Genomic DNA, 70,539 nt, shown 5'->3' on the forward strand with positions numbered 1-70,539 from the left:
TGGATTAATTGTTGTTGGACTAGATACGGTGAAATAATGACTGCGCGAATTTAATTAATTCCTGTCCGTGAGGAATATTTATTGGACTCAATTCCGGGTTGGATCCGATAAATTAAATAAATATTATAAAAGTCCAGTCCGTGATAAATAAATTATGTACTGCACAATTCAAAATAAAATACAATGGGCTGCGAATTAAACTAAACTAATTAAAATAAAATATCTTTAGTTCAAATCTTAATTAAAGAATTTACGCAGATTTTCCTGCTCCGTGATGGAATTTTTCCTCCTCCGTAATCTGCAAATAAAATACCAAACAAATCCAAATTAAACCAAAATCACGGAAGATAAAAAAAAGGGGAGGAATTCGAATCCCACTCCTATCCTCACGTTGAAACCACCTCTCCCCACTCCCATAAATCTCTCCCCAAACCTAAACTACCTTCAGCCACCTTCTCTCTATTATATTTTATTTACAAATCAAATTCTCTCATGTCGTTCTCTGCAATCAAGAAAAACCAGTTTCATTCTCTCAAGGTAATCTCAATAAATTCATTCTAGTTTTCATGATTCAAACCAACTCATTCAATATTTTTCCGGCAGAAATCGAGAACCAAATTCGAAAGAGAGAGCTATCGATAATCCTCTCATGATCCGTTCAAGGTATACCCCATTTCCAATCTCTCTTTTATCAAACCATACATCAAGCATAGCACTTTGTTGCATCAAATCAACCTAATCCGAAACTAAATCTAAAAAAAAACATGCTTGTTACACCCTATTCTGCCAAACATTATGTGAAATAATACTTGTGAAACGTCTACAAGACTACAATCATTCTTTCTTGACATTGTTAGAGAGTGGAGGAGTGAGTCCGGCAGCAAAAGAAAATAACGCAATTATCAAGCAAAACCTCACACACACATAACTCTATCAACATCCAAACTCCAACAAAAATTTGTTTAAGAACGAAAAGAAACATAATTTGAGTAAGAACTTATCTGCAAGTTTGAAATCGAGAGTTTCGGGGCTGAACGGGTTAGTTTCGGGGCAAATCGGGGCTATTCGGAGGCTGACCGGAGGCAGCGCCTCCCGGCAGCGATGGCGGCAGCAGCTCCCGGCAGGGATGACGGCGGGCAGCGATAGCAGCGCTCCTTCCGCCGACGGACAGCAGCGGCTCCTCCCGGCGGCGGGCAGCAGCGGCTCCTCCCGGCGGCAGCATCCCCTGGCTGGATCGAACGACGACGGAGCAGCAGCGACGACGGAGAAGCAGCAGCAACGACAGAGCAGCAGCGACGCGATTCCGGTGAGCAGCGGCCGGCAACGGTGGAAGGCGACGGTGAATCGGAGCAGGCGACGAACGGATGGAGGATTTCTTCCGATTTGGTCGAGAGTGAGAGAAGAAGAGAGATAGAGAGGGGGGAAGAAAGAGATGAGTGAGGCGTGGAGAAGGAGAAGATGAAGTATTTGGGCTTTTGTTTCTTTTAAATGACTTGGGCCTTCATTGAATAAAATTGGGCCTCATTAATTAGAAGTGGGTGGATTAATTAAATTGATGGGCTCTTTTTTAATTGTTGGGTTTATTTTGGTAATTGGAGATACAAGGTGATGAAATAATTAAGTTTTGGGCCGATAATTAATTGGGGCGAACTTTTAAATAAATCCTTGAATTGATAATTAAATTAAATGTGGGGACTTATTTAATTAATTTTGGAATATTTCAACGAGTGAATAATTATATCCTAAGTCCGAAATAAATATAGTTCGAGGGAAAGTTGTTGCGATAATTAATTACACCTTTTATAATTTTGGGGATTTTATTTCGATATCATTAAGAAAATACGAGGAGCCAACGGTGGAAATTGGGAGCGTAAGCGGCCGTCGAACAATCGAAAACCGAGATAAATCGAGATAAAAGACTTGCTTAGGATGCATGCATTTTTAGTTATTTGTTTAAAACAATGTGTTGATTTATCTATTATATAAATTGTTAAAGGTGAATCCTCGCAAGGGAATCGTGATCGCAAAGGAAAGAACGTAATTTCAAATTAAGCACTCGAGGTGGGCTTTCTTTTACTAAACTCTTTTACGTTTTCAAAAGTATGATTATGGTGGGATAAGGGTGGTTTAAATTGTTATGTCATGCCATGTTTGTTTTGATGATGAGATTGTTGCCTGATGCCTAGTTTGTGAGTTCGCTCCATTAGGCTATAGGGCTATGTTGAGATTGTTGCCTGATGCCTAGTTTGTGAGTTCGCTCCATTAGGCTATAGGGCTATGTTAAACGAATTCGGGTCTGAGTAGGGCCGCAAACCCTATCAGGCTAGTGTACACAGGTGAGATCGTGAGCCGTCCTTGCTAGTCGGCCGGTCTCGTGGGCGAATAGTATGGCCACACTTTTGTCGCACCATGAAAAGAGGATGTGATTAAATGATGGAAAGAGGATGTGATTGAATGATTGATGAGAAAGTGGGGAGATTGTTTTGACTGGCCAGTCTATGAAATTGTTTGTGATACTCGATGATATTTCTTTTCTAAATGTAAAACTCGAGTTCACTATGGTATGGATGACATAACTTTCATCAAATGTTTTCGGCATAAGCCCACTGAGTATATTAAGTACTCAGCCCTGCATGTGTTTTCCCTATGTGCAGGTTGAGCGGCGACGAGCAGTTGGTGGTGTTGAGCAATTTAAAATTGAAGCATGGTTGGTTAGTTGTGAACTACGAGTGTCGTTGTGTCTCCACACATGACGTCACTCTTTCTCTTGAACGCTTCCGCTGAGACATTGTTTTTACTCATCATTCATTTAGCTTTGAACCTAATTATTTGGATAACGTCAACCTCTTGGCCTTTGTTATTAAATATTAATTATTGGTCAAACTCTTTATTGAAACCCTAGTTCTCTTCGTCCGTTTATTAAATCCTTTTAATCACGATCGCCCGTATTTATTAACCCTAAAGGGCGGTCGTGACAGTTTGGTATCAGAGCCTCAGTTTCTTTCCGCTCTGGACCCAAGAGTCTTTTTGAGTTGTAGTCTACCCTTGTATCGATAGACTAAAGTGTTAAACGTCGAAGGCTCAACACCACAACTCGTCACGCCCAACCACGAAAGAAGCGGTAAGAACATTTTGGCGATTTTTTTTAAAATGAATTACCGAAAATTTTGAAATTCGGTGGAAAAATGGTTCCTTGCAAAAATGGCAATTCTGGGCCTATTGGAATTTTAAAGTAAATGCTATGGCTTTGGAAAATATTGTGGTCATATGAGACGCGAGAAACTATGGGACGTAAGACACTATGGGAGTATGTTATTGAAGGTGTTGAATGTGATGGATATTGAAGCGTGAAAAACGAATCGCATGCATGAGATGAGGACTTGTTATTACATGTTTGAACTGCGAATTTAGTTTGAAGAACATATATGTTGAATACTTGAACGGCAAAAATTCTAATGCATATTTTGTTGAAATCATATGATTTTGGAACTATGAAACGCAAAGTATGACGCGTGTGTAGTTGCAATTACGTGATTGTGATATATAGATGGACATGAATTGCATGATTTATGAAATGTGATTCCATGGGCAACGGATTGATTGAGTTACTATTTTAAATATTAATATATGCTGGATGAAATGCTATGGAATGCCAAATGGTTTATATGGATAAACATGTTTGACTGCGCAAGGTATAAATGACGCTTTATGTGATAGTTCATGATTGATGAAATACTATAGAATCAATATGAAAGTGAAATGTTGAATTTTGAACCTTGTTGCAAACGTAGAATCCATATGAAGCTTGAGTTAAGCAACGATCGAATATATGTTGAAGTATGAGACTATGAACTATGTCTAGAAAACATAGAGTGCCTAAGAAGTATGCTAGGCTGAACGTGCTCGAACATAGTTGTAAATTGATAACTACAATATCACTTTCCTGAGTGATGGGACAAACGAAAACATATACTTTGGACTAGACGGATTATTGCAATTGCCTATTGTCTTCCCTGGATGATAAGAACAAAACGAAAGGAAGTTTCTAACGAGATCAAGACAAGAAGAAATGTTAGGTGATGTATCCTTACAACGATGAGAAATTGTGCCTGCAATCAAATAAAGTGAATGCAATCATGCATAACATGTTAATGCGACGACGCGTTACAAATATGACGACACTTATGACACGTTAAGGCCGAGAGGGTTATTACCATGTTTTAATGAGCATGACCGCGAGGGCGTGCCAAAAACAATATGAAGGTGTGATCTTCAAGGACAGTTAATGATTGTAACGACACCGAGAGTCTTGACCTAGAATCTAGGGTTTTCGAGAACGCTTCTATTATTCTCGGGAAATGACAGAGTGCCACCTTTGTAGCTAGAATGGATGAAATTAATTACAGTACTTACTTGGATTCTCATAAATTTCTTTCTATGAAGCTCCTTGACAATGATATTCTTTTCGTGCGTTTAAAACTTTTGATTTACCTGCAATTTGCAAGTGATGCATCACTGTTTCCTTTTAATGAAAGTAGTGGCTCATTCTTGTTCCTCTTGAGTCATTTTCGGAGCCATTCTAATCAAGGGCACTTTCAGTAGTGTTCCTCATGTTGAAACCCGTTTTGATCCAAGTAAGACTGTTAAATAGATTTCTAAATTCTTGATACAAGACTCTCAAGGAAGACAATGGCTCGATCTCTGCAAACACAATATGAGGAATGGGTTTCGAGAGACTGATACAAAATGGTACACCAACAACACCAAGAGTCGAATATTTTTTTTTTTTGCATCTATGCTTAGTTGTAGCAAGCAGCCAAAGAATCGAACGTTACACCATACCGGACATTAGGTCTTGAGAAAAAAAAAGCTGAGAGAAGCCGTGCACATCAAATGATCACGTTTTGCGGCTCAGAAATTTATGTAAGTGGATGATCAAGGGATATACGGATAACAACTGAGAGTCGGAGTATTAAGGTCGTCGCATAAGATCATCGTTGTACGATAGTATTGGAATGAAAATACGGGCACCCTGATAGATTAAGATATACAAACGAAGGTCGTCGACGAGAGAAAATCGTCCAGCAAGTGGCGAAATTGAATCAACTAAAATGGGAAATAATCGAAAGGAGAAACGCGTGCAAGCACCATCACCATCACCTCCTCCACCTAAGCCAGAATGGCATACTGAATGGTTTTGCTAAAGCAAAATCCTAATATCTTTGATGGGATAGGAGAGCCAGCAAAGGCCGAGACTTGGATATGCGCTTTGGAGCGTATTATCACAGTTCTAATGTGCAACGCTGAGGAACGAATGACTTGTGTGACCTATGGGTCAGTCGATATCTGGTGGGATACCAAGATGAAGACTACGCCACGAGATCAAGTGGGTAGAATGACTTGGGAGAACTTTAAGGAGGAGATATATATCAAGTACGTACCAACAGCAAAGGCGGCTGAGTTTTACTACTTAACCCAAGGGCGCATGTCGGTGACTGAATATGATCGAACACTCTGCGATATGACTCGGTATGCACCTGAACAAGTTGACACCGACGAGAAGCTAGCCGATAAGTTCCGTGAGGGTCTAAGGCATGAGACAAAGATGGCACTAGCTAGTCGTGGGAGACTTACATACGCGGAAGAGTTTGCCCTCGCACTAGATGTTGAGGTAACTATGCCCAAGGAGAGGGCGATGTGAAACACTACACTGGCACTGCCGCCACCACATTATTCTCGAGAGAAGAGAAAGTGGGATGAAAAATAGGACCCACTATGAAAACAAGAGTTACCAGCCCACCCAAAATCGACCACAGTATGGGGGTAGATAAATTTTCTCTAGCCAGAGGAGCGACTTCCGACCTAGACCACCACAATGTAATGTGTGCTCCAAGTACCATCACGGAGAGTGCAGAATGCTGAATACCACCAAGTGCTTCAACTGTGGTGGAAATAGCCACATCTCTAGAGAGTGTCCGAGCAAGAACGTGGGCATGGGTTCAAGGCGGAACAGTCAGGGATTTCGTCCGCAGTCCAGGGCACCACTGGCGGAACCGAGGATGAGCCGAGATCAACCTGCGCGACCACAACAACCTCACCGTCCAAGACTTCCCTCCCAGGCCAGAGCGTATGCGCTGAGTTATAAACAACCCAAGAATGAACAAGGGAATCCTGAGAGTGGAAATTTGGCAGGTATGGGCGAACTCCTCAATACACCTATCGTTGTGTTGTTTGATACGGGTGCATCGCATTCTTTCATATCAGAACTATGTGTGGACACATTAAGTTTGCCAGTTACTAAATCTGAACATAAGAGGATGGTGACCTCACCAGTGGGAGGGGTAATAGAAATTTCTTGAACATGCTCGAACATAGAAATTGATATGGGAGAACTTAAGCTAGTCGCGCACGACTTACAAGTTATGGCCATGAAGGATGTCGATGTAATCTTAGGAATGGATTGGTTGGTTGCGAATTTTGCTACCATCCGATGTAAGGAGAGACAAATAACAGTACAAGCCCCTGGAAAGGAACCAATCGTGTACCATGGGATCACGATGAACAGAAGCACATCTATCATCTCCGCACTTCAAGACACAAAGATGTTGAGAAAAGGGCGTTCTGCCTATCTGGTCTATCTACAAGGAGATGAGAAGGAGGAAAGGAAAGTGGAGGATGTTGCTGTGGTACGAGAATTTCCCGACGTCTTTCCTGAAGCGTTGCCTGGCCCACCGCCAGATCGACAATTGGAGTTCACAATTGACCTAGAGCCAGGGTCGGCACCAGTATCCAAGGCCCCATATCGAATGGCGCCAAAGGAGTTGGAAGAACTCAAGATACAACTACAAGAGCTCATGGACTTGGGTTTTATTAGACCCAGTGTTTCACCGTGGGGCGCGCCTGTGCTTTTTGTCAAGAAGAAGGATGGATCGATGAGAATGTGTATCGATTACAGAGAATTGAACAAGATGACTCTTAAGAACAAATATCCACTGCCGAGAATAGATGACTTATTCGATCAACTTCGGGGAGCCGGTGTGTTCTCAAAGATGGACTTAAGGTCCGGATACCATCAATTGAGGGTCCGAAGAGAGGACATACCGAAGACTGCTTTTCGTACGAGATATGGTCACTATGAGTTCGTGGTAATGCCATTTGGATTGACAAATGCACCTGCCGTATTCATGGATTTGATGAACCGAGTATTCCACCCATACCTGGATAAATTCGTTTTGGTATTCATAGATGATGTATTCGTTTACTCGAGGAATGAGAAGGAACACGAAGAGCACCTGCGAATTACCTTGGAAACATTGAGGAGTGAGAAATTGTATGCTAAATTCAGCAAGTGTGAATTTTGGCTTAAGGAAGTAAATTTCCTTGGTCACATTGTGACAGCAGAGGGAATCCGAGTGGACCCCGCCAAGGTTGAGGCTGTACAGCAATGGAAAGCACCCTCGACACCAAACGAGATTCGGAGTTTTCTAGGCCTGGCAGGATACTACCGAAGGTTTATAGAGGGCTTTTCGAAGATAGCGAGACCCATGACCCAACAACTCAAGAAGGGGGTAAAAGTCAATTGGACCCCAGAGTGTGAGGCAAGCTTCCAACTGTTGAAGAAAAAGCTAACTAGTGCACCGATTCTAGCAGTGCCAGAGCATGGAGTGAACTACGTGGTATACACTGACGCATCGAAGGTGGGACTTGGGTGCGTATTGATGCAAAACAACAAGGTGATTGCTTACGCGTCACGACAATTGAGGCCACACGAGTTGAACTATCCAACCCACGACTTGGAGCTAGCAGCGGTAGTTCACGCCTTAAAGATTTGGAGACATCATCTCTACGGAGTTCGATGTGAGATCTTTACAGACCACAAAAGCCTGAAGTATTTCTTCGAGCAGAAAGATTTGAATATGCGGCAAAGAAGATGGCTCGAGTTGGTGAAGGACTACGGCTGTGGCATCAATTATCACCCCGGCAAAGCAAATGTGGTGGCGGATGCTTTGAGCCGGAAAGATCATTCCCAGCTGGCTACTTTTATCACCAAAGAAGAGAGCTTGATTCGCGAATTCAGCAAGATGCGTTTGGAAGTGGTGAGGGCACCTGAAACAGTGAATGCACGAATCGCCACTCTAGCTGTTGAACCTGATCTAAGGTCGAGGATTATTGAAGCACAACGGATGGATGCGAAATTGGATGAAATTCGTATTGAAGTGCGAACCGGTGAATCTGGGAATTTTAGTGAAGAAGGCGACAATGCCCTTACTTTTGAAGGAAGATTATGCATGCCAGATAGCGAGGAGCTCAAAAATGAGATTATGAGTGAGGCGCATGAAACTCCTTACACTGCCCACCCAGGAAGTACGAAAATGTATCAAGATTTGAAGAAATCCTTTTGGTGGAATGGTATGAAGAGGAACATAGCATCATTTGTCGAAAGATGCCTAGTCTGCCAGCAAGTGAAGATTCTACATCAACGACCGTATGGGAAGTTGCAACCACTAGAGATTCCTGAATGGAAATGGGAGCACATCGCCATGAATTTTGTGACAGGATTGCCAAGGACTCTGAGAGGGAACACCGCCATTTGGGTAATTATAGACCGACTCACTAAGAGCGCACACTTCATTCCGATTCTTGTAAGCTATGGGTCCAACAAACTGGCTCAAATCTACATAAGGGAGATAGTTCGATTGCATGGAGTCCCAGTGACTATCACGTCCGACCGTGACCCAAAATTCACCTCAAGATTTTGGATGAGTCTACAGAAAGAGCTTGGAACCAAATTGAATTTCAGTACAGCGTTTCACCCGCAAACCGATAGACAATCCGAAAGAACGATCCAAACTCTCGAGGATATGTTGAGAGCCGTGGTACTCGACCGAGGGGGAAGTTGGGAGGCAGCACTACCACTGATCGAGTTTGCCTACAACAACAGTTTTCAGGCAACGATAAACATGGCACCGTACGAGGCATTGTATGGAAGAAAGAGTAGATCACCGCTCTACTGGGATGTAGTTGGCGAGAGAAGAGTACTCGGACCCGATGTAGTTGAAGAGATGGTGGGAATCGTTCGGCAAATTCGTGAGAGGATAAAAGAAGCTCAAGACAGACAGAAATCATACGCGGATGTCCGACGAACCGACTTACGATTTCAAGCTGGCGATAAAGTTTTCTTGAAGGTATCTCCGTCAAAAGGGATAACACGATTTGGTGTCAAGGGCAAATTGAAGCCGCGAATTATTGGGCCTTATGAAATTTTTGAAGGAATGGGCCCTGTTGCATATCGATTGGCGCTACCACCAAACCTTGGAAATGTGCACAACGTTTTCCATGTGCCGCAGTTACGAAAATACATGTTCGACCCAAAGCACGTGATCCGTTTTGAGGAAGTCGCGTTGAATCCAGACTTGAGCTATGAAGAGAGACCCCAATCCATCTGGAACCGAAAGATCCAAGTTGTGAGAAATAAAAATGTTGTTTGTGTGAAAGTACTATGGGAAAATCATGGGCATGAAGAAGCCACGTGGGAGAATGAGGATAAAATGATGGAATTGTACCCAGAACTCTTTTCTTGGGGGTAGCAAATTTCGGGACGAAATTTCTGTTAAGGGTGGTAGGATGTAACGCCCCACTTTTCGAACCCTAAAGTACTGGTTTTAATGCTATTATTTTTGCGAAGTCCGCGAATTAATTATTGGTGGATTAATTGTTGTTGGACTAGATACGGTGAAATAATGACTGCGCGAATTTAATTAATTCCTGTCCGTGAGGAATATTTATTGGACTCAATTCCGGGTTGGATCCGATAAATTAAATAAATATTATAAAAGTCCAGTCCGTGATAAATAAATTATGTACTGCACAATTCAAAATAAAATAAAATGGGCTGCGAATTAAACTAAACTAATTAAAATAAAATATCTTTAGTTCAAATCTTAATTAAAGAATTTACGCAGATTTTCCTGCTCCGTGATGGAATTTTTCCTCCTCCGTAATCTGCAAATAAAATACCAAACAAATCCAAATTAAACCAAAATCACGGAAGATAAAAAAAAAGGGGAGGAATTCGAATCCCACTCCTATCCTCACGTTGAAACCACCTCTCCCCACTCCCATAAATCTCTCCCCAAACCTAAACTACCTTCAGCCACCTTCTCTCTATTATATTTTATTTACAAATCAAATTCTCTCATGTCGTTCTCTGCAATCAAGAAAAACCAGTTTCATTCTCTCAAGGTAATCTCAATAAATTCATTCTAGTTTTCATGATTCAAACCAACTCATTCAATATTTTTCCGGCAGAAATCGAGAACCAAATTCGAAAGAGAGAGCTATCGATAATCCTCTCATGATCCGTTCAAGGTATACCCCAATTCCAATCTCTCTTTTATCAAACCATACATCAAGCATAGCACTTTGTTGCATCAAATCAACCTAATCCGAAACTAAATCTAAAAAAAAAACATGCTTGTTACACCCTATTCTGCCAAACATTATGTGAAATAATACTTGTGAAACGTCTACAAGACTACAATCATTCTTTCTTGACATTGTTAGAGAGTGGAGGAGTGAGTCCGGCAGCAAAAGAAAATAACGCAATTATCAAGCAAAACCTCACACACACATAACTCTATCAACATCCAAACTCCAACAAAAATTTGTTTAAGAACGAAAAGAAACATAATTTGAGTAAGAACTTATCTGCAAGTTTGAAATCGAGAGTTTCGGGGCTGAACGGGTTAGTTTCGGGGCAAATCGGGGCTATTCGGAGGCTGACCGGAGGCAGCGCCTCCCGGCAGCGATGGCGGCAGCAGCTCCCGGCAGGGATGACGGCGGGCAGCGATAGCAGCGCTCCTTCCGCCGACGGACAGCAGCGGCTCCTCCCGGCGGCGGGCAGCAGCGGCTCCTCCCGGCGGCAGCATCCCCTGGCTGGATCGAACGACGACGGAGCAGCAGCGACGACGGAGGAGCAGCAGCAACGACAGAGCAGCAGCGACGCGATTCCGGTGAGCAGCGGCCGACAACGGTGGAAGGCGACGGTGAATCGGAGCAGGCGACGAACGGATGGAGGATTTCTTCCGATTTGGTCGAGAGTGAGAGAAGAAGAGAGATAGAGAGGGGGGAAGAAAGAGATGAGTGAGGCGTGGAGAAGGAGAAGATGAAGTATTTGGGCTTTTGTTTCTTTTAAATGACTTGGGCCTTCATTGAATAAAATTGGGCCTCATTAATTAGAAGTGGGTGGATCTTTTAAATAAATCCTTGAATTGATAATTAAATTAAATGTGTGGACTTATTTAATTAATTTCGGAATATTTCAACGAGTGAATAATTATATCCTAAGTCCGAAATAAATATAGTTCGAGGGAAAGTTGTTGCGATAATTAATTACACCTTTTATAATTTTGGGGATTTTATTTCGATATCATTAAGAAAATACGAGGAGCCAACGGTGGAAATTGGGAGCGTAAGCGGCCGTCGAACAATCGAAAACTGAGATAAATCGAGATAAAAGACTTGCTTAGGATGCATGCATTTTTAGTTATTTGTTTAAAACAATGTGTTGATTTATCTATTATATAAATTGTTAAAGGTGAATCCTCGCAAGGGAATCGTGATCGCAAAGGAAAGAACGTAATTTCAAATTAAGCACTCGAGGTGGGCTTTCTTTTACTAAACTCTTTTACGTTTTCAAAAGTATGATTATGGTGGGATAAGGGTGGTTTAAATTGTTATGTCATGCCATGTTTGTTTTGATGATGAGATTGTTGTCTGATGCCTAGTTTGTGAGTTCGCTCCATTAGGCTATAGGGCTATGTTGAGATTGTTGCCTGATGCCTAGTTTGTGAGTTCGCTCCATTAGGCTATAGGGCTATGTTAAACGAATTCGGGTCTGAGTAGGGCCGCAAACCCTATCAGGCTAGTGTACACAGGTGAGATCGTGAGCCGTCCTTGCTAGTCGGCCGGTCTCGTGGGCGAATAGTGTGGCCACACTTTCGTCGCACCATGGAAAGAGGATGTGATTAAATGATGGAAAGAGGATGTGATTGAATGATTGATGAGAAAGTGGGGAGATTGTTTTGACTGGCCAGTCTATGAAATTGTTTGTGATACTCGATGATATTTCTTTTCTAAATGTAAAACTCGAGTTCACTATGGTATGGATGACATAACTTTCATCAAATGTTTTCGGCATAAGCCCACTGAGTATATTAAGTACTCAGCCCTGCATGTGTTTTCCCTATGTGCAGGTTGAGCGGCGACGAGCAGTTGGTGGTGTTGAGCAATTTAAAATTGAAGCATGGTTGGTTAGTTGTGAACTACGAGTGTCGTTGTGTCTCCACACATGACGTCACTCTTTCTCTTGAACGCTTCCGCTGAGACATTGTTTTTACTCATCATTCATTTAGCTTTGAACCTAATTATTTGGATAACGTCAACCTCTTGGCCTTTGTTATTAAATATTAATTATTGGTCAAACTCTTTATTGAAACCCTAGTTCTCTTCGTCCGTTTATTAAATCCTTTTAATCACGATCGCCCGTATTTATTAACCCTAAAGGGCGGTCGTGACAGTAAGTATGCACACTTTATGGCTCTCTCACATCCTTTTACAGCAAAGAAGGTGGCTGAGGTATTCCTTGATTCTGTTTTTAAATTACATGGGATGCCCATTAAAATTGTAAGTGATAGGGGAGCCATCTTTGTGGGAAATTTCTGGAAAGAATTCATGAATTTACTTGGAGTGGAGTTGCTATATTCCACTGCTTACCATCCGGAGACTGATGGACAGACTGAGATAGTCAATAGGAGTTTACAATGCTATTTGAGATGTGCTATGGGTGAGAAACCACGCACTTGGGTCCATTGGTTAGGTTTGGCTGAGTATTGGTACAACACTACATATCATTCTAGTATCCAAATGACTCCTTTTGAAGCTCTATATGGTTTTGAACCTCCTTTACATGTTCCTTATCTGACGGGTGACTCTAATGTTGAAGTAGTAGATCTGGCATTAAGGGACCGAGAGGAAATGCTGAGCATACTTAAAAGAAATGTACAAAAAGCTGCTGATAGAATGAAAAAACAAGCTGATCAGCATCGAGTTGATAGAGAGTTTGATGTGGGAGAATGGGTTTGGTTGAAATTAAGGGAGTATAGGCAGAGATCAGTGCGAGGGAAACACCATAAGTTCGAGCCTAAATATTTCGGTCCTTATCAAATTGCAGACAGAATTGGAGCAGTAGCTTATAAGCTTAATCTGCCAGCTTCAGCTACGATCCACAATGTGTTTCATGTGTCCTTATTGAAGCCAGCTTCTCCACCAACATGTCCTATTATTGATCTACCTAATGTTTCTCATATTAATGATGCTATTCCACAGGCTGTACTCGATAGGAAGATGGTTAAACGGCAGAACCAAGCGGCTACTAAGTGGCTTATTCATTGGGAAGGGAGATCACCAGCTGATGCTTCTTGGGAGTTCGCGGACGTCATTAAAGCAAGATTTCCTTGGTTCCTTGCGGACAAGGAACCTTAAGGGGGGAGTATTGTTGCATGCACAAGATTAACATCAACAACATACATGCATGCAACGTGTGCGTGTGTATTAACATACATGTGATCTCAGTGACGTGGCAGGAGTTAGTTGAGTTAGTTAAAGAGCAATTGATCGACCAATGAGAGAGCGGGAACACGTGTGATCAACCAATAGGAGCAGAGCTATGACGTGTACAACAATCCGACCTGGAAGATGATCGAGGCGAGCTAAGAACGAGCTAAGATGCGAACTATAAATAGCCATAGTTACTCTGTTTTTGAGCTATCGTGGAAGTTGCTTAGTTGAGAGTTAATCAGCTCAGATCGTGGATCTGGAGCTCCTCTTTGTGTGTTCATTACGATTGTAGAACATTTTATCAATTCGTATCAATACAATCATCCTTTCATTGATCATTCAAGTGTTGTGATTGCGTCTTATCGCGGAATCTCGGTGGATTTGAGTTAAGATAGGGAGGTTGCGAAGTAAAATCGTAACAAATTCCAATTTATATAATCATTGCATAATGATTACTTTCCTTGAAGATTCCAATCAAATCTTGATTGCTTTCAGTTCGTACATGTGTACGTGAATTTGAATTAAACCTCAACGCGCGTTTGTTGCATAGCCTATGCAATTTGTTCACGGTTGGTGGCTGATTGAGAGGAAACGCTGCAGGAGACGGAGTTTACTCCGCAGCAGCGTCGAAGTTTTCGAAACAACACAGCAGCAGCCATGAACGGAGACGGTTTCCCGGGCTCGTGAGTCGACGGAGATGGCTGCATAGTGCACAAACGTATGGCAGCAGCTGCATCTCCGAGCAGCGGCAGTTTTCGTACGAGTGGGAGCCCAAAGGTGGGGTGCGTGCAGCGGTGACGAGGACGACGCAGCAGCGACGTCGTCACGCAGGCAGCAGCGGCGAATTTCGAGTGGGAGCATGATGGCTCTAGATTAGGGTTTTCCCTATGTGCAATGAAGAATCGTCTCATCTCTTGACTTCGCTTTCCAAATTTAGATTAGGGTTTTCTGACCCTTGGAATTAATTTTGAAAATAATTCAAGATTAATTTAGAATTAAGATTTGAATATATCTCGTGAATTTTATATATTATATAAGATTTGATTTTGAATTAAATCATGGATTAATTATAGATTCTTTCCTTATTTTATGAATTTATAAGGATTTTATTCCTAGATGAATCCTACTTATATTTGGATAATGAAAATCTAATTTTTATCTATATCCTATGAATTTATTCCTAAACAAATCCTAGTTGGATTTAGATAATAATAATAATAATATTTTATTCTTATTCTATGAGTTTATATGAATTTATTCATAGATAAATTCTAGATGGATTTGGATAGTGATAATATAATATTTTATTCTTATCTTATAGATTTATATGGATTTCTTCCTAGATAAATCTTGGATAGATTTGAATAATTATAATATAATATTATCTCATTCTATGGATTTATATGGATTTACTCCAAGATAAATCCTAGATGAATTAGGATAAACATTTATATTATTTTATTCTATCATATGGATTTGAATAGATTTAATTCTATTAAGGCAAATCCTAGATGGATTAAAATAAGCATTAATCCAAGTTATCCTTATCTTTTGGATTTATATCCTAGATAGATTAGGATGTTAATGATATATAAGAAAATCCTTATTTAATTGGATTTAGATAAATTTATTTATCTAAGAAATCCTAAGTAATGTTTGAGATATTCTGGATATCTATTCTAAATAGAATTAAGATTTATATAAATCTTGGTTGATAGGATTTTATTTTTATCTTATGGATTATGATGGATTTGTTTCTATCTAGTAATATCCTAGTACGATTTAAATAATGATAATCCTATATCAATATTATCTTGAATTGTAGGATTTGATTTTATCGAAATAAAATCTAGAATAATCCTAAATGGAGATAGTTAACTCTATCTAGATAAGTCCTAAATGAATTGGATAATTATTATCCAAGATAAAACTTAATTATTTACTTGTTTCTCCCTAGACTAGATTAAATAATTTTCGATAATTATCTTGTGTGTTTAAATGCTATGCATTAAATGGATTTATCCGTTTATATGGTGTTTATCTATTATAAGTGGATTATCTGCTTTATCTGCTTATGTAATAATTATGCAAAAACCATATAAAATATCTAAGTGATAATTACAACAAGTGCGTTGTATACGGTCTCCATCGATTGGTTTGCAAATTTATGAAGCCAGTTTCCAATATTATTGCCACCCATGCTGCGGGGACAATAATCCTAAGAAATAGCAAGTTCATAAGGGCAGACATCTCAAATATAAGAGTATAAACTAGAAAGTAGTTTCTAATATTATCGCCACCCATGCTGTGGAGACAATAATCCTAAGAAATTACAAGTTTCAGAAGTTCAAATAGAATTTATGAGATAACTTGGTTTTGTTATCAGCACATGAGCATTGTTATGGGAGTGAGTTGTAGAAACAAGATTTTGTAATGCAAAATCTGATGGTCGTGCTTAGGCAACATTTGGTGGTCATGCCGTGCTGCGGTCTCTGGACTATTCATCGGTGTTGTGACCAGTAAAAATACTAAAATTTTAATGCGTATTGACCTCTACTTGAGGGTACAAAATTTTAATTTTACAGTTGCAAGATATATAATTGTTTATTTGTCAAATCTTCATGATGTCATTCAATATTTTGTCTGCGATCCTTAAAGAAAGTAAACTCGAATGCCAAAATTATGTAGACCGGAAACGAAAATGGATAAGATTCTCATCGCTAAAAACTTAGAGTTTATACTCAATGATTCATGTCCTCCATGTCCTCGACATAATTCCACGAAGAATGTTCGAGAATGCATTATGCATGTACTTGACAAGCTCTTTGAGGAATAAGGTCAAGCTATATTCCTTTAAGTAGCTCGACAAGTCTTGGTTAATGACGATGAAAGATGGAAATCAGTAGAATTTGTCGAGATGATTCGATTGGAATATCCTAAAGTGACAGAATGTTTTGAGGATATTTTGATCACTCAAAATTGTGGATCTTTTAATCACTCAAATAGTTTCTGACACAAATCATCGTCTAAAGTAATAAGAAATGACTACGAGAAGGTTTAAATGGTTTGGATCCACCCCATTCCTCGCCAATATTGCATGAATTCATGTTGCATACTTGGGTCCAAATTGAATTGGTAGATATTTTTTGGATCCATAGAAATAGAGGAATATGAAGAAAAGAAATGGATTGAATGAGATGATACAAGAAATGTGATGAGAAACATATGGATGAATTGAGATGATATGAACAATTAGAAAAAGAGTGAACTGCACCAAAGGGCCATGACTTTTCGCCTTGTAACATCAGAGGCCCCTAACTTTTAAAAATACCACCACATGGATCTGACAAAACATATAATCACAAATCGTGTTTTTTCGGACCATTAGACCCTCAGGGCCCTGTAAGGGCAAAATTGGGCTTTTGCATGGCCGTCAGTGCTGTGTCAGCTGCAGCACTGTTGACGGGACATCGAATTGCAATTGGTGTGAAAGGTTGCATTGCTTGTTGTCCCCTATTATTTTCACACGCATGAATTGCAATCGAACCTGCATTGAAATTTCACAAATTTTTGCCATTCCAAAACATTTCGCCAGGCTTCTCTATATTTTTTCCCTCCAATTCCATCTTCACTTCATCAATTTGTCATTTCGCCAAAATAATTAGCCTCTGCCTATCGCCTCTGCCTTTCACGCCATTTTAATCCTTTTCATCAATGGCTCCAAAATGGAGACGAAGTGCTGCTGGAGCGTCCTCCGCTCGTAGTTCTTCTAGGTGAAAAAAGAAGTCGGCGACGCCATCGTCTTCGTCACAATCACCTCCGGCATCACCTAGACACAGTAGAAGGGGTCGGGGACCGGAGATAATCGACGTAGACCCAGAAACGTGGAGCATTCGCGATCCTCTGCTTGATTTCTTCTATCCGGAAGAAGAATATAGTAAGTTCAAATTTAAAATTGGTTTCAAGGTTTTTGATTGTGATTTAGGGCTCCGAAAATTGGTTGATTTGTGAAACTGTTTTGATGTCCTCGTTTGGGAAATTATTTCGGATGGGTTGAACAATTTGTGTCAGTGATGATATGAATAGTATGATTTGTATGGTACAGACTATTTTGTAACAGACTAGTATTTTGGTGGAAGTAAAGTTCTCTGGAAAAATTTTGGTGGTGGTATTTTTGTGGATAACGTACGTCGCTTTGTGATTTCAATCATATTTGAGTAACTTCATTTGTGATTTCAATGATAGTTTGGTAGTATTCATTTGTGTACATGGTTTGTGATTTCAATCATATTTGAGTAACTTTATTTGTGATTTCAGTTTGGTAGTATTCATTTGTGTACATGGTTTGTGATTTCAATCATATTTGAGTAACTTCATTTGTGATTTCAGTTTGGTAGTATTCATTTGTGTACATGGTTTGTGATTTCAGTCATAGTTGTGTAACCTCATTCGTGCTTTCAGACATAAATGAATAGCAACAAAGCAAAGCGTAGTCGATCAGGATTTCAGTTTGTGATTTCAGAAATGAACCACGGAGTGAACACGACATATCATTGTTATAACAGTAGAAAAATTACAATACATAAGACAAGATTGTGATTGTTAAGCGTCGGAGAGTTGTTGCCATCTGACCAATTTTCACCGCCAATGCGTCACACTCTTCAGTTTTCATACCCAGTTGTAGCTTCAAGTCTTCAAAATCCACAGTTTTCAAGCGCAATTTCTCGTGCAGCACACCTTCGAGTAGAGATTTGCTTGGAAGTTCAGCTTCGAATTGGTCTCGCTCAAGTTTCACTCTCTGAAAATAACTGTCTTGACTTGGGGATAGACTCGCATCAAACCATCGAAAAAACTTGCAGTCATCGTCCTGCATAATAATTTCTCATTAATCTTTATGCCAACAAAATTAATGGGCAACACGATCAAAATACATGGTTTTAACCTTCCATATAGGGCAGCGATAGTAACGTCTACCCGGGTTAGCAGCCGTCCTTGATGTAACGAGCTCGGCCTCAAGATCGTGATTACACTTCACAATTTCTGGACGAGGCCAATTCCAATTGAAGCTTGAGCCGAACGATTGAGAAGAAGAAGAAGAAGAAGAAGAAGACATTGCGTAACGACCTGAATTCAGTTCGACAATACAAAAATCAAATCGACCAAGAATTGCAAAAATAATTTTCAAATGCCCGACAGTAACCATACAACCAAAAAAAATCAACCAACAATTGCAAAATAAAATTCCAACGGAAATCGCCTAAAACCCTCTTTGATACCCTAAATTCAGCAAAATCCAGATGAAATCCACTAAATTCGAGATCTCGAACGGCTGGCGAAGATATGAAATCCCCTAAATTGCCCGATGCCGAAGAAGGTAAAATCGCGTATACTGTTTTGAGAGGGAAATCAGAATTTGAGTAGAACTTGAAAGGGGTAGATGAAACGAAAATGGAGGGAAGAAATAATGAAACAGAATTGAAAAATATAAATGGAATTATGATTACACAGGTGCTTGACAAGACCGCACCTGCAAATGCAGTCATAGGGGTGCAGCCTAATGCAATCAAAAGGTCTAAACTGCCCTTCACCCCATTTGGGCATTTTCGTCCGAAAAATGACAAAATATACACGATTTGAGATTATATGTTTTGTCAGATCCCTGTGGTGGTATTTTTAAAAGTTAGAGGCCTCTGATGTTACAAGGCGAAAAGTCAGGGCCTTTTGGTACAGTTCACTCTTAGAAAAAAATTGGTTGAATTGTTGGCAAAATCAAATTTTAATTAAAAATCGATAACAATGAGTGATTAAAGATATAGTAATTGTAAAGAATGCAATTGCATACTGCACAAGTCGTACATGCATTTGCATAATTGGTCTATGGTGCGAAAGTACAACACTCGTGCATGCGCTTTGGATCACGACAAGTGTAGTCCGTGCTGAGGCAGCAAGATTTGTAATGAAAAAAATTTATCCCTTACCATAATAAGGGAAGGAAATAAGATTTGTCCCTTTCAATTTGATTTGTCCCTTTCAATTTGTTGACACTTGTATGGTTAACGTGAATATCATGCCTTATCATATTGGTATTCATGATGCTTAAATATCTGAATTAAAAACCCCTAATTAGTATGCTAGTTACTTATATAACAAGCTATTAAGATCTTTTACAATTTGATCTATTTCTCTCTCTATCCTTTTGATTTGACTTCTCAAAAACAAAACAATTTTTTAACATATTTTGCATCATTTTGAAATGTTGACCATCAGATCATCGCAATAATTAAAACACTCCCAAATCAATCATATATAATAAGTTTTGTTAATAAACTTTAGAATATTTTATGTACTTAAATAGAAATGCTGCTATTTGCTATGATTATATAATAAGCCAATAATATAGGCCGTTTTGTTTCCAATATGGGCAACTAAAATTATGGAGGCCCACATAAGTATGGGAAAAGCCTTAATAAAGTATATGTAACATTGGGCTCATTTTACATCTGAATATCAAATGGGCTTAGGCTTATGAGAATTAGGGTATTTAGATATATTTAATTGATGGGGTACATAGATTTATTTATTTCAAAATTGGAATTTATTTAATGTCCTCGCCATACACCCTATTCTTTTCGGGGCTACGAGAAAATTAGTATACATTGAAATTTCTCGAATAATATCGCAACAAGAGTTATTTACTATTTGGAGAAAATACAACTTACTCCCTGTCTACCCCATTGAAAATGATCCATTTTTCTTTTTAGTTGTTTAATCTAAGATGACTCATTACTTTAAAAAAAGAAATTTTTTATTTCTATTTTATTCCTCTTTTTTACTTTATTCTTTCCTCCTAACACGTAAAACTGCATAAAATCTCGTATAGTCCAAAGAACAAGTCATCTTTCTTAGGACGAATGACGAATGGAGTATTTCACTAGAGGTTTACAACATTAAATTTGAGTAAATAATCAACTCACTAGAGCCATTTTAATAGGGTACTAACTAAATAGATATTCAAAACTAGCATACAAATGCTTCATAAAATATGATGACAGTCAAAAATAGCTTTTGCCGATATATATTTTAATTTAAAAAATCTCCCTCCGCCAACTATTTAAGGCACGGATTTTAAGAAATTATTTGACTTTATGAAGAAAAGTAAAGGAAAAAAGTGAGTGGAACGTGAGACCCATTTAAAGTACTCCCTCCGTCCCCAATTAATTGTTCACTCTGGTTACGATACGGATTTTAAGAAATGTAAAGAAAAATATATTAAAAAGTTAGTGGAATATGAGTCTCACCTTTATTTATTGATTTTATAATAAAATGTGAGTGGAACAAGTTAGTGGAATATGTGGCTTACTTACCATTTATAATAAAAGCGAAAGTGGACAATTAATGGGGGACGGACGAAAATGACAAAAGTGGATAATTAATAAAGGATGGAGGAAGTAGTATTTTTATATTGGACTGTGAGTATAAAAAGTTAGTAAAATATGATATCTGCATACTAAAAATGGAATAAAGTAATTGGTTATATAAATTGTGTACACTCCAAAATGACAAAAAGGTTCTTTGAATTGAGGAAATAGATCTTTACATAGAATTATTTATCCTATGGTGAAAAGTGATTAGGTTAAAAAGTTAATGATGACATTGTTATGTCACCACGATGCCTTGCAATATGTTTACTAAGTATTCTGACTCGACTAATGGTAAACCAGTCCGTTCAATTGATCCACAAATTGTTAGCTTCCTCAGTTCATTTGTCGACTTGGTTTTCAAAATAATAAACATAATTCATTATTTACATTATATCTCATTCAACCTATTTATATTATCTTTCAACTTTATTTTATCAATTACTATTATTTTTTTTATCATTATTATTTAAACAAATAGTATATCATCAACTAAAGTTAGTCTTTTATCTACTCATATTTGAGTACTACTACTATAAAGAGTTTTTTCTTGTAACATTCATGTTTAGAATCAAGGGCTATTTAAGTTGGAAAAGGGAGCATCATGTACAAATACGTTGAATACTACTCCCTCCCTTATTTTTACCTCACTTTGATCCGGCACAATTTTAAAAAATATAAAAAAAGAAAGTTGATTAAAAAAGTTAATGATACGTGGATGGAAAAAGTTAGTGAAATGTGATGTACATTAATAAGGGATGAATCGAAATAGAAAATTGGGACATAATGAGGGACGGAGGAAGTATATAACATGATCTTATTCCCCTCAATATCACAATAAAAAGAATAGCATCACAAAATACCAAATCATGACAAAAAAAATATGAGAAGAAAGTTTGTGATAAGAAAATCAAAGGTGGGGGCAACCAACATGAGGTCCATATCTCACAATTCACACCCTAAGGATAAGAAAACAATCCAAATACCTCCACTTCCATTGGTTCCCAAATATTTCTCCTCACTCTCCCATATTTCACTTCCAAAACACACACACTTCTCCCACCAATGGCAGCCACAATGGCCACATCCATGATGGCACTCCTCAACCCCAAATGCTTCACCCCAAAAACCCCCACCACCACCGCCAAGCCCACAAAGCCCCTCCTCTCCCTCCCAAAATTCCTCACCCCCGCCCCCCTCACGGCCCCCGCCGTCGCGGGCGCCGTCTTCGCAGCCCTATCCGCGGCCGAGCCCGCGTTCGCGGCCCAGCAGCTGGCGGAGATCGCGGAGGGCGACAACCGCGGCCTCGCCCTCCTGATCCCGCTCATCCCGGCCATCCTGTGGGTGCTCTACAACATCCTGCAGCCGGCGCTCAACCAGATCAACAAGATGAGGAGCTCCAAGGCCATCATCGCCGGCCTCGGAGGCGGCCTCGCGGCGGCGGGGCTCCTCCACCCGCAGGAGGCGGCAGCGGCGGCAGATGTGGCGGCCGACAACAGGGGGCAGCTCCTGCTTTTTGTGGTGGCGCCGGCGATTGGGTGGGTGCTGTACAACATCTTGCAGCCGGCTTTGAACCAGATTAACAGGATGAGATCGGATTAAATATTTCAATTCTTTTTTGTTTCATTTGCATGGAATTGTACCATTCTATTAATACAAACTCTTTCTTAAACCATTTTCTTGATTTTGATTGCTTTCTTAGTGTTTACATGTGCAATGCTCCATAATAGCCCTGGAAATGTTATTCACTTTGTTGTTGTTGTCGTTGTTTTTATCCATTTTTGGTAAATGACCGAATTTGACGAGTTATAGCTAAAATCACATCTTATTTTTAAAATTCAATCAAACTAATTGATGGATTAACCAATTCAGAAATTTAAAGTTACTATATTTTGTATTAGGAGGTTCATCATAGTTTTGTAACTGAGATAACCTAATTTGACGAGTTTGAAGTTGATCAAACTAAACAATTCAGAATTAAAAAGTATTCGTAAGTGAAAGATTCACACTACTTTTTCCCTATTTTCAAGCATAGTTAATAAAGTATTGTGAGAAAAAAATTAGTAGATAATAGTGAGACTCACATCATTAATTGATTATAAGTAGTTGTGTTTATTATTTGTGTTTGCACCAAATTCTTATTATGCATCAAACCTAATGACTCAAAATAAATTTGATGCATTTTTTTAAGTTAAAAGTAATTACGGTGATTAGTTATTACTTGGTGCAGGTAACAATTGGACACCGAAAAATGGTGGAAATTAGAATTGAAGAACAAATTAATTTTTCATTGAAGAGATCATTGTTTGCATTAAATGTTCAAGTGGAATAGTTATAACTTATAACTTATAATAGTAGTAACAGTTATTATAATAATAATTCGTGATGAGCTGTGACAGTAAACAAACAATTCCTGATATAGATTAATGTAGTTACATAAGGGTACACAATGTAAGTTCAGACCTAGAAATCTTCCAACACTACTAACTATTTTTCTATTTCTCTTCCTTCTATAAAAATCTTAAAATACTAAAAATATTACATCTCCAACAAAAAGCTGCTAAAATTATACTTTTCTATATGTAATTAAACACCAAAATTTAGCAGATGATCAAGTAAGGGAGAAGAAGTAGAAGATACATCTCCAATACGGCTGCAGAAACGCCCCGTCTCCAATGTCTGCCACATCGTGTTAGCTGCTATTCACCGGAAGAAGTCAATCCCGTTCCAGGCCTAGAAAGTGTTCTTGTTTTGCTGTGATTTGGGGAGGCAGATGGTCACTGCAGCTCTAGTTCACAGCTACTCGAACTCAACTTGCTTGGACTGTGTTCTTGGTGGAACGGGTCATCAGTACAATGGACAGAGCTCAGCCGGTGTGAGTAATTCCAACTGCTCTGTTCATCATCACCTCTTCTTTCAATTTCATAAAGAACGTAGATGACCAATAATCATTCGCCAAATTCTTCAAGAAATGCTTCGTATTAGGGCCCATAAGAGCATTGGAGTGTAAGACAATGTAAGGTTCAAGAAAACAGACTAACCATTTTCATCAACTGAATCAGCTCGTTCAACGCGTTTTTGAAGAGGTCTGGATGTGCCATATCAGGAGTAGATTGGATGTCTTGCCTGCAACGATGAGATATGTTCACCTCCATTGTTGAGCCAGGAGTGATGTATGTGTCAATAATATGACGCGCCATATAGATTCTTCTGACATGATCCTCAACTGGGATTTTGTCGAGCTGCAGCAGCTCCACATAGATATGGACACTTTCCCCCGCCAAACAGGTGCAAAAGGATGCAGACGCAGTTCAATATCATCACACGAATGAATATGTAAAGATGAAACGGAAAGAAGAGGAGTTATCTGCGACTGACCTATCTGCAAATTCAACAAACGACTGACGGAATCTTCTGTCCATGAGAAGCTTATCAAAAGGTTCATTAGGATCTATCGACTGTATTGATACCTCTTGTACTAATAGCCCGCTGTCAGGAATGCCGAGGGCTCGGCTCATCATGGAGTAATCCTGTTTGTCCTTTTTCGTCGAGCTCAAAAGTGAGGCAAGTGGTTGTGATATTGACATAGAGAAGAATGCCAGTAGAAGGAAACTTGTCTGCAAAAAAGTGTATGATTATGGAAAATGAAAATCAAGAAATGGAATTGAAGCAAGATCTTAATCGTCTAAACAAACTGTTTAGGCTTACCATGATTAGTAATACGGATCTTGAAATGATTTGGACCAATCTCGTTCAGAGTGTAAGCAACGATCCATACTCCTTTGAAAACAAAATGGCAGACAACATAAGTGAACTGTGGATTCAGTTAAGAGGAAAGTCAATTTTTAGTGTAGAAGGTATAAGAAGAAAATTATATACCAATGCAACAAGCTGAGACGAGAATTCCTCGCCAGAGTTCGTGGAATCTAAACTCGATATGCTGAACTGCTGCAGTGAATCCAACTAAAGCAGCAATATAATGGAAATAACTGGGATGATCCACAGTGTTTTCATGTGGCAGCGGGGGTTTAGAGGCTTGTTCACGTGAAGAACTGCAATACACAGTTTTCCATTTATTACCCAAAAATGTTACAACGCCAATGCACCAAGAGGAATACACTCAGATAATTACGATGGGATGAGTAGATTCATCTAATTGCTTTTCAAGAACCTTAACATTGTTTGGGAAAGAGCACGTCGATATAAATGTAAACTAAAGAAAGTAACTGCACGACACTCACTTCAAGACCTTAAAAAATAACCAGTGGAAGGAATATAAATGACCGGATGGGTGGTAAACGTCTCCTGAGAGGTCATGGGCATCGAGAGGATAAATTATTATGATCCCAAACAAATATCTTTTACGAGTTTCGTGATGGTGAAACAATGGTGTAACAACTTCAAGACCTTAAAAAATAACGTAGATAGATCTCTATTCATTTTACTTTTCATATACAACTTTCATGTTTCAACAAATATATTTTGGTGGAAACCTTTGGAATATCAATCCTAACCAATGTTTTTAAGTCGGTGAATCGAACCGCGTCGCCAGAGGACCGATATATCGACTCAGCCGATATATCGGGCGACTTAGTCGATATATCGATAGTAAGTCGGGCGACTCACCAGACAAGTCGTCCAGGTCCCTCAAGACCGATATATATCGATATATCGGGCGACTTGCCCTTTTACACATGTAAAATATGCAATATATACTTCAAATTACAACAGGAAAAAACACAGCATCATATTGTTCAATGATTTAGTCATGTTCAACGATTTGCATGATAACAACTAACAAGCAATTAAGCAAACTCAAAGCACAGCATCATCCACTTGGAAAGCCCCTGCAGCTGAACCTCCACCACCCTCTTCATCCACCTACCTGTCCGCCTGGCCCAATCTGGAGTGAAGCCCATTAAGTCGTCCTCGACTCGATCAGGCGACTAATCGGTCGAGTCGCGCGATATATCGGACGACTCGAATGTTAGTCGCCTAAGTCGCATCTGGGTGTGTATCGACCCTTGGCCTACCGATACAGGCGATATATCGCGATATATCGGACGACTTACAAACATTGATCCTAACTAAATTTTTTCATACTTTGAACACAATTTCTAGCTAGATTATTTTGTTATTATATACTCAACATCAGCATCTTGCACCCTTTCCATGGAATTCGCCTGTGCGCAAAGTCACAAATGCCCACTGTGATACAAATGCATCATTATATTCCAACAAACAGAGAGATTTTACTTACTTAACGAATAAGTTATACAGTTGAAATGCTTGTGCAACACGGCAGCTCAACAGCAAGCCAAATCCTAATGGACCTTCAACCCAAACTGGGAGCAGACAAACAATTAGGTATAAACTAATGCATGACCAATGCCTAAATGGCAATCAATAGACAACATGTTACAAGAAGATGCACATAGTCATGCTGTAGTAAAATTACCAGCCCATATATAGCAAGAACTCCACCAATGCTTCCTTCTGTACCTCACATAACCGAAGGCCATCTGTATGGACCACATTCAACACAAACAAAGATATAGGGGAAAAGAAAAGTACATCTTGAAACATCAAAATTTGATCAGGGAAAAGAGTTACTTATCCAAAGAGAAAAAAATACCACAATCAACAATAGAAGGTTGAAGCTGGCAATAACTTGTATTGCTACAAGCCAAAAGCCACTGCCTTTAGGTCTCGGGATCTTGTGAATAAGATAGGGGACACCAGCCTTTACGAGAAGCCTGTAACAGAAAAGCCATTTTTTTCATCTCAATAGTCTTGTATATATGTACAACATTGATCATGTCATTACTTCCACACACATAGTCCACATTGTTTTAAAGAAACGTGGCTAATTAGAAACGGAACTCCCTATCTGGACTTGGATTTCCTTCCTCTACTGCTATGCAAGGCAGTTTCCACCAACATATTGTTTAAAAGATTCAATTTCATTAGCACAGTCTTTCCTTCTTACTGCAATCCTGAACACTAACACAAATTTCCAACACATTTTTCAACCAACACATTTTCACCCAAATTCGACAACTGGTAACAAGAAAATAACTATGAAATCCCTAGAAGTAGCTTATTTTAGCATTTGAACTCCTTATTCATTTGGGATATAATCCCATCTAAAGCTCGTTAGCATTCAACACTAAAAACATTTAATCAGTCGTCAATTAACAGTATTCTGCATACAAAATCAAGTTATGTGCTATAAATTAAGTAGCAAAATCCTCAGGGCTACACAAGAAACAACAATTTCCAATTCCCCCACAAAATCAAGCAATTAAAATTGATCAGTAATGTTAATCTCAACACAAAATCCGACTTCCAATCAACCAAAACAGGAAAATCCCCAAGCTCATAACTCATTATAAAGCTGCAACTATCGAAAGCACCTAAACAAATATCTTTTCATAACAAACAATAATTTCAAAAAAGGCACAAAGATGAATATATCGGAGAATTACAGTATAACAGATAGTATAGTGATTGAGATGGCAACGTAGTCGCTGGGGCAGCTCCTCTGACAGCACAAATCGCCATTGTCAGATTTCAGCTGTTCTTCCCTGAACTACACGTCAACTGTTTGCAGAAATGTCGCAGAAATCAAGTCGAATTCCACGACCCCTTTTTCCATCTCTACTTTCATCAAAATAATTGGGCTTCTAAAATTAGTTCCACGATAATACTAAAAACTTCCTAGAATAATTTTACTACCCCGTCCCACAAAGTTTGTCCTAGTTTAACTCGAACGTATATTTTAAAAAATTATTTGACTTATATTAAATGAAGATGTGTAGTGGAATAAGGGTCTCACGTGAAAGAGAACGAAATGTGTATTTAATGTTTATTTTTGAAAAGATTCCAATTATGATAAGATTTGTGGAACGAACTAAAATGATAAAATGAAACAAACTTTTATGGAAGGAGGGAGTAACAAATAATTTCAAAAAATTGCTTGATTTTGGAAAGTAAAAATAAATGGAAAAAGTTAAGTACTACTTTACTATTTTTAAAATAGATTATGAATAAAAAATTAGTTGAATATGGAGTATGTATATAAAAATAAAAAAAATACTACTCCAAAAATACTACTTACCAAATACAGTAAATTTTAAATCACGTAACAATCTAAAATAATAAAATAGAATTTTAAATAGTGAATAGAGGGAGTATAAAAAAATATGGAGTACTATTATTTTCCTATGACGAATACTTCTAAACAATATTAAAGTAAAGAAAGTATTGTTCTCTCTTCTAATTTTAAATAAAACAAGTGACAATATCATGATATTTTAAATAAAACAAGTGACAATATCATGATATTTATATAATGAATAATTTTGAAGATATAAAATCCAATGCAATAAAATTTAGACAAAGAAAAATCAAACCAATGCAACTGAAAGAGTAATCGGCCTATTGAAATGGAAACAACTATGGCGTGCGTCAAACGTTTCAGCCATAGTTGGATTCCAAGAGTAATCGGCCTATTGAAATGACGTCCAAATGCTCATCAAAGACCGCCAATGTCTTCGTCTTTGAAAGAGGTTCGCGTGAGTATCTTGCACGCCTCAATCGGAATCGGAGTCTGTTGGAGAGAGTTATGATCAATTTACTATAGCCGCACAGAAGAGAGAGTGAATCCGGAGAAAACGCGCGAGCGGGCAAAATGAAACATGGAAATCGCCCGGGCGGGTGTTTTGCACGCTTTTGCACATTTGGAAAGAAAGTTCGCCCGGGCGGGCGTTTTGCCACTTTCTAAAACGTCCAGTCGGGCGTCGGCACTATTTTGGCCGATTTTTACTTATTTTGGACCATTTTCTTGGGATTCCAACCCTAGCTATAAATACCATTTGTAAGACTTTTAGAAAATGTTTTTAGTGTTCTCGGGCATTTTCTATAAAACTCGGGTTCACTTAGTTATAGCTTGATGAAACCAGTTTTTATGAGAAATATATTTCGGCATGTGTCCACTGAGTACATAAAGTACTCAGCCCTGCATATGTTTTAAAAATGAGCAGGTTAAGCGGGGATGAAGAAGGGCGGTGTTGAGTAGATGTGGTGAATGTGTTTCGGTAGTATAATGCTCGGATGAATCGTGTCTCCATACACGACACGGTGTCATTCTGTCTTCACTCTTCCCTGCAATGTAAAAGTTGAACTTATGTTCTGATATATTTTCCCAGTCATTCCAAATCTGATTTCGTTCATTTCAGTCATGCCAAGGTTTCCCCTTTCTTCCCCGCTTCTTTAATTTTCCCCTAGTTGCGATAAACCACGTTTGTTATCCCTAGCAAAGTGCGGTCGTGACAGAGTGGTATCAGAGCAATTTTTCTTTCCGCTCTGGACCCAAGAGTCTAGGGGTGTGTGCATTCGGGTTTCGGTTCGATTTTTCGCCCAAACCGAACCGAACCCGAAAACCGAAAAACCAAAAATCGAAAAGCCGAAAAACAGAACTTAAAAAACCTAATTAAACCAAAAAACCGAAATTATATAAAAATCCGAAAAATCGAAAAACCTAAAACTGAAAAACCGAATAATCTAAACCGAAAATCTGAACAGAAAATTTCAACAATTACAAACAATAACATTGATATTATCCATAATCCATCAAGGCATCAACCAACAAATACAAATATGCAATCCACGTTCCACAATAAAAAAACATCAACCAAAATGTCTTCAATAGTTTCAAAAGGCAAAAACTAATAATTAGCAGCTGCCATTTAACTCTGCTAAACATGGTAAAACTTAAACATCTAAATGAACTCAAATCCTCAATGAGTCAATGTATTAACTCCCCATACTCCTCAGGAAAATAAAAATCTAATAATCAACTGCTCATAAAGAAATTTAACTGAGAGAATCTGGAAAAAAAATTCATTGGCAGAATTTGAAACAAAAGGTAATAATCAATTAATCATACTTCTATATTAGGAACTAGATAACTTAATAAATAAATGTTGAATTATTAGAGGGATGGAGGAAGTTTCAGCTGTTGGTTTAGGGGTGCAATTGAAGGTGTAAGCAGAGTTTTACCTAGAGTCGGAGATGTGGAGACACTGGCGTGAAGCCATGGATGGGCGTCGGCGTGGTGCGTGAGACAAACCTTCTGAGTTGGGCCGGAGGTGGAAGGGCGACAAGCGATGGCTTGGAGGGGGGTCGGGCCGGAGCTGGAGGGGCGACAGGCGACGGCTTGGAGGGGGTCGGGCGACAGACGACGGACGACGACTTGGAGCTGGTGGTGAATTTGGTGGAGGAATTTAGGGTTAGAGAGAGAGAGGAGAGCGGCGGACTGAAACTGATTCACAGAACGTGATGTTTCAACTTTCAATTTAGGGCTTTGTAGAAATTAATGAATTCAAAATATCGAACTGAATTTGGGAGAATGAAGATCATTATTGATCATTCAAAACCTGTGTTTACAAATCTAAGAACAAGCTATTTATAGAAGAAGCTGACTAACATCTCAACCAACTTCTAACTAATTCGTAACTAACATCTTTCATTCACACTTGCTGACTCATTGCTGACTCACGGCTGATTAGATGCCAGCTATGTGACAGCTGGACGTGGATATTTCTCATGCACAAGCTTCTTCATCCATGCACGCGTGCTCCTCTTCCATGCATGCACTTTGTTATCTTCAACATGCCCCGTCAAGATGGACTATACAAGCTATTGAAGTTCATCTTGTCAAGTATAGATTGAAAGGTCGTATCTCCCAATGGTTTGGTGAAGATGTCCGCAATTTGGAGGTTATTCCTGACATGTAAGGGCTTGATAATGCCTTGTATAAATCTTTCTCTAACCGTGTGACAATCAATTTCTATATGCTTCGTTCTCTCATGAAAAACTAGATTAGAGCATATGTGAATTGTCGATTGGTTGTCACAATATAAAGGCACTGCTCTTTCTGTCTTTACTCCAAATTCTTCAAGTAGAGTTTTAGCCCACACAACTTCACAGGTTGCTTGTGCCATGGCTCGATACTCTGCCTCGGCAGATGACCTAGAGATTGTATTTTGCTTCTTGGCTTTCCATGAAATCAAAGATTTGCCAATGAATAAGCAATATCCAGTCATAGTCTTCCTTGTATCTTGGCACGCTGCCCAATCTGCATCTGAAAAAATGCTTAACACAGGCTTGCTGCTGCTAGAGAAGAAGAGTCCATGACCTGGGGTTCTTTTCAGATATCTTAGAACTTTCTCAGCCGCATGCCAATGATCTATACAGGGTTTTGAAACATATTGGCTTAATTTGTGTACGGCATAGGTAATATCTGGTCTAGTAATGCATAAATATAGAAGTCTTCCAATCAATATTCTATATTTAGATGGATCTTCTAGCAAAGGACCAGATTCTAACTGTAATTTCTTCATGGGATCCATAGGTGTTGTTGAGGGTTTACAGTCCAGAAGTCTTGCATCATTGATCAAGTCCATAGCATATTTCCTTTGTGATATTTGGATTCCCTTTTTATTCCTTGCAATCTCAGCCTAGAAAATACTTAGGCACTCCCAAATCTTTGAACTTGAAATGCTTTGACAGAAAGTCCTTGAAATTTTCAGTCATCTGTAGGTCTGTGGTTGCCACCAAAATATCATCCACATAGACTACTATACCAAAGAAACCTGTTGCATCATTTTTGTAGAAGAAGGAATGATCAGAGGTTGATTGATGTAGTCCAAATTCTCTCAGAACTTCTGATAATTTGAGGTACCACTACCTAGAGGCTTGTTTGAGTCCATATGGAGATTTCTTTAATTTACAGACTAATGTTGAGTCAGGAGTGGCCCCTTCAACAACAAGTTTGTCAACCTGAAGACCTGGTGGAATAGAAATGTAAATCTCTTCCTCTAGATCACCATATAGGAAAGCATTGTTAACATCTAAATGGCTAAGTGACCAGCCATAAATAGCGGCTAAAGCAAGCATCATCTTCACTATTGTGAGTTTGGCAATAGGAGAGAATGTGTCCAAAAAATCAACTCCCTCAAGTTGTGTGAAGCCCTTGGCCACAAGCCTAGCTTTGTATCTCTCCACAGTGGCATCTGCATGATGTACCAGGTGTTATTTCTGATCAAGGCTAACAACTCATCTTTCATAGCCAACTGCCACTCTTTAATTTCAGAGGCTTGTGTATATGTGTGGGGTTCATATATAGCAGACATGATGATGATGTATTTGAGGTACTCGGGAGAGGGATGGGACAAGCTGAAGTGAGCAGAGATGGGATAGAGGGAAGAAGAAGCAACAAAGTTGCAGATATAATCAGTTAAGTGTGAAGGAGATTTTGTGAGTCTGCCAGATTTTGTTACGGTGGGAGTAGAGGGATTAGTATGAGGATAAGTTACAGGATTTGGAGGGGGTGAGAGTATAGGTATAGATGTATCAGAAGTGGTGGAGAGAGGGGGGTTGCTCTGATACCATATTAGAAATGAGTCACTCACCCCTTAAAAGACCTTATAAGGGGGAGGGTTATCCATACTTTTATAGGTGAGCTAGGATCGTTACCAAGTCGATGTGGGACAAGATATTAAGAATTTAAACACGCCCCCTCACGTGTGGGCCGGAATGACACATCGGACTTCCATCACGTGGGTAGGCAAGAGGAGAGATAAAGAGATAAAATCCATTATCGACTTGGGCCCGCTCTGATACCATGTAGAAATTAATGAATTCAAAACATCGACCTGAATTTGGGAGAATGAAGATCTTTATTGATCATTCAAAACCTGTGTTTACAAATCTAAGAACAAGCTACTTATAGAAGAAGCTGACTAACATCTCAACCAACTTCTAACTAATTCGTAACTAACATCTTTCATTCACACTTGCTGAATCATTGCTGACTCACGGTTGACTAGATGCCAGTTATGTGACAGCTGGACGTGAATATTTCTCATGCACAAGCTTCTTCATCCATGCACGCCTGCTCCTCTTCCATGCATGCACTTCGCTATCTTCAACAGGCTTTAATTTTTTAGTATAATTAAATAATATATATATATATATATAATTAAATATAATTCGTATTTTGGTTATTTAATTTTTTTTTCAGACCGAACCGAACCGAAAAATAAAAAATTTTCAAATTTTAAAAGTGAACCGAACCGCATTTTAAATTTTCGGTTTGGATCGGTTCGGTTTTTTGCTCACCCCTACAAGAGTCTTCCTTCAGTCTTAGTCTAGATTCGTATCCCTAGACTAAAAGGTTAAGCGCCAAAGGCTCAACACCCTGACTCGTCCCGCTCAACCAAGAAAAGAGGTAACTTTTAAGTTTTTGAAAAGAAAGAGAAGTAGACAGGTTCTATCCAGATAAGGAAGAGGAAACATATTCCCTTCTAAGGGACAGAATTCAGAAAAAAAGGAAAATGTGTTTTGAGAAAAAAGTGAGCTTTGAAATTTAAAATTTATTGTTATTTTTTTTCACATCAAAGTGTTTTGATATTTGAACTAAGAAAAATAGTTTATTCTCAATGTGAAAGTTTTTACGATGTTGTTTGCTTTCTGTGAAAAGTTTAAATTGTTTGAAAGAGAAGATTATCTTTTATGAGTCGAACTTTTAGAGCATGAGTCCTATGAACTGAGGAGTTTCTCACACAACGTAGAATACTTTAGGATGCATGCCTTCCTTCTAGAAGAATATCGTTTACTTTACTCTCTATTTATTTAACTTTTAAACATCAATTAAACTTTGTGTAAAAAAAATGTACTCCATCAAGTAGCTTAGGATACATTTTAGTACTTATTTCATAGAAAATTCAACGTATCCTTTTTTTTTCTTTTGGCAACAATGTAAGTGATACCAAGGTCTAACTTGGGTTTAACAATTCTCATAGTCAAATTCATCAAACTTATATTTAAAAGCCCATCTACTAACTTGGCCCACATCCCAAAAGCCCATTAAAAGAAACGTAACTGCTACACAGGTCCTCATTGAACATAAAGGAAAGAATTCATGCCGGAAGAGACGCCGTATTAAACACCATTTGATCAAATTTATTCAGTATATCTCGTAATAAGAGACACTAAATGTCTCATCTGATCACGACTATCCAAAAACTGGATGTCTTCCATATTTATTTTAAATTTTAATATCAATCATGCAAGCCCACCATATGACATACAGTAATCATTAAACCTTGATGGGAATTGCTCTAAGAAGGGTTTTCTTCTGCAGGTGCTAGTCCAAACACATCTTCTCTTTGGAATTTTTTGGATTCTGCCCCTTTTTCAAGCTTCCAATCGAAGTTGAGACACATCGTTGCCACCATGCAGTGCAACATACGGCTAGCTAGTGGCATGCCCGGGCAAATTCTCCGTCCTGAACCAAATGGAATTAGCTCCAAATGTTGCCCTCCAAAATTTATGTCGTTATTTAAAAATCGTTCAGGCTTGAAGCTCTCCGGATCGTTCCAGATGCTTGGGTCTCTCATGATTGCCCAAACATTGACAAATATTTTAGAATTTTTGGGGATTATATAGTCATTGAGTTGCGCTTCATCCTCCGCGACATGAGGAGCTAAGAGGTGATGGCGGAACACTTCATTGATGGTAGCTTGCAAGTATTGGAGTCTTGAGATGTCTGATTCTTCCACGATGCTTTTCTCTCCAATAACACTCTTCAGCTCTGCTTTCAGCTTTCCCATTTTGTCGGGGTGGATCGGGTAGTAGTTCCACCATTGCCCACTCTGTCGTGGCCGCACTTGATTCTAATCCTGCAATAATTAAATCCTGACATATACAGTACTCGTGTGTTTTAGAATAACGGTTTGTAAACATGGAAAAGTTAAAGAAAAGAGTAAATATATACTATTATTCTCACCACAAACAAATGCTTGATTTCTTTAATGCTCAAATCATACTCATTCCCTTGGGAGAGGTCTAGGAGGGTTTCAAGGAAATCACTCTTCTTGTGGTGAGACGACGTCATTCTTTCCTGCAGTCGTTGGTCGATGAGGCTCTGGACTAACTCAAGCAAGCTCCCGAGGTGATGAGTGACCTTTCGCCTCATCCCCTGTGGATCCAAAGGAGCAAAGATGGGGAAGAAATCTGCAACATTGGGAACTCCCATATACCTTGTGATGGCCTTACTATGCTCTTTGAATTCCTTATTTATAACACCATATTGGATGATTTCAATGGAGAAAAGGGTAGCAAACGTGAGGTTGGACATGGTGGTGAAGGTGCCTTCTCCAACGTTCATAGGGCGGCCATCGCCACTTCACATGTTGATTTAGTCGTTGAGCTTCCGCAGCCTCTCTCGCCGGATAATCTGAGTGGCTTGGAGAGCTTGACTGTAGAAGAGTTTCTCTCTGGCTATTCGCCGGATCTTTTTCCATATGTCTGAGGCGGCGGGGAGCATGGCCATCGAGACGTCGTCGTCGCCGTGCACGCACACTGCGTTGGGAGTGAAGGGCATCGAGAAGACGTAGCCGTGTTTTTGAAGGACTTCTTTAGCCGTCTCGGGCGACGTGGCCACGACGACGGATTGGTTCCCGAGCTTGAGGAACATCAAGGGGCCGTATGTTTTGGAGAGGTTAGCGAGGTACTTGTGAGGGTTTGGGCCGAGTTGTAGCATGTTGCCGATGATCGGAAGACAAGGCGGCCGCGGAGGGAACTTGTGTCGCTGCCGCCGCCGCCTCGAGTCGGACCACCTTGTGTAGATTAACCATGCGGCTACCAAGGCAAGGGAAACAAGAACCGAAGCTTGCATTTTTTTTGTGGGTTGTTTGCATGTCTATCTTTCCAAGGAGATTGGAATTTTATAGAGCTTGGTTAACCAATGCCGATCATATTTTGAAATTGATAAAAATTTAATTAGGTTGGACATATTCTATTGATTACTATTGTGCTTGAGAAAAATACACATTATTAGTATTATTCAACTATTGACTAACTATATAAAGGAAATTATTATTTAAATTATTGTGTTTGGTTGACTTATAGTTCAATTTCTCAAAATTAAATTACTAGTAGTACTTTTTTTACAATTATCCCATAAGACTAATGTTTTGGTTAAACATAGCTATGTTTTGGTGAATTAATAAATGCTTTCATACAATAGTTTCAAACATACGCCTTGCATTGTACAAACCGAAAATCCAACAATAAATATCCAAGTATATGATGTCTATGAAATTAATAAATGCTTTCATTCAATAGTTTCAAACTTCTTCTTGAATGATGTTACCCAAAGTCCAATTAAATCCCAACCGTAATGACTTATAAAAGGTCTACTTTTTAACTTAATTAGATTAAGATATGAGAGTTGGCTAATAGAATCAAGTGTAAATTGAATTCTTCGGAGTTGATATTATTAGTTCCTGGATCTGAATAGAATCAAGTGTAAATTGAATCTTATTCATGCAAAGATTTCGAGGAATGAAATCCTACTTTTCACACGTTCTATCAATGTCTCAACCTTTCCATTAGTAAAAACAACCCTTTTAAATTATTGGATGAATATAGAGAGATATCTACTCAACATCAAAGTTTAATTCAAATTGATTGTGGAATTTTAAACCATTACCCAATCCGCATTGCCAATACTTAGCTTAGTTAGTCAGCTGTCTGTGCCAACGAGCTTCTGAAGAACTTACTCAATTTCGAGTTTTAGTATGACAGAACAATGTCTAATTTCAACTCCAACTTCGTGCAAAAAAAATAAGAAAATGATTTTGAAAGTTGAAACATTATTGAAATATTTCAACAGCTGGATTTATTTGCAAAAATGCTGAAACATTGTGATTGAATAACCACTAATTTCTTGTTTGAACTCGCAAATTGTTCATTCAAGTATAGAGATTCTTCTAATGTAGTGAGTTTATATGTATACTAAAGATCAACCACCCATCTTGTCATTATTAAAAAAATCTGCATTGGATTAAATGATTAATTTAGTCAAAATTATTTATACTCAGGGATATGGTGCCTTGCTTCCTGTGATTGGATGGGAACACCTTTTCAGAAGTTCGTCAAGAAGTTATGGAGCTCCTCTCTTCTATGTGATCTTAATACTCCATTTTGTGGCTCGGAAACAAAGTTATCTTCCGAAAGAAGGAACTTAAAAGGGAATTTCGAGAATGAGCTAATTATATGGAGATTGAGGTTGTTGACTAAAGGTTGGTGTCCGTAATTTCCTTGTTTACCAACTGGGCAAATAAGTGAGAATTTGGTTGAAGCGAGAAAATAACCGGGAGAGAGTTACAAAACCATTCATAGAGCCGAACACCAATTATGAGGTTTTTTTTATGATCCCTTGTCTCTCTGTATCTTGTTGTCTCTTGATGGTATGCGTTGTTGGAGGTCCTGCTCTTGACCTAGCCTCCTACTTGTTGGGTTAATTTGGTTTTCAGCTTTTTCTGCTTTTAGTTATGGCTTTTGTCTTAGCTGTTTTGATTTTAACTTTTGTTTGACTTTGAATTTCGATGTGTTACTAGCTTTTTGCCCACGGTCATAATTGGAGCTTTTTTATATCATCGAAAAAAAAAAATCAAAATTATTCATGTAGGTGTGGTGCCCACGAATGTCAGAAGTCAAGTTCATTGATGGAATATTTGTTTTGAAGAATTGCATGGCTGCCTGAAGTAATTAATCCACATTTACTGCCCTTTAATTCAATGTTGATTATAATACAACAGGATAACTCAAGAGAGGTCAATATCAGTATGTCAATATAAATGTACATCTGATTGCACTCTATAATCCACGATTATCATAGTTTATGTAATTACAATTGGGATTTGTGACTCTGTATTTGTACTGCACTTCTTGATAGAAGATGTTTTCCGCATTAATTATTTTAGCATCAAATTGTAGCCAATTCATAAATATGCACAATTTGAGATGAATTTGAGGCAAGTATATATAGTGGAGTATTATATAATTCTAATCAAACATGAACAACATCTTAATACATAATTTTAAGCATATATTACTAGTCATTTTGACTTTTTAGTAGATATTGGCTTTTCCGTAATCCAAGAAAAATTCTACTCCTATCTTAGATATACTAATAATTACTAATATTTAAATGCATTAGGATTGTTAGTGCTCGCGTATGTTAAATTCATTATAACCCCTTTACGTATTTAAGATAAATGATTTACTATATGTAACTCTAACCACTTTGAATTTAATTTCAATTCAATAAATATGTATCTTCATGAGTTAGACTTCTCCTGGTAAAATAAGTTAATTAAATTAAATTAGCATCAAGTTTAATCAATTAATGGTATCAAACATCTTACACACACGAGAAAATCAATTAACAAGATTATTTGTAAGGGTAGTGATTTAGAGACATAACTATACCATAATACCCCTATGTCATTTTGCCATAATCATACTTTATATTGTCACTAATTTGCTCTATTGTTGTTTTAGAAAGACAAATCTTAAATAATGAAATTTAATTAACACATACTTGCATTAATGTATTCATAACTTTAATTAGACTATTTAAAATCTTAATTAGAGTATTATTAAATGTACGTTGGATAATTTTATGGGAAATGTTAATAAAATTTTTAAAATATAAAATTTAAAATGATCGTTCTTATAAATAAAAATAATTGTGTTTATAAATAAAAATTATTAATTTTATAAATAATAATTATAATTTTTGTGAGTATAAGATATTAATATTATTTAAATAATTAAATTTATTCTATTCATTAATAAAATTTAATGTCGTAATAAATAAAATAAATTGTTATTTTCAAGAAAAAAATTATTTTATGAATAAAAATTATTATTGTAAATAATAAATATAATTATTTTTAAAGCATCAATAGTCGTTTTTCATCATCGAACCCTTTGATTTATCGGATAGATTAGAAGCTTATTACCAATTGAACTAAACTTCATCGGATAGATGATGACTCAACCCTTTGATTTATCGGATAGATGAGGAACTTATTACCAATTGAACTAAACTTCATCATCGAATAAAAATTTTTATTTTTCAAATAAAAGTATACTCTATTTATTATGAATAGTCATAACTTTTTTAAAGTATAAAATTTATTACTCTATTATATAGAATTATTATTCTTTTGAATAAAATTTATTACTTTAATTTTTTAAATATATGTTATTATTCATGAAAATAAAAGTTGGTACTAAATTATTGTTTATGCAAAACTAAAGTACAGTTTAAAAAACACAAAAGTTATTATTGTTTTGAATAATAATAAACATAATTTGTTTCAATTAATAGAATTTACTACTATTTTTTATTGCGAACAAAAGTTTTTGTTTATTGTGGACAAAAGTTATTTAATTTTTCTATTTTACAAGAGTTAGTATAATTGTTAAAAAAAATAATCATTTGACGAATAAAATGTATTGTCCTATAGTTGTCAATAAAAGAATTATTGTAATAAAAAAGTGTTTTTCTTTAAATTGAAAGTTATAACTCTAAGAAATAAAAATTATTACTCCAATAAATAAAAGTTTTTATGCTTATGAATAAACTCTATTATTCTAGAAAGTAAAATTACTACTTTTTGCGAGTAAAATACTGTTATTGTAAATAAAATTTATTACTATTATTTTCTAACAAAAGTTACTATAAGTTTAATAGATAAAAGTTAGTATTATTTTAATTAATAAATAATTTTGTTCTATTGGATGGTGTTATTTATTTGAATAAAAGTTGTGAATGAAAGTTAACTTTTTTGTCAATGAATAAAAAAGTTATTCCATAATTCTAGTGAATACAAGTTTGTGTTAATAAAAATTAGAGTACTATTTTTGTGAATAGAAAATTTTATTTTTATGCATAAAAGTTGTAATAATTAAAAGCCATTGCTTTGCGAATAAAAAAATTGTGATTTTTGTGAAAGACGTTTACGTTGTTATAGATAAAATTTTTGATCATAATGGAGTATAAATGTTATTGTTCTTATAGACAAATAAAATGTGATATCTGTTGATTATTTGGCTGGTTAAGTGGTGGACTATTATTTGTGTTGGGCCTGAGTTAGTTTCGGCCCAGGAAACTTGGGGATGTGTGTTGCCCTAGCCCACTCCACCTGAGATATACTCTCTTTACTCTATCCGCCGTTTGAGATGACTGATTAACTCTCACTGTGCAGGCTTTCTTTTCTCTCTCGGTTTTATTTTGATTTCCCTTGAGTTCTTCTTCTTTGGTGATTCTCTGAGTGTCACACGGTGGTAGGGCTTATGTGCTTGAGTGTGTAATCGTGTGAATGGGTGAGATTAGCAACTGATTCGGTTGCTAGGGTTCCAGAGGAGTTTAGGGTTTTCTGGTGAGAGGTTTCTTGTGAGTGTGAGATCAGAGAGGGGTCAGATCCGGTTTTGCGGAGTGGATTGGAGTTGTATTCATCGGGTGTGAAGTTATTTCACAACTGAATTCAACGTTGCTCCCTTGGATTGTTGGTTTGGTGAATAGATCTGCACTATTAGCGGGTGGCTGAGCCACGGCTTGTAGATCTATGCGATTCCTTTGTTATCTCTCTGTTTCTTGTATACTTTGTTTAGATCCGAGAGGATCTCTCATTCTATGCTAACAAGTCTTCCAGTGTGCAGGTTCCTTGGTAGAACTTGGAGCTACTGGAGCAGGAAGACAGTGCTATAGTGTACAGCTATCTACTCTGTAATAGCTTGTAGTTCTTGTATAAATCAGTCGCTTGGTTGGTGGTTTGACTGAACCATCTTGTAAACAAGACCAAAGAGGTCTCGGTAAATAGTGAACCCGGATAGTCTGATCCCTACAGTGGTATCAGAGCCACGGGGGGACTATTCCGGCACGCCGAGTCGCTAAAAGGAGGTGGGCAAGTGGAACCCTCCCTCGAGTGGGGGTTTGCTCTGGTAAATTGGCTGAATCTTTCTGGATATTTCTGTTTTCTGTTTAGTGCCAACTATAGGATTGGGATTTTGTTTCTGGTAGACAGTCTTGGCAAGACTTAGGTTTTCCTTGTGTGTTTTCTCTGTGTTTCTAGCTTCCGTGGTGTGTTTTTTTCCCTCTTGTGCTCTCTGCTTGAAAATCTCCTATTGCTTGACCACCAAGCATATTGTGCTGCCTAAGTGACCCCCTGCGCCCTCCAGAAGTGAGTGATTGCGAACTGGGATAGCCTTAGCCAGCCTTGCTCGTGACAGTCAAGGATTTGAGGTTCTTTGTGTGAAATATGGTGAAATCTGTGGATCTGTGTTTGTCTGTTGCCTTGGTGTTCTGCCTTTTGTGATTGGCTGACTGCTTGTTGTGTGTTTGTGTTGTTTTCTTGCTCTTAGTGTTGCCAGAAAATTTTTTCTTGGTTTTAAAATGGCTCAGCCTGTCAACTTGGTCCCTTTCAATGGTAAAAATGATTTTATGATCTGGAAACAGAAACTAAAGTGTGTTCTTATTCAACAAAAAATCTTCAAATGTGTTGATGGCACTTTGTCCACTGATACCCCTCAAGAAAAACTGGATGAAATGAATGAATTGGCCAAGGCCACCATTATTCTCAACTTGTCTGACTCTGTGATTAGGAAGGTTAATCATATTGAATCTGCTTCTGAAATGTGGAAACACCTTGATACTTTGTACACTGAAACTTCTATGTCTTCAAGGATGTATTTGCTTGAAAAACTCTTTAAGTTCAAGCTTGATTTGTCAAAAGATATGGATGACAATGTGGATAGGTTTCAAAAGCTGGTTCAAGATATTAAAAGGTCAGGGGATAAAAGTATTGATGAATATACCAGTATTGCCTTGATAAATTCCATCCCTGACTCTTACAGTGATGTTAAAGCTGCTATTAAATATGGCAGAGATACTGCTCCTCTTGAATTGATTATTAGCTCTCTTAAGTCTAAGGAAATTGAATTAAGGGAAAGGGCTTCTGATAAATCTGCTACTAACAAGGTGTTTAATGTTAGAGGTAGACCTAATTCTAGAGGGGGTTCTGAGTCAAATGGAAATTCTGGTTCCAGGTCTAATTCTAAAAAGAAATACAGATCTAGGTCCAGCAGTAGAGACTCTAGGTTTGTGAGGAAATGCTATAATTGTGGGGAACCTGGGCATTTTAAGAAAGATTGTAATAAGCCTAAAAAGAACAAGTCTCCTAACAATAGTGGAAACTTTCAGATTGAAAATGTTGCCAATCTTGCAAAACTTGATGCTGAAAATGATTCTGTTTTTATGTTGCATGATATGGTGTATATGAATACTTCCCCTGTATGTCAGTTTACCTCTAATGATTGGTTGTGTGATTCTGGCTGCACTTATCATGTTAGTCCCTTCAAGGAATTGTTTTCTGATATTAAGCCTGTGGTTAATACATATGTGTCTATGACTGATGACAAGAAGTGTGCTATTCTTGGTATAGGCAATGTGTGTTTGCAATTTAAAAATGGCTATGTGTTGAACTTGAAGGGTGTAAGATATGTGCCTGAGTTATGCTACAATTTGTTGTCCTGTACTGCCCTTGAAAGTGATGGCATGAGTGGTAAATGGGGGGAAGGGAGCATGAAAATCTGTAAGGGTTCTATGTGTTTGTTTAAGGCTAACAGAAAATGTGGTCTTTATGTCTGTACTGCTGTGCCTCTGACTTGTGAGAAAGCTAATGCAAATGTTGCCAAATCTGATAAATTGATGTTGTGGCATAATAGACTAGGTCACATGAGTGAAAAGGGTTTGCATATTCTGAAAAAGCATGACATCTTATCTGACTCAGATGTTCAAGGTGATTTGCCTTTCTGTGACACATGTGTGCTAAGTAAACAGCACAGGGTCACCTTTCATTCTTCAGTGCCTGCAAATATTAGCTCTAATATCTAGGAATACTTGCATATGGATGTTTGGGGCCCTGCCCCTGTGCCTTCCCACTCTGGGTCTGTGTATTTCTTATCTAGCATTGATGATTTTTCAAGAAAAGTTTGGTGTTTTCTGATGAGACATAAACATGATGTGTTTGGAAAATTTACTACTTGGAAAACCTTGATAGAGAATCAGACTGGTAAAAGGATTAAGGCTATCAGAACAGATAATGGTTTAGAATTTTGCAACCATCAGTTTGATGCTTTATGTGCTGGGCATGGCATTAAATGACATAAAACTGTTCCTTATACTCATCAGCAAAATGGAGTAGCTGAAAGAATGAATAGGACTTTGCTTGATAAAGTAAGATGCATGTTAGCAAAATCTGGTTTGTCCAAAAAGTTTTGGGGTGAAGCTTTAATGACTGTTACTTATCTTGTGAATAGATCTCCTTCTGTGCCTTTGCAAGGACAATGTCCTGAGTTTGTGTTCTCTGGAAAAACCCTTAACCTTTCTAATCTAAGAGTGTTTGGATGCTCTGCTTTTGTTCATACTAGAAATGATAAACTTGAACCTAGATCTAGAAAAGGTGTGTTTTTGGGATACCCTGATGGTGTGAAAGGATATAGAGTGTGGCTAAGAGATGAGCCAGGGTTTAAAGTCATTATTAGTAGGGATGTAGTGTTTAATGAAACTGACTTCCCTTGCTTGAATGTGACTCAAACCCCTGCTTCTCAGAATGTGGACAAGGACCCTCTAACTGAGGTGGAGTCCACAGATAACCCCACTGATGTGGAGCATCCTATGGATGTTCCAAGTGAGGTGGAGCAGCCATTCTGGAACATCACACCTGTCTATATTCCTAATGAAACACCTAATGAGGGGGGTCTACAAGATAATGTTGAAACTGTACCCATCTGTGACAATGTGAACAATGATGCTAACTTGCCTGATGGTCCTATGTGTGATCCTCCTGTTATGCCTGTCCAGAATGTCTTGAACTCCCCACCTGGTGTCCAAAATGCTATTGATGCTCCTAACCTCAGTGATTATGTGTTAGCTAGAGATAGACCTAGAAGGCAAAATGTTTCTAAACCTGTTAGATATGATGGTTATGTGGGGTTAATTGCTTTGATAAACTTGGCCTTTAATGTCCATGAGTCTGATGGAGATGAGCCTCAATCTTTCAAGCATGCTACTAAGTCAAAATTCTGGAATGAATGGCATAAAGCCATGTTAGAGGAAATGAACTCTCTGAAAATTAATCATACTTGGATACTTGTACCTCTCCCTCTTGGTGCTTCTGTTGTAGACTGCAGATGGCTTTATAAGCTTAAAAGTGAGGTAGAGGGACTGAGATACAAGGCCAGATTAGTGGCCAAAGGTTTTACTCAACAAGAGGGGGTAGATTATACTGAAATTTTTGCTCCTGTGGTTAAATTTACAACTGTAAGGCTGATGCTTACTCTATGTGCTCATTTTGATTGGGAACTGAAGCAAATGGATGTTAAAACTGCTTTCTTGCATGGTGATTTGGATAAACCCATTTACATGAAACAGCCTGAAGGCTTTATTGATCCTAAGTTTCCTAATCATGTTTGTTTGCTCAAAAAAGCTTTGTATGGTTTGAAACAATCTCCTAGGCAGTGGAATATAAAGTTTAACACCTGCATGCAGAAATTAGGCTTTGTTAGGAGTACTTTTGATGCTTGCTTGTATGTTAAGAACCTTGACTCTGCTGCTCCTGTTTTCTTGCTGTTATATGTGGATGACATGCTGATTATGGGTCCTTGTTTGAAATCCATAAATGCTGTGCAAACCTCTTTGAGTGAGAATTTTGATATGAAAGACTTAGGGGATGCCAAGAAGATATTAGGAATTAATATTTTCAGAAATAGGAAAGAGTGTGTGCTTGTTTTGCATCAGGAACCCTATGTGCTCAAAATTCTGGAAAATTTAACATGCTTAATGCTAAGCCAGCCTCTGTGCCATTAGCTGCACACTTTATGTTGAGTAAAGACTTATGCCCCAAATCTGATTATGATGTCAATACTATGAAGAAGGTTCCATATGCTAATGCTATTGGATCTGTGATGTATTTGATGGTTAGTACTAGGCCTGATATTGCCTATACTGTGTCTTGTTTGAGTAGATACATGTCAAATCCTGGTCCTATTCATTGGGAAGCCTTAAAATGGTTGTTAAGATATCTGAAACATACTTCTAAGTATGGTCTGTGCTTTTCCAGATGTGATGATGGTGTGAAATTGACTGGTTATGCTGATTCTAACTATGCTAATGATAGAGATAAGAGGAAGTCCACCACCTCCTATGTCTTTACTGTTTGCAGGTCTTGCATTAGTTGGAAGTCACAGCTGCAACATATTGTGGCCCTATCTACTACTGAATCTGAGTACATTGCCATTACTGAGGCAATGAAGGAGGCTGTATGGTTAAATGGAGTGCTCTCTGAACTCAATTTTGTGAAAACTCCTCCTGTCTTGTTTTCAGATTCTCAGTCTGCCATTCAATTATGTAAAAACCCTGTCTTCCATGATAGGACTAAGCACATTGATGTAAGGTTTCATTACATTAGAGATATTGTAGAAAAGAATGAGGTTTCTCTTTTGAAAGTACATACTGATAAGAACCCAGCTGACATGGGGACCAAATGCTTACCTCTGGAAAAACTTCTTTTCTGCATAAGGTACCTGCATTTTGACCTAGGATAGTTGCATGTCCCGGGGGTTAAAGACCTCAGCCTCTCTGCCTACTGTGGTAAGGGTGGCTAGTGGCTTGAGGCACTAAGTCCTCAAGACTAATGGGTGTCAGCCCCTTTGGAGTCTTGTAGGCAAACCTGGCTGCTTCCCTATGCTAATGAACTTGGTTCTTTGGTGCTGTGGGAACGGCCTTGTAGGCTATGATGATTTAAACCTCAGCTAATAGTGCAATTGGTTTCCCAAAATAATGTCCAAGGTGGAGTATGTTGATTATTTGGCTGGTTAAGTGGTGGACTATTATTTGTGTTGGGCCTGAGTTAGTTTCGGCCCAGGAAACTTGGGGATGTGTGTTGCCCTAGCCCACTCCACCTGAGATATACTCTCTTTACTCCATCCGCCGTTTGAGATGACTGATTAACTCTCACTGTGCAGGCTTTCTTTTCTCTCTCGGTTTTATTTTGATTTCCCTTGAGTTCTTCTTCTTTGGTGATTCTCTGAGTGTCACACGGTGGTAGGGCTCATGTGCTTGAGTGTGTAATCGTGTGAATGGGTGAGATTAGCAACTGATTCGGTTGCTAGGGTTCCAGAGGAGGTTAGGGTTTTCTGGTGAGAGGTTTCTTGTGAGTGTGAGATCAGAGAGGGGTCAGATCCGATTTTGCGGAGTGGATTGGAGTTGTATTCATCGGGTGTGAAGTTATTTCACAACTGAATTCAACGTTGCTCCCTTGGATTGTTGGTTTGGTGAATAGATCTGCACTATTAGCGGGTGGCTGAGCCACGGCTTGTAGATCTATGCGATTCCTTTGTTATCTCTCTGTTTCTTGTATACTTTGTTTAGATCCGAGAGGATCTCTCATTCTATGCTAACAAGTCTTCCAGTGTGCAGGTTCCTTGGTAGAACTTGGAGCTACTGGAGCAGAAAGACAGTGCTATAGTGTACAGCTATCTACTCTGTAATAGCTTGTAGTTCTTGTATAAATCAGTCGCTTGGTTGGTGGTTTGACTGAACCATCTTGTAAACAAGACCAAAGAGGTCTCGGTAAATAGTGAACCCGGATAGTCTGATCCCTACAATATCTAATATTGATTAAATAGTTTAATATAAATTTAAATTACACTAATTAATCAATTAGTATAAAACAGTAACAGTTTTTATAGTAATATTGGAGAGAAAAATCAAATTTTTTTGTTAATAGTTAATAAAATCCAATTGGTTAAAATAGTAACAGTTTTTATAGTGGATTTTATATTATATTCATGCTACACCGATTCTTATTGATAGAGAGAGAGGAAAATCACGTAAAATAAGGAGGGAGAAGAGCGATGATATACGATAGTGGATTGTTATAGGCAACCCCAAAAATAAAGATATACGGTTATTGTATGTGCAACCTCCAATTCAATGTGATTAGTGTTTTCTTTTAAAAATTATTTCGATTGAATTAAATTCGGCAGGTCACAAAAAGAAAAAAATGATATATATAATAAATAGAGAGGTTCAAATGTATATTTTCTTATTATAAAAATTTTAAACAATGTTTATCCATTAGAAGTTTATAACTTAGACATCAAGTTTGTTACAGACTTAGACATCAATAATTTATGTGGGTTTACTTTGGTCACTTCTTCAAAGCTTAATTAATAATCTTAAAATTACTACTACTAAATATATATAGTAAATAATTGAAATTGAAAAAAATAGTACCCCTTTGTCCTATCATAAGCAATTCACATTTCATTTTGAAATTGCAAAAAAAATAGTACCCCTTTGTCCTATCATAAGCAATTCACATTTATTTTGAAATTTTCATCATAAGTGAGTAGTTCTTTTTAGCAAAAAATAATACATTTTTCTTTTTCACTTATTCTTTCACCTGCTTTATTTTTCCCATTTAATTATGTAGGAGTACATATAAACTTTTTAAAGCTCATACTTAAAAGAAGTATTCCATATCACTTATGATGGGACGGAAGGTAATTTAAATTATTTATGCATCGATGATTACATAGAAGAACTTGAAAGAAAGATCTGGTTTTGATTTTGGGACAACCGCCAACTTGCACTATGCTGGTGGAGTTATTAAATGTTGTTGGGTATTTAGAATTTAGAATAGACGGAGAGGAATCAGTTTGGTGAACCCAAATTTATTCATATTATCTGCAGGACGGGTGCAGCAGAGCAAGATATTACTTTTTTGCAATCATTTTAGAAAAAACAACAATAAATAATTAAAATAGAGAGTAAAGTAGGAGAGAAAATAATATAGAAACGAATGGTTGTATTAAAAAAAATCTAAATCTCAAATTATTACTAAAATTCAATAATATTTATTTGATTTATTAATTTAATTGTATTAAAACATGTCATGTAACATATAAAAAATTTAAAACAGTCCACTAAAATTAAATTGGTTATGGTAGATATTAATATGAACTATAATTATAAAATTAACCATAATCTTAATATAAAATTATAACCATAAAAACATTGTACTAATATGATAATCATTTATGTAAAATCTTGCAAATTGAACTTGTCAAGGGCAGGACATAGCAGGCTGAAAGAGAAGCACTAGCAATGCTTGAACTCTTTAAAACTAAACCTTCCAGTCATAAATTAAAAGTTTTAAATGATATTACAAAATAATTCATCCGTCCAAAATATATAGACCACTTTTTGTCAATTTGGTTCATATCATAAGAATAAACAATTACGTTTTTGGTATATTTTCCCCTTCTAATGAGATTAATCTTATTCACCATTAAAAATATTTCATTCATTTTTTTCTATCAATTATGAATTAAAACTCGTGTCATCCAAGATGTGCTATTTTTATAGCACGGATGGAGTATACATTTATTGTGTATTTATTTAATAAATAAATTTTAGTAACCAGTTTGTTACAAGTGACATAATATAATACTACTAATCAGTTATGAAATAAAACACTCTATGTTTCATAATCAAATGTGTATACTCATGAAATTAATGTGAAAACTACAATTTAAATTGAAAAAGTCATGTAAAATTCAAAGTTTTTAGATAGTTAATAATTTAGGAGAGACAAAGTGGTTAAGTAATTAGTCAAATAAATTTCGCTTCATTTATCATCCCTATGTGTCCGTTTCTAGACAAACACGGAGTACTACACAACACGAGAAATTATTGAGAATGGAAACAATTAGGTCATGGATGATGGGTATCAAGTACTATCAACTAATAGTGTGATTTTAAGTTGACCAATTCCAGTTCAAACTATTGATGTATGTTGCGAGTAGAATATCAATCCCTGTTGACATCACATACTAGTTGTTTAATGAAATGCGTGCTTTATTCTACCAAAACCAACTAATCAAGCTAATGACAGCTGCTAGTTAACGATTTTAAAGTTGAAAATACAATTGTGATAAAATAGGTTTTATGAGAAATCGTTCCTCTCATTCTTTGTTATTGAGTATAGAGATTTACATGCCTCTTGGCCTTGGAGATACAATTAAGGTAAGTCTATTACACTAAACCTAATATCCTATACAAGGTAAATAATCAATCTACAATCAATTACTAATCTTCCTACTAATTGTGATTGCAGGAAATCAGTCTCTTGATTGCTGTAGGATCTTCCTTCCAACACTCCCCCAAGTTAAGTGATGGGATCACCAATACTTAACTTGTCCAATACTCCTCGAAAAAAGTAAGAATTTACAGCCTTTGTCAAGATGTCCGTCAGTTGATCTTCCGACTTGACATAGGGAAACTCCACCACCTTTGCATCAATCGTGTCTTTTATGAAGTGTCGATCTACCTCCACATGCTTGGTTCGGTCATGTTGAACTGGATTTTCAGAGATACTAATGGCAGCCTTGTTGTCACACAGCAACCGACACGACTGAGTAGATTTAAGGTCAAGTTTGGTCATAAGTCTTCTGAGCCATAGTACTTCTGTCAACGCACTCTTGATTCCCCGGAATTCAGCCTCGGCACTGGACAGTGAGACCACCTTTTGTTTCTTACTTCTCCATGTCACCAAGTTACTTCCTGTCATTTGGGTTCCCTGCCCAATCTGCATCCGTATAACCATGTATTTCTAAGTGCCCATGCTTCTTGAACAAAACTCCATGACCCGGTGTACCCTTTAAGTATCGTATTATTCTCAACATTGCCTCCCAATATTCTTCTTGTGGTGCATGCATGAACTGACTCACTACCCCAACAGCGTAAGCAAGGTCTGGCCTGGTGTGGGACAAATAGATGAGTTTCCCGACTAACCGTTGATACCTCCCTCGGTCAGCGAGTTTAGCTCCCTCCCGAATCTGCAGCCCGTGATTCTGGACCATTGGAGTGTCTACTGGCTTGCAATCTATCATCCCCGTCTATGCTAGGATATCAAGTATATATTTCCTCTGATTGATAAAGATCCCCTGTTTTGATCTAATTACCTCTATTCCTAAGAAATACTTTAGGAGACCAAGGTCTTTCATCTCAAATTCCTTGGACATATTTTTTCTTAATTGATCTATTTCTTCTTCATCATCACCAGTGATAATCATATCATCAACATAAATAATAAGACATGTAATCTTACCATTCTTTTTCTTGAGGAATGAAGTGCTTGTAGAAATACTGTGTGCGCTTTTATGCTAGGTCAAGCTTCTCAAACCAGAGAATCCGCTAGATCACAAGTTCTAGGAACTCGGAGGATCTCAGAAGTCTCAGTCGTTGGACACACAAATTCCGCATTCAAAACCCTCAACCCGCTATACTATGAATTAGTACAGGGAAGCAGGGATGGATCCCACGAAGATGGACACATAAGAAAGCATTTAGAAGACTCTGGAAAGGTGAATGGCTGCTGCCACGCAAACTTGGGTTGAGGTGGAACTATTACTAGACTCAGGAATTAAATCTAACATTAGACCTAGGAAACTGTAGACATCATGTAGGCTTGGAACATATTTGTAACTACGAGATATCTAACTAACTTCCTCGACCGAATAAACGACCACCTAATATAGCTAGACAGAAAGCGAGTAAACAGTGGGGACCATTTTCCAGAAACAACAAGTACGGATGAAAAGCTGCAGATAACAAACTACGAATTTAACTAACTACGATATGCATTCCTTACCTTATTCAAATGTGAACATGAAGAAAAACAGAGCAGATTTCCAGATTCAAACAGAATGTAAAAGTTCGGACGTCGGAAACTTGCGATTAGCCGGAAGTTAAACAGATCTACATATACTAGACGGAAGGAAATAAAAATACTAAAATGAGACATCAAACTACGACTACTCTATTCAGATCCACACGTCGGATGCTCAATCCACTCTGGATCCAAACAATCCGAACCTAACTACAACCAAAATCAACTCCGTAAACTCCAATTCAACAAATCTATTCCTATCAACAACAATCGTCAACGATTCTACTCCAATTCAACAAGCAAATGCGAAAAGCACCCAATTGAGTAAATGACGACGAACTTAGAAATAAACATCATTCATACTCAAAATAAACATCGCCATATCAGAAAACATAAATTGCATAAAACCTTGTTAATTTGACAGAAAAACAGAGACGAGCTTTGAACAGCGAAGCTCGGTGAAATTCATAGCAACGAAATGAAATGAAAGCGGTAAATTGTATCTTCGCCCTACACAAGGACGGTGTTACCCAACAACTAACAGAAAGTGAAACCCGAAATCCCCCACAACTCCCAGGACATCCCCCAAGTGTGTAGAAGTAAGTGAGCTAAAAGAGCCAAAATCCCCAGCGTCTCCCCCAAAGAAAAAGGTTTTCTTCTGACTGCATGCTCTTGCTCTTATATAAGCGCAGAGGATCTTCTAGAAGCATTCGCAGAAATCTCAATTCTGCCCTTCAGCTTCGCTGCTTCCCCCGTCTAGTCATTTTTCTCCATATTGCTCACTTTTATCGCCGATTCCCTTCGCCATGCAATCGTCCTTCTTTCTTCCTGGACCTGGCGAAACTTTCTACACACCTGGCTTACACAAATGTGTTAGACCCCGTAAATGCATAATTTCAACCCCCTAATCAATGCATGAAATTAGCCTTATCAAACTGCTCACACTTGAACCATACTCTACCTCAAGTATAAAGACAAGAAAAAGAAATAAGGCGAATTTCAACGCATGATTATCCTATGACCGACTCTACAAACACAAACAAAACACAAACTCCTAGACCTAGACATACTACAGACTCACAAAAAGAAAATAAATACTTAAAGAAAAACACAAAGGCAGGAACTAGTTTCAACTTTTAGGTAGCCGTCCCCACAAGCTTAAGGTCTATCCAATTAGTCTACAGTCTCCAAATCCTCCCCTTTCCTTCCTCTACTTAATCGGTTTGTCAGTTCATCAAGATAGCCTATCGACTTCCCAATTGTTGGATTCACTCGATCACTCATTCCTCACCAGGGATGTTAGGATCATTCTCTCTTCAGTCATTGCCACACCACTGATGCTTCGGGTTATGAGACTTTCTCCTTCCTACAGCTTTTTCCTTTTTACTTCCTGGGTCAGGTTACTATTGTTTCCTGCCCTTAGGAAATTTTCTTTTGCTACCATTTTTTTTCTTTTATTTCTTTTCCCCTGGACTTCGTCCAGCTTATACCTCTGAATTTTTTATTTTCTTCCTCCCCTGAACTTCGTCCAGCTTATACCTCCTTTCCTGGACTTCGTCCAGCTTATACCTCATTTTCCTGGACTTCGTCCAGCTTATACCTCCAAACTCTTCTCCCTAAGCAATCAAGTGGTGGCACCCTTTTTATACAAGTTAGCTCTAAGTGTATGACTTATAACTCACATTTATGATGTGGCTTCACAACTAGGTCATCTAAGGCATCCTCCGTGGTGTCATAGTTTTTCTGGGCCTGGTTGAGTGTGTTCGAAGCATAGAAGATCACGTAACTTTTTCCATCGACCCTTTGAAATAGTACCGCCCCCAATGCGTAGTCGCTTGCATCACACATTATTTCAAACGGCAGACTCAAGTTGGGTGCCCTGATGATAGGGGCATATACTAATTTATCTTTCAATTGTTGAAAAGCCTTTTTACACTCTTCATCGAAGACGAAATCAACTTCATTATGCAACAAACGGGTGAGCGGCTGGGCAATCTTCGCGAAGTCCTTTATGAATCTTCTATAGAAACCTGCATGCCCTAGGAATCCCCTAACTTCTTTCTGATTCGTAGGGTACGGTAATTTCGAAATCACATCGACCTTTGCTTGGTCCACCTGTATGCCTTTCTCCGAGACTACATGCCCCAAGACGATTCCCTCGGGCACCATGAAGTGACACTTTTTGAAGTTTAGGACCAAATTCTTTTCCTGGCATCTCCTCAATACTACGTCCAGGCTAGCTAAACGAGGACTCGAAAGAGTTCTCATATACGGTGAAATCATCCATGAAAATCTCGATACAATCCTCCAGTAGATCCGAGAAGATACTCATCATGCAACGTTGAAAGTGTCTGGCGCATTGCATAGCCCAAACGGCATCCTTCTATAAGCATACGTGCCAAAAGGGCACGTAAATGTAGTCTTTTCTTGGTCTTCGGGATCTACATAGATCTTGAAGTATCCACTGTATCTGTCAAGGAAACAAAAATATTGCTTACCAGCCAGCCTTTCTAACATCTGATCAATGAAGGGTAGGGGAAAATGATCCTTCCTGGTTGCTTCATTCAGTTTCCTGTAATCGATGCACATCCTCCACCCAGTGACAAGTCGAGTGGGCACCAATTCATTTTTGTCATTCTTAACTACCTGAATTCCTGACTTTTTAGGTACCATGTGAACCGGACTGACCCATTCACTGTCTGGTATGAAGTATATGATGCCTAGGGAAAGCAGCTTCAAAACTTCTTTCAGAACTTCCTCCCTCATGTTTAGATTTAGCTTACGTTGTGGATCTCTACAGGCCTTAGCTCCTTCTTCCAACCTGATATGATGCATGCAGAGATCCGGACTGATCCCTACTAGGTCTGAGAGAGTCCATCCTATTGCCTTCTTATTTCTTCTGATTACCTCAAGTAGGTCTCTTTCTTGTTCCTTGGTCAAGTTGCTGTTGACGATGACCGGGAAAGTCTCATTTTCTTCTAGATAGGCATACGTAAGGCCTGGCGGGAGAGTTTTCAGTTCCTTCTTGGGGGTACTTGTCTCCTGGGGCAAGGGATTCTTTTTTGTAGCATCTGTTGTCATTCCCGTCCCAGACCCGAAGGAACTTTCCATACTAGACACCTGGACTGATTCCTTTGTCCTGGCTTACTTTGGATTTCTACAGAATTCTGATATAGCTTCGGCTAGCTCCTCATCCGTTAATTCCTTCGTGTGCATTGCCTCACACCAACCAGCTACCTCTTTGTCAATAGAGTGACTTAACTGTGAATTTTCGATCTGTTCCTGCATTAACTCGGTCTCAAGATATTCCTGGACCAGGGGGTTAATAACATCGATAGCATGCAAATTTTCAACATCTAACGGTTTCTTCATTGCTTCATCTATGCTAAATGTATATTTTTCCCCATTATAGTCCAGACATATTGTCCCATCAAACACATCGATAATGGTCGTAGCGGTACGCAGAAAAGGTCTCCCTAAGAGCACGCCGCTAGACTCAGCAGATTCATTATCACTCATTCTAATAACATGGAAATCGGCTGGATACAGAAAATCATGCACTTTGACTATAACATTTTCTAAAACTCCCTCGGGACAAATGCACGACCTATCCGCCAATTGGATCACCACTTTTCTGTCCACCATTCCCACTCCTACCAGCTTTTTATATATAAAAAGCGGTAAAACATTTATCGATGCCCCTAAATCACACATAGCATGCTCAATTCTGACATCACCAATGGAAATGGGTATGGTGAACATACCTGGGTCAGTGCTTTTTGAAGGCATCCTGCGTTTCTGAATCACTGCTGACACATTCTCTCCAATCAAAATCTTCCCACTGGGCCTTGTCTTTCCAGCTATGAACTTGATGAATTTGCTGAAGATGGGCAATTTCAAAGCCTGTAAGAACGGTAGGTTTATCTCCAACTTTCCAAAGATATCCATAAAATCCACCGGTTCTTCTTTCTTCCTCTTAGCCTCTCCTCGGTGCGGAAATGGTTTCAATTGTTTCCCAATTCTGGTAGATCCTTCAGTTGTAAACTCACCCATTCCTTTTCTTACTACCTCGTCCTCCACTTCTGGCTCTGGGTCTAGGAAAATGGTTCAGCCATACTTGGTAATGGTTTCTCCAGATCGCCTTCCCGAAGGTCATCTCTTCGCCCGGAACTCCCTGCTCTCAATTTTTCAGACGCAGGAACTAGATCTTTCCCCTCTTTGCCTTTCACGAGAGGTGTTTCTTCATCCTTCCTCATCACTGGACCTTCGTAACCATGACCGGATCTCAAAGTGATTTGGCTGATATTAGCTCTGTCGGGTGGCCTTACTGAGGCAGGAATCCTTTCTTCGTTCCCTCGCATCTCGCTCAAGGAAGTCGCGATCTGGGACAATTGTTTGGCCAACATGTCCATTGCTACCTTATGCTCTAACTGAGCATCTTGAACCTTATGCACCACGTCATTGTTAGATTGCAAGTTGTTCTGCATATGTTGTTGCGAACTGACTAGGTCATGCACCATATCATCAATATTCTTTGGTGGCTTAGAAATGGGTTGGCTTGGACTCGGTCCCGAACCCTGGTTCGGTCCACTTCCTTGGTTCTGGCAAAAATTCCCCTGACTTCTTGAACTGTTGTACTGATTTCCCAGCCCTTGGTTCCCCTGGTAAGAAGGTTGGGAATTTTGATAATTTCCTGAGTAACTCCTTTGATGTGGCGGTACATATGAGTTCCCCTGGTGGTTTTGACTCCTGTTTCCCCAATTAGAATGGTCTCCCGGATTCCGGTTGCTCCAGTTGTTCTGCCCCTCCTGATTTCTCCCCGACCAGTTAGTCTGCCTTTCTGGTTGATGTGCCAACTGAGCGTTCTGTTGTGGGGATGGTTGGTTCGGATCGTTGTCAGACCATCTAAAATTGGGATGGTTTCTCCAAGATGCATCCCTCTGTCTCCCTGGATTCCAACTTCCATCTGGGTTCCAACTCCCCATCGCATTAACTTGGGCCTGGTAATCTCCTTCTTGAGGACCATAATATTGCTGGGGTGGAGCTTCTCCTAGACCTGGAGGCTTTTCTTTTTCTTGTGAGGCTGGTGGATTAGTCTTCTCGATTGCAATCAAAAGTGCTTTCTCAAGCCTATCTATTCTTGCCTCGACTCTTTCGTCATCCTGCTCTCTCAGCGCATTTGCTGACCCCACCCTCTCCTCATAACATTCCTCGGGCTGTCGTACGCCTTTTTGGCCTCTATCAACTTCCCCAAGATCTCTCTCGCTTCACTTCCCTTCTTCTTCATAAAATTTCCTCCACTCGAGGAATTCATCAAATCCTTTGACTCAAGGTTGGCTCCTTCATAAAACAAATAGTAAATCTCTGCCTCGATCATTCTATGGTTCAGGCAAGCATCCAACAGTCCTTTAAACCGCGACCAATACTGACTAAGAGACTCATCGTACTCCTGCTTACACTCCACGATTTCAACTTGAAATCTCTCCATGTACGAATCGAATCTGGAGGTAGCCTCAGTAGCCATGTGTTAGCCTCTCCCTTCAGGGCAAACGAAATTGCACGTAGGCAATAATCCTCCTTTGTTGTGTCGTTAGGTCTTTTCTGAATACTGCACAGCTTGCTAAACTCATTTAAGAACTCGTATGGACATTCGTTCCTACGTCCAGAGAACGTCATTAGAATGCCTAACACATTTGTTTTAATATCGATGGCCCTCTGACGCGGATTCATAACTATAGCCTGGGCTGGCTCACCATCTAAATGGGCAGTGAGCGAACCGATCTTCGGATCTGGGTCGACTACGTGTGCCATGTCTCTGATCTCTGCCTCCTCTGTATCTGTTTCTGAAGATGACTTAGGATCCTCCCTTCCTGACGAACTCCAATCGTCGTCACTTCCCGAACCAAACGAAAATGGATCTCCCGTAGATAATCCCTATCTGGTAGTGACCGTAGATACTGTGTCCTTGACCTGCCAAGTGAACCGATCGTTCCTCCACCCAGATGAGTTACCCCAGTGTCCAAGCCGTGAGCCTCTGCTCATAAACTGAAAATAAAGAGAAAGAAAAACAAATCAAAACTATATACACCAAAATCTCTAAACACAATCATAAACAACGCCATCCATCCCCGGCAACGGCGCCATTTGGAGTGCTTGTAGAAATACTGTGTGTGCTTTTATGCTAGGTCAAGCTTCTCAAACCAGAGAATCTGCTAGATCACAAGATCTAGGAACTCGGAGGATCTCAGCAGTCTCAGTCGTTGGACACACAAATTCTGCATTCAAGACCCTTAACCTGCTATACTATGAATTAGTACAGGGAAGCAGGGATCGATCCCACGAAGATGGACACGTAAGAAAGCATTTAGAAGACTCTGGAAAGGTGAATGGCTGCTGCCATGCAAACTTGGGTTGAGGTGGAACTATTACTAGACTCGGGAATTAAATCTAACACTAAACCTAGAAAACTGTAAACATCATGCAGGCTTGGAACATATTTGTAACTACGAGATATCTAACTAACTTCATCGACTGAATAAACGACTACCTAATATAGCTAGACAGAAAGCGAGTAAACAATGGGGACCATTTTCCAGAAACAACAAGTACGGATGAAAAGCTACAGATAACAAACTACGAATTTAACTAACAACGATATGCATTCCTTACCTGATTCAAACGTGAACATGAAGAAAAACAGAGCAGATTTCCAGATTCAAATAGAATGTAAAAGTTCGGACGTCAGAAACTTGCGATTAGCCGGAAGTTAAACAGATGTACATATACTAGACGGAAGGAAATAAAAATACGGAAATGAGCCATCAAACTACGACTACTCTGTTCAGATCCAAACAATCTGAACCCAACTACAACCAAAATCAACTCCATAAACTCCAATTCAGCAAATCTATTCCGATCAACAAAATCGTCAACGATTCTACTCCAATTCAACAAGCAAATGCGAAAAGCACCCAATCGAGTAAATGACGATGAACTCAGAAATAAACATCATTCATACTCAAAATAAACATCGCCATATCAGAAAACAGAAATTGCATAAAATCTGGTTAATTCGACAGAAAAACAGAGTCGAGCTTCGAACAGCGAAGCTCGGTGAAATTCACAGCAACGGAAATGAAATGAAAACGGTAAATTGTATCTTCGCCCTACGCAAGGACTGTGTTACCCAACAACTAACAGAAAGTGAAACCTGAAATCCCCTACAACTCCCCGGACATCCCCCTAAGTGTGTAGAAGTAAGTGATCCAAAAGAGCTAAAACCCCAGCGTCTCCCCCAAAGAAAAAGGTTTTCTTCTGACTGCATGCTCTTGCTCTTATATAGGCGCGGAGGATCTTCTAGAAGCCTTCGCAGAAATCTCAGTTCTGCCCTTCAGCTTCGCTGCTTCCTCCGTCTAGTCATTTTCCTCCATATTGCTCACTTTTATCGCCGATTCCCTTCGCCATGCAATCGTCCTTCTTTCTTCCTGGACCTGGCGAAACTTTCTACACACCTTGCTTAAACAAATGTGTTAGCCCGTAAATGCATAATTTTAACCCCTTAATCAATGCATGAAATTAGCCTTATCAAGGAACAAGGTGTGATTTGAGTTGCTTTGACGGTAATCATACTTCTTCATCACTTCAGTGAACCTCCCGAACCTTGCTCTAGGAGATTGCTCGAGGCCATATAGTGTCTTCTTGAGCTTGCAGACATCTCCAACCTGGAAATCTCCGTAAACCCAGGCGGGGGAACCATATAAACGAGTTTGGTCAGTTCTCCATGTAGGAAGGCATTTGTTACATCAAACTGATGTAGAGGCCAGTCTCGGTTAGCTGCTATCGAAAATAACACTCTCACTGTGTTGATCTTGGCAACCGGTGAAAAAGTCTCCGCATAGTCGACGCCATAAGTTTGGGTATATCGATCAATGGATCCATTGGGTCTCCTCTTGATTGTGAATACCCATCTGCACCCCACTGTGGAAGCTCCTTTGGATAGTTTACTAACTTCCCAAGTTTTATTCTTCAACAAAGCATTCATCTCTACAAGCATAGCATCTCTCCAATGTTTAACTTTCCATGCCTCTTCTGCTGTATAGGGAATTTCCTCCTCCTCGTAAAGGGCAGCTTCAAAGGCCCTCACCATCTTGGTTAAGTTTCCTTTCACAAAGTTTGCCACAACATATTGACTCTTCCTGCCTATTTTCTCCAAGGATAATCTCTTTGGTGGGATTCCACGAGTACTTCGTGGTGGGAGTATGTAGCGATCTGTGCTCTCATCTAGAGTCGTATCTTAATTTACAATCTATGTATCAATAGGGTCAGTAAGAGTAGTATTTTCTTGTGGTGAGTCGGGAATTACCTCATTTACCTCGGATACCGGTTGAGGAGAGACACTGGGACGCAGTTGAGAGTACTCTGGTGTGGTTGGGACATGCTCGGTGGCAGTGCTAAACTTTTCTGTTGAGTCCTCGTTGGAGAGATTTGACCCAGGCACAAACCAACTTAGGTAGTCTAATGTTTTGTCTGACTCACTCTCCCCCTGACTACTAAGGTGGGTGTGGTAATAGAACTCTGTTTCCAAGAAATTGCAATTCATTGTGGTTACTACAATTTTGGGTAGTTGGGTCGTAACATCTATACCCTTTTTGGTTAATCCTGTAACCCACAAACACATATTTGGTAGCACAAGGGGACAATTTTGTTCTTTCATGTTTTGGGATATGGACATAAACGGTACATCCAAAAACCTTGGGTTGAAGGTTAAGGTGTTCGGGTATTTTGGTGAGCTTGGAGAGGGTATCAAGAGGTGTTTTCTTCTTTAAGATTTTTGTAGGAAGTCGGTTTATGAGGTAGATGGAGGTAGCAATAGCTTGGGCCAGAAGTGGGAAGGAACTTTGGATTCAAACATCAAGGCTCGGGTAATTTCGAGGATGGTTCTATTTTTTTTTTCTGCTGCCCCATTTTGTTCAGGTGTGTAAGGACAGGAGGTTTGATGGATTTGGCCTTTTTCGGTAAAGAAGTTTGTCATTTTTTGGTTAACAAATTCCCTCCCATTGTCGGATCAAAGTATTTTTATAGTGGTCTGGAATTGGGTTTGGATAAGGTTAAAGAAAAGGATGAATTTGTCAATCACCTCAGACTTGTGTTTTAAAAAATATATCCACATCATCCTAGTGCAATCATCTACAAAAATCACAAAATATCTAAAACCATTCCCCCCAACAATAGGTGCAGGACCCCACACATCAGCATGAACAAGGAAAAAAATTGAATTCATACGAATATTTGTAGATTTAAACGATTGTCTGTGGCTCTTGGCCAAAACATAAGTCTCACAAGAAAAGTCTTTCGGAATAGAGAGTTTAGGAAAAAGTAAAGTAAACTAAAATAACCAGGGGAAGGGTGTCCTAGTCGTTGGTGCCAAAGCCAAATCTCCCGTTTCGTGGACCCGTGAGCCAGCATCACTCTGCCTTGTTGAGCTATCTCATCCACGTAGTAGAGTCCTTGGCTCTCAGTGCCACGCCCAAGTAGTTTCCTCGTCCGAATATCCTGCAAAATACAGAAGTCGGGGTGCATCAGTAAAGTACAATTCAACTCTTTAGTCACATGGCTTATAGACATCAATCTCTAAGACAAAGTAGGAAGATAGAGACAATTTGGCAATCTCAAGGTTGGGGATATATCAATGGTGCCCGCCCCGGCCACAATAATCAATTCCCCACTAGCAGTCTGTATATAGGTTTTAGTAATATCACTAAAACTAACAAAATCATCTTTATTAGGAGTCATGGTATCGGTAGCTCCACAGTCAAATATCCAACCCTTTTTATCACTCCCATTATCATTCTTCACAGTAAATTCAACGGAAATACGGTCCAATGGCTCAAATTGATTTTTAAGTGGGATAGGACTGAATTACACTGTTCTTGAATAATCAGGGGGTTTTTCACAATAATCTATAAACTGGGGGTCATGGTGTAACTCATCATAAATTTGGGGGGTCTCATGCAAAAAATGGGATCTGTGGCGTAATTTAAGAAAATTAGAGGGTGCATTCTGCGAATAAACAAAAGTGTTAGGGTTAGGGCTTTTATTCCCTAACCCTTTACCTCCATTGTTCGCGCCGCCACTTCCCTTTCCATTCTAAGTCTTGCCGGCAAAATTGTCGGCACCGATCACACCGCCACCGCTCCCGCCTCCGCCGAAAGCTTCCGGTTCCTCCTTCTATTTCCCCAGTCCGGTCACCATTTCCCTATTACCCGACACGGATTTCACCGCCTCATTCCGGGCGAAAACTCTGATTGTTATCTTTGCTCTTGCCGTCTGCCTTTCCTCCCACCATTCGGGATACCCAAGTAATTAGAAGCATGTTTCTCGTGTGTGCTTTTGCATACCGTAGTGGGAGCACCAAAGCTTCGATTTGTCCACCGGTTTGCTCCCCGGGTGGTGAGCGGCGGTGGTTGGACGCACGGTTCTTCTCTGGTAACCTTGTCACTGTCCCTGTGCCGCAAGCCCGTGGCCGATGCCTCCTGACTGTGAATCTCCCCCACCTTGGCCATTGATGGTGGTGTTTGAGGAATCCGGTGGCCCAAGTCGCCGTCGGGCCGCCTCCTTTTTAACCCACCCATAGGCGGTTTCCAAGGGGGGGGCGATACCTCCTTGAGAATATCTCGCCGGACCCCTTCGTGTTCTTCGTTTAGCCCCGCCAGAAATCGAAGCAACCTCTTGGTGTTTGAGTAAACTCTGAATTGGTTTACTCCCTTCTCGCAGCAGCCATCCGGTTGTTTCTGACACCGGTCGATGTTGATCCACATTCCATGGATATTCCGATAATAAGTCTCCAGATCCATATTCCCATGTCTAATTGTGTTTACCTTGTCGTCCAGGTCATACACGAGGTAGAGATCAACCTCACTCTCGTATGTGGTGGCTAGGCTGTCCCAAATCGCTTTGGCTGACTGATGATGAGCGAAATCCACAATGATATCGGTTTCGATATTGTCCACAATCTATGAGAAGACGATTAGATCCGTCTCCTCCCAGTCATCATACTCCTTGCTTCCCGGCAACGGTGGAGCCAGTTTTCCGGTTATATAAGTGTAGCCTCCCCTACTCCCTATTGAAACGTTTATCAGTCGCGACTATAGTGGGTAATTCCCTCCGTTGAGTTTGAATGCAACAGTTACACTCTTACTCACTCGTATCTTGCTGTTTGAGGATTCTATCGTTGGTTTCTCTGGTTTCTCATCGTGTGTCATTTTGGGTGTTGATTTGAATTTGGTTTGCTCACTGGTTTTTGCTGTTTTGGCCGAGATTGGTATGGACAATGATAAAAAGAAATTCTGAGCCCTAGTTCTAAGCCAGCTCTGAAGTTATGATAAAATAGGTTTTAGGGGAAATTGTTCCTCTCATTCTTTGTATTTGAGTATAAAGATTTACACGCCTCTTTAGGACTTGGAGAATACAATTAAGGTAAGTATATTACCCTAAACCTAATATCCTATACAAGGTAAATAATCAATCTACAATCAATTACTAATCTTTCTACTAATTGTGATTGCAGGAAATCAGTCTCTTCATTGCTGTAGGATCTTCCTTCCAACAAATTGGATAAAAAAGAAAAGAAGATCCTTGGTCATAGACTGATAGAGGCCGCAAATCAAAACGGTTACAAATTGCTGAGATTTGAGCCAAAGATGACCCGGATTTGGGTCACAATCAGCATTGTGTTTCTTGCCTTGCTTGAATTGAAGATTCCTTTGTCTTGTCGTATTTGAAGTAGTCCTGCAGCTTCTGAGAGGCGGATCTTGGACTCCTCTGTTCTTGCACCGGAGACTGGTTTTCATTGGAGTTCGTGTTGTTGTCTCTGCTGTTTGTAGAATCTCCTCTATGTCGCGGTCAACACATCGAATATGTCCTTGAATCGAGAGTTCCGAAAACCTGAACGAAATGTAAAAGATCTCATATTGATATAATCACTTGTAATTCACCAATTGGTTTTAAGATAGAATACAATAGACTTGTTCCGTTTATGTATTGACTTTAGGTTCAAGAATCTAACCTCGTACTGCTTCTTAGATGCCGCGATGTGCAACACGGTATTCCCTCTAATATCCTTGTTGTTCAACATCCCCTCTTTCCCGACCAAGAGAGAGTGGTTAAATTTCGACAGCAACTCTGCCCTTGGCAACTGCAGAGTGGAGTGGGATTCTGGTCTCTCTTCACTTGGCTGCCTAATTTCAGCAATGTGAAGAGGGCTCAAGCTATTAGAAATGGGCCACTCACCCCTTAAAAGGCCTCATAAGGGGGAGGATTATCCACACTTATATAGATTAGATTGGATCAGGGTTATCCACACTTATATAGATTAGATTGGATCTTCACCAAGTCGATGTGGGATAGAATTTAGAGAATTTAACACGCCCCCTCACGTGTGGGCCGGAAAGGACATCGGTCTTCCATCACGTGGGTAGGCAATGCAAGAGAAACCATCATCGATGTGAGCCGGAAAGGACATCGGTCTTCCACTCGTGAGGTAGATAAGAGATAAAGAGAAAACCATCATCGACTTGGGCCCGCTCTGATACCATATTATAAATGGGTCACTCACCCCTTAAAAGGCCTCATAAGGGGGAGGGTTATCCACACTTATATAGATTAGATTGGATCTTCACCAAGTCGATGTGGGATAGAATTTAGAGAATTTAACACAAGCCATCTTGATTGAGCTCTGCTGCGAATTCAAGATGGCTGCCGATGCAAAGGAGTGTCTCCGATCGTCTTTTTATCAACATCTCCCTTCACGGCCGCATCAGTTACCATTTGATCAAGATGACTTTGTTTTCTTTAGGAATTGATTCATAATATACATAAGGTCAAATGTGTTATTTCAGTTTGAATACGAGCATTTCTAGCATTTAAATATTTAGACCACTTTCATATGAAGCATGAGATTTAAGTTATAGATTACAATAGGAACTAAAGTGATAAGAATTTCCCAACTTCAGTTTCCTGTGATTTATTGTCAAGTAGCGAACAAGTTAATTTGTTGTGTCATAGTATGTAATGTTCTTCCATAGAAGAAAATAGTGCACAGATTGACGTGAGATGGATTTTAAACAGAAATTGGATGATATGTTTTGTAAGTGGAAGACCTATGGGCTATGCATTAGAGCAAGCCAAGCACACAGCCCATGTGTTAACACGGCCTGGCCTGGCCTAGCCTAGCCTATTTTGAGTCTGTAACATATACACGGACCGCGTAATGGCGTCCTTGCCGTATGGACCAGCAGTAATACAGGGTGCGTCTAAATGCTCTGTTCTTATCCTATTCTTTGTTCTAACTTGCCTCAGCAGAATCATCAATTAAACACCCTCAATTAAACACCCTCAACCTCAGTTCTTTGTTATCAACATAACAACATTCCTACAAAGCCTCCTGCTCAATAAACGAGAGATAATATTTATACACTTGTAATTGACGGACACACCACATATGATAATATATCTGAATTATTCAGCTTTTATTTCTATTTTGGACCATTTTACTACTCTTATTAATTGTGTCACATATTTCAAAGTTATCAACTTCAATTTTCAGTAATTATATAAATTCTATCCATCCTACTTTGAACTTATCAAATACTGTCACAATTGTGCCATTAATATTATGTAAATGTAAATATAAATTTCTCTCCATCGGAGTTATGGCACGGAATTGTAGGGATGTGATCAGATACTAACCATCTTAACGTGCTACTTGCTAACTAAATCAACACATTTATTAAAAATGTCAAGATAAATTTGTGTTTGTGTTGACATTTTTAATAAAAATATGTTGATTAGTGAACAAGTAGCACGTTAAGCAAAATGTCAAGATAAATTTGTGTTGACATATTAATGTTACTGTATTGACATTTTTAATATAATATGTTGATTAGTTAGCAAGTAGTAAATTAAAATAGTTAGCACACTAACGCAACCCTGGAATGGTATGGTATTGCATGTGAAAAGAACTTGTCACAAAATAAATACTCCCTTTGTCCCATAAAAGTTGAGTCACTTCATTTTGTGCACTTGTTTTGAAAAATCGTAATAAATAGTTAAAGTGGATAAATAATAAAGTAACTTTGAAAATAATGCAGAGAAGACTTTTAACTACGTTATTCTCGATTTTATTTTACTATTTATCCATTCTAACTATTTATTACGATTTTTTCAAAACGAATGCAAAAAAATGAAGTGATTCAATTTTTATGGGACAGAGGGGTAATAATATGACCCTCTTGTCGCATAATATACTTTTAGAAGCAATTATCCAAGAAACCATCGAAGAAATTGATACGCATTAGAAAGATGGTTATAAAATTGATAAGTTGATTATGATGCGATAGATTTTATAATGAGGAATGTTACATTACATGCATCATTAGCTAGCAGCGTTCTCGTTTAGTTTATGATATTAGTAGAAATATTTGATTTTATCTAAAAAATTATTATTGATACAATGAGTTAATATTATACATATAATAAAAATCAAGCGTGATTTAATTTTATTATTCATTTATTTCAAATTATAGAGAAAATAAAACAATTAAATTTTAAATTTTATGTAATTTATAAAACTAATGATTATCAACAATATTTTAAAGAAAATTAGAATCATATTGTATAAAAAACCTTATGGTATCATATCAACTCAAAAACCGAATAAATTGTAAATCGAGCCTAAAATCAAAATTTTTGCCATATGACCTCATGTGACACAAAAGAGAAAATAAAGAATCAAGAGTTAGTGGCATGCACAATGAAAACAAATATTAAGCTTTACACATTATACCAATTATAACAATATCACAATAATAATAATCCTCCTTTTTATACTTTTTCTCATGGGAAACTATCCCCCAAACCAGTGAAACAATCCCAGAAATATTGTGTATCCATGAAATTATGGTAAGAATCCATGGTGAAATTCCCCAAAGATTCCTTATTTTGGAGCACAAATGAAGATCCCAATCCCATGTCCAAATTCTTAATGCAAGAAGATTCCTCTCTACTTTGATTAGACATCGATGATCCTTTTGTATTATGTTGCCTCTGATCATGATCTTCCAAACTTGGGATTGAAACAGTTTCTTGGAATCCAAGATTTTGATGATTATGCATTTCTTCGCTAGTAGTTTCCAAATCTTGAGATTTTGAGAGGACCGGCTTGTGGGTGACCGGGTCCAACCCCTTGAGCTTCATCTTCTTCTTAATTCTCGTGTTCCAGTAGTTTTTGATCTCGTTGTCCGTCCTTCCCGGAAAATGTCTCGCTATTTTAGACCACCTGAGACAAAACAACCATAAAGTATTCTTAAGAAAACAAAGAAGTGATTTTGCCATCACCATTTTGACAGCAACATAAGTACAACATGTTGTTTTACCTATTTCCTAGTCGAGAATGAAGCTCGATGACCATATCTTCTTCCGCTTCTGTCAACGCGCCCCTCTTCAGATCGGGTCTCAAGTAGTTTATCCATCTCAATCTGCAGCTCTTTCCACATCTCATTAACCCTACATTACAATGCAATGGTTGAAGTGTTGTTAGCAGAATAAGAGACATACTTCATTAGAGAAAAAAAAATTTATTATAAAAAATATAGACTAATTTTTGTGAACGATCCAAAATAAAAAAAAAAACATTATTATTTTTCGTGAACATATGTAATATTATTTTTTACCTGAAAGTTTTGGAACGAGCCTCCAGCATTGTATCCCGTTATTGAGGATAAAATTCATGAGCTTGCTGTCTTCTTCAATCGTCCACGGACCTCGTTTAAGCCCGACTTTCTCACAACAAGGTTGTCTTCCCATGATCAGAGAGAGCAAGAGAGAAATATGCAAAGAATGCTGCAAAATTAACAAACAAATACTGAAAAAGCATAACTTTGTGCTTATATATATCGAAACCAAGATTCTTCCAGCTAATACAAAAATTAAAAAAACAAATAAACAGTTTTTAACAAAACACAATTGATGATTGAGCTCCGAAAAGCTAAGAAAAAGAGAGAAGAAGATCAAGGTTCATGCTTTCAGAACTATTTCCGACATGATTTTGTGTCAAATGATTGGAATTCAGCCACTCTTAGATTAGAAAAATGAAGAGTTGGTTGTTGTTGATACGATTGTTTATTGCAATTAAATGTTTGAATAAAATTAAAGTGGGAAAGAAACAAAAGTTTTTACAACAAGGCAGCCCCGTTCATGGGGGGCAGTAACTCTTTTTTTGTCCTATTTTTTAATTTTATTCTTGCAATTATTGTAGCTTTTGATTCTGCTCAAGGGGAATTTTAACCTTAATTTAATACATGTTTTCTGTAGATGTTCTGTGTATCAAATCTTTATGTGATTGTGTTGGAATATATTATTATGCTTTAGTTTTGAAATTAAACTTGTGGCCTGACTTTAAACACCGCCTGACTTTAAACACCCTCAAGATCGATGGCAATTATGATTAATCATAGTACTTGGACGAAATACATTGAATATAATTATGGCATTGTAGGATAAATTTGGTTCGATTTTTCAAAAGCGTCGATGATGCAGTTATAGAACATAAGACTTGGAGCTAAGCAATTTATATTTTAGGTTTTATTTATTTCCTAGTTAATAGAATTAGTAGATGGAAAGATATTAGGAGTAACTACCAAATTAGATTTTCCTATCTTTCTTATTTTCCTTTTAGTTTTATTTTCCTTGTGCCGCAGAGATGGTGTTCTCATACGGTCACCTTCTCTACCCATCATGTCAGAGGTTTCTCGTGTCGGGAAGGTGGCCACCTTCCACGGTCACCTTCTCTGCCGTTCACGGTCAGAGGTTTCATTTGTACACTAGCCCGAGAGGGACACCACCCTTCCTCGGACCCGAATTCGATTCATATATCATCATTCATAATTCCCTTGGCCTTAGCCAAACAGATAAGCATCATACAGAAAATATTTTGACAAGCCAACATTATTTAAAAATCACGAACATGAGTTCAAGTTTTCATTGAGAAAATAATTTGTATTTTTAGTATATGAAAGCTCACCTCGTTCGTTTAGTTTCCTTAACTTAAATCTTTTGCTCCGACCTTACTTGCGAAAATAACCTTTTGAAAATATCACAATAGGAAAATACTAATTTAGTTTTAAAACTAATTCAATTAAATTAGAAAGCATGTCTCAAAGCTTAATCCCTTTATTATTATTATTATTATTATTAAGAAATTTCTAAAAGCTTATATTATTTAATACTACTTATTTCGCTAATAGCTCCGACTAAATTGGTACTCCATATATTACTACAATTTTACGCAACAATATAGCAACTCGGATCACAACTAATTATTTTAGCTTACTTAATTATTTTATTAGGCCCAAAATAATTAAATTCAAAATTGGGCCTTTCCCAAATTATTTACTGCAGCGCCAAACTTATTAAAATGAAATTGGGCTCATATTCAACTCTCCCTTCCTAAGTCCAAACATTTAAATCATTAGCCCAAAATAAAGGAAACCCCTTACTAATACTCTAAATCCTCCTCCCTCATTTCACCTTAACTAGACATGCACAAACCTAACCGGACCGGCGGTTAACCGCCGGTTCGGGCCCGCCGGTTCATGAACCGGAACCGGAACCGACGGTTTGAACCGTCCGGCGGGTTGCCGGTTCAGACGGGCCGGTTAAGGGTCGAGGTATTGTTGAACCGTGAACCGGCGGTTCAACGGTTCCAACGGCGCATTCCGGGCTAGGGTCCGTAGGGGTGCAGGCTAGGGTTGAAGAAAACCTGTGATTTCTGACGAAAACCATTGGTTCCGGTGACTTTTCAGGTGGCAGGTCGTAGGGTGCAGGGAGTAGGCCAGAAAAGCGGTCAGAAACCACCGGTTTTCGGTCAGAAACCGGCGGTTGCCGTCAGAAAACCGTGGACTGAACCGCCAGTTTGTGGTTGAACCGTTGGTTCAGGCAGTAAACCAGCGGTTTCTGCCGAATTTGAAATTTGAATTTTTTTTTATTTCTTTCAATTTTACTCCTATAAATACCCCACTTCCCCCTGATTTCTACTCACCCATTCTTGTGTTAACAAGGATTTCATTCTCTCAATCATCATTTCTCTATTCTCTCCTCATTCTCTCTAATTGCTCAAGTCGTTTACTAGTTTCTACATACTACTATATTTGTTGTTGTGCTCGTAATTTACCACTTATTCCATACTCCATAGATATTCCATCCATACTACTTTCATTTATCACTATGTCTTCTTTTCGTGGTGGATCGGGACGTGGTGATCGGGGCAAGGGAATTGCCCAAGATCAAAGCACTAGTCGTCCCTCAAAATCAAGGCGACCTAGTCGTCGAGAAATTATGGAAGATGTTTCCCGAGTGCAGGCTGAACGTATGCAAGTAAGTAATGAAAAATTATTTTTACAATTCATATTTCATAATTTCATAAAATTGAGTTTATAAATTATTTTTGTGTTCATACTTATAACATCAACTTATATAATATTTATAGATAGAAGAAGATCATAGGACCGCTTGCTACTCGATGAAATACAACAAGGTGGGGGTAGGGGAAGTGGTTCCCAACAAGATGACGAGTACGACGTGGCTATATCGTCGGACTCGGACAACAATGAGGATAGATCTCATTCTCATATTCCGTCTAGGACCGGCGGAAATGAGGAGATGTCTCCCCCTCCACCCACTAACACTGCAAAAGCTTCGAAATCTGATATTTTTGTCAAATACTACAAGAAGGTCCCGGTGGTGATTCCAAGTCCACATGATCCGCACTCTCAAGAAGAGACATCGACGTTTCATGTGTATTGCAACTATTGCGATAAAGTCTACAAATTCTTGAGTGGTGGGGGATATGGCACCCTCCGTCGCCATTTGGTGACAAAGCATCCGGTAGAATGTGGCACTACCTCTACCCAAACCCAACTAAACTTCCAACCCGGTGGCTCGGATTCGTCAAGTACACCTCTTTTTAAATATGATCAAAATTTTTTTCTGATGTTATGACTAGATGGGAGGCAATGAAGCATTTTCCTTTTAACGTTTATGACGACAAAAAATTTGAGGTTACTATGCAAAGTGGTTTAAACGTAGCTATCAAAAGAATAGGTAGAATAACCGTTCAACGATATACTGTTAGGCAATATTTAGAGAAAAAGGTTGAATTATCACGTTATTTAGTTAACTTGGGCCACAAAGTGAACATTTGCTCAGATGTGTGGACTGATTGTTTTAACCGTCATTCATACATGAGCATTACGGGTCACTTTGTGGACAATAGTTGGACTTTAAACAAGCGTTTAATAAGTTTTAGAGAATTTGAAACTCCACACACTGCACCCGAAATTGCTTCTTTGATTATACAAGTTTTGAAAGAGTTTCACTTATGCAACAAGATATTTTCTATTGGTTTTGATAATGCAACTCCTAACACCGCAAGTATTAGCGATTTGATTGCGGCTTGTGCTCCGGTAAATGAAGGTAAGTATTTTCATCAAAGATGCATTTGTCATATTTTAAATTTATGTGTACAAGATGCGCTTGAATTATGGCAAAAGCATGTTTCTCCTATTAGAACTGCAGTTAGATTAATCCTTCAAAAGCCAACTATTAGCAAAGCATGGAAGAAATATTTCCATCAAAAGAATGTTAGATATACGAATTTTACTATGGATGTGTGATAAGACTCGTTTCATGCATCTATTTTATATATAAATTCTGTGATTTCTACGGTGCTAACATACATTTATAAGTCCAAGTGCGTGAAAAATCTGTCAGACCCAGGAATGAAAGAC

The 70,539-nt window shown here is 38.5% G+C and overlaps 3 protein-coding genes and 2 pseudogenes across 3 annotated transcripts; 2 read left to right on the forward strand and 3 right to left on the reverse strand.

Moving 5' to 3' along the window:
• Positions 1–5,191: 5,191 nt before the first annotated feature.
• LOC121757577 lies at positions 5,192–5,701 on the forward strand. The gene has a single exon (XM_042153102.1). The coding sequence runs from the start codon at positions 5,192–5,194 to the stop codon at positions 5,699–5,701; it is 510 nt and encodes a 169-aa protein (XP_042009036.1).
• A 16,311-nt stretch (positions 5,702–22,012) lies between these two features.
• LOC121757056 (photosystem II core complex proteins psbY, chloroplastic-like) lies at positions 22,013–22,707 on the forward strand. The gene has a single exon (XM_042152530.1). It carries the CDS (start codon positions 22,101–22,103, stop codon positions 22,635–22,637), a length of 537 nt encoding a protein of 178 aa, XP_042008464.1. The 5' UTR covers positions 22,013–22,100; the 3' UTR covers positions 22,638–22,707.
• Positions 22,708–23,434: 727 nt separating this feature from the next.
• LOC121759704 lies at positions 23,435–27,599 on the reverse strand (annotated as a pseudogene).
• Positions 27,600–34,100: 6,501 nt separating this feature from the next.
• Positions 34,101–35,781, reverse strand: LOC121758397 (annotated as a pseudogene).
• Positions 35,782–65,516: 29,735 nt separating this feature from the next.
• Positions 65,517–66,898, reverse strand: LOC121757644 (transcription factor MYB20-like). The gene is made up of 3 exons (XM_042153160.1): positions 66,427–66,898; positions 66,130–66,259; positions 65,517–66,032 (listed from the first exon to the last, which is right to left on the reverse strand). The coding sequence occupies exons 1-3, from the start codon at positions 66,557–66,559 to the stop codon at positions 65,591–65,593; spliced, it is 705 nt and encodes a 234-aa protein (XP_042009094.1). The 5' UTR covers positions 66,560–66,898; the 3' UTR covers positions 65,517–65,590.
• Between the last annotated feature and the right edge of the window lie 3,641 nt (positions 66,899–70,539).

Source organism: Salvia splendens, chromosome 12, assembly GCF_004379255.2.
Source record: "Salvia splendens isolate huo1 chromosome 12, SspV2, whole genome shotgun sequence".
Classification (NCBI taxonomy): domain Eukaryota; kingdom Viridiplantae; phylum Streptophyta; class Magnoliopsida; order Lamiales; family Lamiaceae; genus Salvia; species Salvia splendens.

Excerpts from the sequence above, each read along its gene's own strand:
- LOC121757577 (XM_042153102.1), top strand. The coding sequence starts at position 5,192 with ATGGTTTTGCTAAAGCAAAATCCTAATATCTTTGATGGGATAGGAGAG.
- LOC121757056 (XM_042152530.1), top strand. The coding sequence starts at position 22,101 with ATGGCAGCCACAATGGCCACATCCATGATGGCACTCCTCAACCCCAAA.
- LOC121757644 (XM_042153160.1), bottom strand. The coding sequence starts at position 66,559 with ATGGGAAGACAACCTTGTTGTGAGAAAGTCGGGCTTAAACGAGGTCCG. Across the intron at positions 66,260-66,426 it reads GCTCGTTCCAAAACTTTCAG|GGTTAATGAGATGTGGAAAG; the intron begins GTAAAAAATAAT and ends ATTGTAATGTAG. Across the intron at positions 66,033-66,129 it reads CATTCTCGACTAGGAAATAG|GTGGTCTAAAATAGCGAGAC; the intron begins GTAAAACAACAT and ends GTTTTGTCTCAG.